We start from the raw sequence: 70,178 nt of genomic DNA, 5'->3' as shown, positions 1-70,178 counted from the left end.
CCCTCCCTGGGGCTGTCTTTGATTGCTCTGAGCTACCAGGAGCTCCCGCTGTCTACTAACTGTCTTCTGCACAAGGTCGGGGGGCAGGCATTCATTCACATGTTGGTATGTTTCAGTGTGACATCTATCCATGTCTTTCCCTTTGCTTGTCTGTTTATTGGGCAATGACTCTTTCCAGGCACCTTCTCATACTTTAGAAATAGTAATTCAGTTCATCTCCACAACTCTGTTAGGGTAGGTGCTCTTCGAATCCCTATTTTACAGACAGGAAAACTGAGCACAGAGAGGTCAAGTCACACTTCCAGGAAATGGCAGAGCCCGTGATTCTAGCCAGGCGGTCCAGCCTCAGAGCCTGTGTGATGACCCAGTACACCAGGTGGGCCCTCTTTCTATCAAAGGATATGCCTTAAATCAAAGAGCTATGAACGGAGTACCTTCCTGACCCTCTTAAATCTCACTCAGAAGTCTTTCTCCTACTCTCCCACCAGAGCTTGGGTAGAACTGGAGTCCCTTCCTAGAAATTTCTTGAGCCCTGAGGTCTGAAGAGCCAGTTATTAAAACTGACTAACTTGGGGCGCTTGGGTGGTGCACTGGGTTAAGCCACTGCCTTCAGCTCAGGTCATGATCTCGGGGTCCTGGGATCGAGTCCCACATTGGGCTCTCTGCTCAGCAGGGAGCCTGCTTCCCTCTATCTCTCTCTCTCTCTGCCTACCTCTCTACTTGTGATCTCTCTCTGTCAAATAAAAAAAAAAAAATTTAAAACTGACTAACTTGCCTTGAAGTCAAGCTATAAATTCTTCACCAAAATCCATTTCAAAGTGCTTACTGAGGCATGGCATCATGGCAGACAGAGACACCAAATTGCCCACCTCTTCTTTGTTTATATTCTAGCCCCTTCCTGATAATTTGCTGGACTCCTAGACCCTGGAGCCCTATTCCCCATAGGCTGAGATACCACCAAGAAAGGGCTGCCTGGCCTCCAGGGACGTGCAGTGAAGGAAGACAAGACAGGCACAGATGGACATATGGAAATGCCAGTGGACACAAGGCATTCAGATAGACTCTCAAAGGATCATGGGGATGGAGGGACTTTTGTGCGAGCCCAGCCTGAAGGAATGAGACCTGCTGATGCCCACAGAAGCAGCCCCTGAGGGACTATGAGGAGAACTTACACCATCATGAAAAGTGCCAACAGAGTGAAAACAGGTTTGTTGGCAAATCCCAAAGCTCTAAAACCAGGAGACATCTTCAGGTTTGAAGGAGGACGTCTCAAGACAAATAGAAGGTAATCCTACTTCAAGACATGAGTGGTCTTCAGAGGTGCTTCCAGGAGGGACGGGACCAAGCACAGCCACTGAGAGGACAAAATGTCCCACTTACCAGCCCTTAGGTTTCCCCCTTAAGCCCGGGCTCGCATGCATAACAGGCTCCCGCGAAGATCTCACGGGGGACTCTGCTGTTGATTTTTTTAAAAATAAATAAATAAAACAACTACGAGTTTTATCTCTTTATCTCCTCAGTTCAGAGGGGGAAAAAAGGGACACAATCTGTGCTCCCAGTGGGACATCCACGTGATTAGATGTCATAAAACAGAGTAGTCCTTTAGTTAATAATGGCTGGAACGCCTCCGACCCACAGTTACTGGAAAGAAAAAAAAAACAACAACAACACCTAACTACAGATAAACTCCCTAGGGCTTCAGATCCGTTTTGCAATAAGCTGTGTTATGAAGGAAACCTGGCCCCAAAAGATAGTTTGAATGCAAAATAAAGATAGTTCGCATGCTTTGAAGCAGAAACAGGGCTCCCGTGGAAGCACCAGAATCATATTTTCAGAGGATCATTATATTTCCTGCCTCGGACTTTATTTGGGTCCCACCGTTCTTTTATACGAGTCCTATTTTTAGTCTTCAGAGGCACCATATCCTGCCAGGCAGGGGCCTCAGCGGGGCAGGTCTAGGCAGCTGGGGTGTAGGTTGGGTGCCTGGAGGGGCAGGAGAGCTGGGCAGGGAGGAGACAGGCAAGCTTCCAGCAGCAGGTGCAGTTCTGAGAGCCAGGCAGGCTGGAAGTAGGGCCGGGGGTGGGGGGTGGGGGGCCACTGGGAAAAGATTAGGGAAGTACCCTGGGTTTGGGAAATAGGGCTCCAGGGTCTAGGAGGCCAGCAAATTATCAGGAAGGGGCTAGAATACGAACAAAAAAGAGGTGCAAGGACTCTGAGTTCTGTCCTATATCCTGCCACAGAAGAACGGGCAGGGGCCTCCAGGCATGGGTTTGAGAACCTTGAAGACATTGGCTAAGTGAACAGAAGGCCACATGATGATTCATCTTTTATGATGGTTTCTCGCATATGAGGTCTCTAAGATGGGCCAATTCATAGAATCAAAGAGAGGCACGGCGGTCACCAGGCGAGGGGGAAGTAGAGGGTTACAACAAGCTTACATCAAGGATCAGTTAAGATAACAAGCCCTAGAGTTCTGCGGTACAACATCGAACCTAGAGTTAACAATACTGTGTTGAATACTTAAAAATTTGCGAAGAGAATAGATCTCATGTCAAGGGTTCTTGCCTCAATCAAAGATGTCTTTTAAAAAGCATGGGTTTAGGGTGAAGAGGTACAGGATGTGTTTGATTCAGGCAAGAGCAAATGTGCCAGGCATGCAATGCCTACAGCCAGAGGCCCTCGAAGAAGACGACGAAAACTTCTGTAGTCATTAAAAACTGTTGTAAAAGAAAAACTTAATCTTCAGTTAGCATTCATGCATGACCGCTAATCCTAGGAGACATCGCCATTGGTGGAAGAGGTAGAAGAAAAGCAAAGCACGGGGTCTCCTGAGTGAGAATTGACCAAGAGATATTCTTTATCTGCAGGAGTTTTAGATTGAGTCTTTATCTGGGGGCTGGGCCCCATCTTCTAGGTGGATCTCTAGACTCCCTTAGGTGTTGGAGAAAAAGAATCCTGAAATTCTTTTCTGACTCCCAGTTACTTCCCACCATGTCACCCTTGCTTGGCATTTTCCATTCTGTGTGTCTCCAAAAAATAACAGGGAAGTTACGAGGAAATGCCACGACACAGAATCCAAGAGATAGATCTGACCCAGTCATTCGGTTGTCTTTATTTCCAGGTAGAACAGACCTACCTTTCTTCCCCGGGGACTCCTCTTTTCCTTCCCACATCCCTGCCCGGACCTTTCTGCCCTTGATATAATCAGCGTATCTCTACCTTTGTCTCCCGATGCCTTCCTCCTCTGGACCCGAGTGTTGTCAAAAGAGGCCTATGGAGAAATGGGGAGGAGCGGGACCTCAGAAGCAGACCCCAGGTAATTCCGGTCCCATGTAGGAGAGGCTGGGGGGGCCACATTACTGATGGTGGAGGAAGGAGGTGGGCTTCCATGACAGTCATAGTCTGGGAAACAGATCTCCGAAATCCCCTCCTGCATTGGCCCAGCCCTTTGTAAAGGAAGACACGAAAGGAATTAGAGAAGACGACAATGCCAACCCACTACAGGAAAGAGGAGAAGTAGAAGGAAGCGAATGGTCGAGTCTTGCAGAGCAGACACCCAGGGCCCGGATGGCAGTGGGTACCCCGGCGGAGCTGGGGGCCCGCGAGTCACGGCAACCGCCTCACTGTGTCATTGGGCACACAGACCCAGCCTGCGTCATTCACTCACCTGTGTATTCGTGTCCCTTCTAAGTTCCATGTGCTGTGCCAAGTAATGAAAACTGACAAGATATTCCCTACTGGTGGGCACCCATCTATGAAGAACACCGGCAACACAGGCCTTGAGGAAGCACTGGAATGAAGGCTGAGACAGGACACATACTGGCTGGAAGGCATGTTCCTGGCCATCAAACTGGTGGAAGGGAGAAAACAAATCGTTGTGATATGTATTTGGTGAAACAACTTAGAGAAAACCTTGTGTTTTGTTTTGTTTTGTTTTTTAGCAGCACATTGTCCCACAGAAAGAGATTCACTTTTGTTGAGAAGATGCTGGCTTTCCTGGGGGTTAGGATCCATTGATGTCTTTGACTAAGAAATTCAGAAGAAAGCTAAATGTCTCTGAGAAGAAAAGGAGGACATATGCAGTGGTCACTTCAGGGAGAGTTTCAGAGAATGGGGAAGGAGACCCAGAGGTCCATGACCGAAGAGGAACGCTACCAAGAGAAGGTGAAAATCTCAGTCTTTATCTAGTGCTGGGTATTGTATCACGCAGCATTCTCCCTCATCTCCCCATAAGTCACAGCTGGTTTTCTACTACTCACTGATGCTCTGCGGGGTGGGTCTGTCTTGAGGGGATGTGGTAACGCCCAGAGTCTCGCTTCAAAACAGTCACAGGCAAAGGCAGAGGGTTCTAATGGGAGAACTAATCCATATGAATTACTTCGAGGGCACATTTTTAGCAATGCATTAGCAAGTTTCGATGGGAAAGTCATGTGTTCAGGAAGTTGAGAGTTAGAGAAGTAACCCGAGGATGGGTGGTTAATCAAGGCGGTCTTCCTGAAAGAAGAAAATTTTGAACTAAACATCCCTTAGGAGATAGATTCAAGTGGTGAGCACACCAAGGTACCTGGACAAGTTCACCGAGACCCCCAAAACGCATACACTGTTTTCCGACCTCAGTTCAAGACACAGACATGCGCAGACAGACACACACGTGTACTCAGCTATCCCAACACCTGTCACAGAGGAAAACTCAGGAATGCACCAGGCCATGTATCCATACACACAACCAGATATCACTAAGCCCTTCACAGTCTGCCAAAGTGGCCATTGCTCTCTCTGAGATGTACAAAAAAGTGTTCATTAGTATGAAAACCATGTTCCTGACAAAGTGCAGAAAATTTATAACCTGTTAGACATTTTTAGTGGAAAATGCCAAGACATAGCAGAGGAGGTTGAGCACGTGGCCCTTGAAACCATTACCTCACAGAGCTACCGTGGGTCCGGGTCTTCCACAGAGAAAAGCAGATCCAATTTTAGCAACATCCACAATCATCTCATCAAAGTCAGAGTGCAGAGGCTTTAGATGACACAAAAAGGCAACTCAGCAAAGAAGAAAACTAATCGCCCATAAAGTGTATATACATAAAGTCAGCTTCACTGGAAGTTAAAGAAATGCACATAGAAATGACATGATGCCGGGGCGCCTGGGTGGCTCAGCGGGTTAAAGCCTCTGCCTTCAGCTCAGGTCATGATCCCAGGGTCCTGGGATCGAGCCCCGCATCGGGCTCTCTGCTTGGCTGGGAGCCTGCTTCCTCCTCTCTCTCTCTCTGCCTGCCTCTCTGCCTACTTGTGATCTCTATCTGTCAAATAAATAATCTTTAAAAAAAAAAAAAAAAAAGAAATGACATGATGCCAGTTTTGCCCTACTGGGCAAAGTTTTGAGAGAATGTAAAAGCTCAGTCTTGGTCCAGATGGGAGTGTGGAGGCAAGGCTCTGTCCCATAGCATGGGGGGTAACCCTCAGAGGAGGCAGGTCTACAGTCCACTGTGAAAGTCTGTGAGTCCACTTCTAAGTCTGTCTTAATGGAATACTCAGGTAAGTGCATAGAGACGCGTACGTAAGGATTCTCATCAGGCTGGTCTTTAAAATACAAAAAAAAAAAAAAAAGGAAGAAGAAACTACCTAATATCTAGCACAGGGAGATTATTAAATAAAGTGCGGTATCCAGTCAATGAAATACTGTATTGCGATTATAGGAATAATGTAAGGTTTCATGACATAGAAAAATGTTATAATACACAGCAGGATGTTGTAAACGAGAAAAGCAGATCCCATAGGCCATATAATATGATACTCTTTGTAGTAACAAAACCAGTGAATGTCTTTGGTGGTTTGACCAGAATACAAGCTGTTACACATTGTCTAAAAAAGTGACTGGCTTCAGAGTCAGGCAGCCCAAATCCAGGGTCTTTATTCAAACACTTGTCTGCACATACACATAGACCGAAGTCTGGGAAAGTGTGCACCAACACACTAACGGTAACACATCGGACAGCTCTGGGTGGTGGGATCGCTCAAGGTTTTGTTTTTCCTTCTCAACATTAATTTATTTTAAATGTATATAAGTAATACTTGTAAACAACGTTCAGTTTTCTCTAATGAATGCTTTCTCTGTCCAGAAGCAGAAGAAAAGCAAAGCCGAGGAGAGGCGTTCTCCAGGGAGAGGGCAAAGATGAGAACCAAGTAGAATGACCCCAGATCTGCATTCCCGGGACCAAGGACCTTATAGAAAGAGAAGATTTTCATTTTCCAAAACAAGGTAGAAAATTTCCAGAACCTATAAGACCTTTAACTTCCCACGTGTTCTTTCCCAGGTCCTTCAACCCAAAAGGAGACCAGGATACTTCCTTGGGGCTGCTGCCGACCCCGACACGCACACGATGGCCTTGAAACAAAGGGTCTCCTGCAGAACCGTCTGTGTGCGGGCACAAGGTGCCACTGTCCAACAGACATTTCTTGAGTTTTGTGCCGGGCATTGGTTGACCGTGAGGGGTGTAATTTAAAGAAGAACAGGCTCTGCCTTCAAGAAATTCAGAGATTGTTGGGGAGACAAACAAAGTGCACGATTACAGTACAGTTGACCCTTGGAGAACATTGGTCTGAACGTCACAGGGACACTTGCAATGTGGGTTTTCTTGGATAAACGCGGTGCAGTCCTAGAAATGTATTTTCTCTCCCTTGTGATCTTCTTAATAACAATTTCTTCTCTCTAGTCTATTGCAAGAATGCAGGATAAAATACATACACAAAAGCTCCGTTAACCACCTGTTTTTGTTATCAGTAAGGCTTCCAGGCAAGAGCAGGATCTTAGTGGTTAAGTTTGAGGAGAGTCAAAAGTTACACACAGATTTGTGTCTATTAGGCTAGCACCCCTAACCGGATGCCATGTTGTTCAACGGTCAACTATGTTGTAGGGCTAATAACGGCAGTTAAGAAACAGTACGGGGACACAAAGGGAGGGCATCTAATGCCTGTAACATCCTATACTCACCTCTATCATCAAGCTCATTTCATTCCATAGTTTAATTGTGTGCTTTCTCATTCATCTGTCCAATAGTTGATTAACACCTTGGGGACTGGTGCCGTCTCTCCTATTCGCACTTGGGTCCCAGCATCTGGCAGCAAGAAGCACGCTTCAGCAGCAGCTTTGCCTGAATGAGTGGTTCCAAGTGGAGATGGTTCAGGTGGGAATCGTCTCCAGTCTGGCCCACCAAGGATCAGGCCAAGGGAGAGGCTACACCTGGAAGAGAGTACCCTAGAAATCTCTCTGGCTCAGACAGAGGGGACCTGAGGAACAGATAAGAAGAAGAAGGAAGGAATTCCTAGGCCTGGAGCACCCATGTGCCAAGACCAAGTTTAAAAAACAACTAATTTGTTCTGGTCAAAATAGATGCAGCTACGGCAGAGATGAGTCACGAAGGGCCTTCTGGATACACCAAGTTCATATTTTATCTTGCCAGCTATGAGGATTTAAAGAGAGAGAGAGAGAGAGAGATGCAATCAGATTTCATTATAGGGACATCACCCTTGTAGCGCCGTGGAAAGGAAAGCCGGGAAGGAAGAAAAGGGGCAAGTCGGAGGCAAAGGAGCCAGTTAGCCCAGGAGACTCCTGCAGGAAAGCAACCGGGAAATAATGAAGGCCTTGATGAAGCAGGTGTTCCACGGGCGGGGAGAAAAAAGACACCCCAACCTTATTTTCCTCCAGACCAGCTTGAAACCATTCTTGGGCATGCAGAACAGTTGAAAAATGACGCTGGGTGCAAAAAAGGCAAAGACAGTCGTCAGGAACCAGCCATCCTGCCTGCTCCACAGAGCCAATCCCCCAAGCTTGGACATCCCAGCAGCACCTCGAAGCACACCGTGCCCACATGCAGAGCGGAGACATCGAGGCACCCAGAGAAACACTCAGAAACAGGCAGCAGAGGAGGGAACAGTGCACTGCAGAGCGCAGCATCTGTGTCTAGCAGCTGCCAAGCAGTCTCCATGTGTTCCTGCAGCTGTCGGCGTGAGAGCCACGGAAGACGGAACAGAAGGAAGAAAAGAACGTTCAGCAACAGGCCCAGAGCACCAGGCAGGTGGGTGGGCTCTGGGGCAACCGAGGCCGATCCACTGGGTGATCCTGGGAGCAGTCTCCTTCGCTGAAGAATTGCCAGTCAGAGCCCCGAGGGAGCCGGACCAGCCCTGCAGCAGGGCGGGGTGCTGATCTCCTCACCTGAACCAGGTGACCCCAGGAAGCAGAAACTAGACTAGCCTCATAGGCTCCTCTCGTTTGATTTCAAGGCCCCCATCTCCACCGCTCTGAAGGCACAGCGCGGTCTGTTATTGCTCTGTGTTCGAATCAGTGAATCAAAGTGAAGTCCAGGGGGAGAACTGTTTGAAAAGCTCATGACCTCCTCCCTACCAAGTCACCAAAGAGATGGTCTCGGGTATCATCATTCAACCAATATAGGGAATGACTGGTTTGGATACTCTACCTGTGGGAGGTCGGGAGAGCTGGTCCATGGTGATTAAACCAATCATTCGGCCATTAATTCAGAGCCATATCAAGGATCTACCAAATCCAGAGAACACACTAGGCTTTGTGGCAGCTAATAAGACATGGCAGACAAAATAATAATGCCTGGGATGTTTGTCATGCTGTACAATGTACAGAGAAGTTCATCTGTCACTCTTTTTACAAGCAGAACTCAAGTTCAGTTGTTTGCATGGTACAAGGACCCCAGATATTTACAGCCATTGGCTGTTCTGATTGGTCAGCCCCCTTGTGAAGAAGCAGTTGTCAAAGACAGCTTCTTGAAGACCACCCTGGCCCACAGCAACACTGCAAGGTCATACTGACATTCTCCAAGAATCTAGCCTGTGACCGTCTCCTTGTGAGTGGCAAAGTCAGGATGAGAATCCTCGAGTGGCTTACGATAGAGGTAGAAGAGGGAGAGAGACAGCTACAGAGTCATTCTAGGATGACATGAAAGGAAATATCTGATGCTGTGGGCCAGGGAGTAGACACGGTATTAGGTTAAACTCAAAAAAAAAAAAACCAGAAGGATCATCAGGGACCAAAGGCAACGTTGATGAAGGATGTCATTTTGTGGTGGGGAGCTGACGGCTGAAACAGGCATTGAAGGGAATTTCTGATTTGGACTCGGACTGGGTTTTAGGCATGACTGTCTAGGAAAGAGGCCATAGAGACAGACTGCCCAGGTTCAGAACTCAGCTTTCCAAGTGAGGATGGCTCTAATGGGTATGTCCTCAAGGCTTGGCTGGGGAGTTAGGAGATAACCTAGGTAAAGTGCTCAGTAATGCTTGGCGTTATTTCTTTTCCCTTTGCACATGGCAAGTGGTAAATATCCTTGCTCCCAAGACGCTTCACCTCCCACGTGCAAGTAGCCACTGGAGGACACCACCTCTGGCTGGAGAGCTTCTGCGAATCGCCGCCCAGGAAGGAATCTATTGAAAGTATTTCCCTGACTAACCAGAAGGCCTGAAGAATTAGGTAGGAAAACGTGTAAGGACCAGAGCAGCCCACACAGCCTGGACCATGGGCAAAATCACGCTTGAAGACCCACATGGGGAGAACGTCCATGCCATGTCACAGCGGACACTGCTCTCCACACCTCCAATGCCACGGGCTTGAGTATCCCACTGTCTTTTCACCTTCCTTCCAGAATCTGAGCCTGGGAGAGGGGGCATGTGACTGGCGGGGCTAGGGTGTCTGCGCACACCCTAGCCCCCACGGGGCGGCGGGCTGCTGGCTTCGGGAAGCTCGACTTTTCTAATGCAGGAAGAGCTGGGCCTCCCACCAAGTCTCATGCCTACATGTAGTGTCCGCGCACTGGAAAGGGGCTCAGATGCTGAGCAACTTAAAAACAACCACTGTCCAACATAACCTGCTGGACCCCTACCCTGTGACCAAGTACCTGCCTGCCCCTCCAGTCCTAAAGCCCAGGGCTTCCTGACTGAGGACGTCACAATCTAGCAATACTGAGCCACTCGTACTCATCTAACACACTGTGCTCCTTCGGGCCACCGGCAGATTTATTTCATCCTCTTTATCCTTCCTCCTCCACTCCTTCCTCTGCTCGCCATCTACAGAAAGCTTCCAGATGCAAATCCCACTTCCGTCTGCTCTGACCAGTTTCCTCTGACCTCCCCAGGTGGGATTAGCTGCTCTTCTCTGGGTTCCCATGGCACTCAGTATATACCAGTCCTATACCATGTACTAACTGAACTGAGTTCCAGGCTGATGAATGATCTGGCTTAGTTGCCCTCAAACCTTAGACTCAGAATCATCAGAATCGCCTGGAGAGCTTGTTAAAGCACAGATTCCTTAGCCCCATTCCTAGTTTCTAACTCAGTCCTTCAGGGAGTAGGGTAGGAAAATTTACATTGCTAACAACTTTCAGGTGATGCCGGCATTTCCCTGATGGCTCCTGGCCTAGGAACCACACACTGAGATCTTCAAATCAAGAGGTCTTAACTAGGGGTGATTTCTATCCCCAGAAGACATCAGTCAGTGCCTTGGGACATTTTTTGTTGCTGCAGCCAGAACAGGGGGATGCTACTGATGTCTAATGAGTAGAGACACCATCTCCCCCCAAAAACTGAATTATCCAGCCCCCAACATCAATAGTTTCACGGCTGAGAAAGCCCTCCTGGAGATTGTAAGATACTTAAGGGCAAACATTACCGCTTCTTGAGCATTGTATTTCCACAACTCACATATCATAGCCCACAGTGTTTGCTTGCGTGGTGGTCATTCAGTTGAATCCTCTGAATACACAGTGACTGTATTTTTTTAACCCAAAGTTGAAAACAAATCTGAGAAGTACAGGGGAATATGGGGGTGACTACATTAGATCGGAAGCGGGCATGAAAACACATGAAACCAAGCTAGTGGAAGTGAAGTCACAGGAGAATGATCACGCAGACTTCTCATCACCTCCCAACCCAACACGAACACCCCTTTTTGCATTCCCAAGGGAGCAACTTTTACTTTCCAACAGTTTCAACCCAACCTGCTCATCACAAGGAGATCACGAGCTCATCATGAGCTCATCACGGCTCTTGGTCGTCCTCCAATAACCACTTCCATTCTTTCTCACAGAAGCAGAATCCCGGCACACGGTCACATAAATAAAGAAGGTATTTTCCAACCTCCCTTGTAGGTAGGTGTGCCCGTGTGAGAAGGGCCTGGCCAGTGGGACGTGAATGAAAGTCATGAGTGCAATTTTGATTATGTCTTTCAAGGGAGGCACATGTCCCTTTTCCCTTCTCTTCCTTACTCGAATTGTTTTATTGTGAATGTGGTGGTGAGTGACGTAGATCAAGAAGAGAAGGGCCGGGGCGCCTGGGTGGCTCAGTGGGTTAAAGCCTCTGGCCTCATCTCAGGTCATGATCCCAGGGTCCTGGGATCGAGCCCCACATCAGGCTCTTTGCTCCGCAGGGAGCCTGCTTCCTCCTCTCTCTTTGCCTGCCTCTCTGCCTGCTTGTGATCTCTGTCTGTCAAATAAATATATAAAATCTTTAAAAAAAAAAAAAGAAGAAGAAATGGGCCATATCCTGGGGAGACAAAGCAAAGTTAGCATGGGCCCTGGCCCCTGGAAAATCTCAAGGAGCAAAGCTGCCTGCCATATGAGCACGAGGGCACCTTCTTCCAGATCCTTCCATGGGAAAGATGTACACCCAGTTGAAAACATTATCATTTTGAGTTTCTGTTACATGCAACCAAATTCCTACCCTAACAAATATTACTAATCCAACTTGAAATCCAGCCACTTTTCTCATCAGGAACATACATCTCTGGTCTCTGGAAAGCTAGGAAATTATCTATATGATGTGGGACATCAGCGGCTTCTAAGTAGACCTGTCTCCCCTGCCTCGAACCTTTCTCCACCCACAATCCTGGAGATTCCTGAATGCTTACTCTCAGAAAAAGCCACGGTTTCAATCCCTGTTAAAATATAAATACCCCTAGAATGAAAATGTGACTCCACTGGAAACCCATAGGCCAGAGGACAGATGCAAACCAAATACTGCCAAAAGCAACCCTAACCACGAATGCCTGTTAAATCTTAATACTCTAGTTACACTTGGGGCTGGCCTTGAGCCAGAACCCCTACCAGAACCCGGGCAGAGGCCCTGGGGAAGAATCCCTTGCATCATCAGGTGAATTCCACAAAGTTCCCGTGTCCTCTCCACGGGAAAGTGGCAAGACAGGGCGAGCTTCCTTTGGGAGAAGGAAAGCACTGTTCTTCCTCTGGTTGATAGACAGTAATGGCGCCCTCCCCCTTTGTCCTTGACTGAGTAGACACTAATTATCTAGCCGTCACTTTCCTTTTCATTTTGGGATCTGGTAAATTTTACCTACAGTCTGTAGTTGACTCAGCATGGCCTGAAGGGAAGGAATCTGTATTTTCTATCATTCTCCATAGCTGTGTTTTAAATGACATGTGGTGACTGAAAGCAGATCTAATTGCCCTGTGACAAAGAAGCCAATGATCGAGTTCTCTCTCGATCATTTCTATAGCACTGTTGAGTCACAACACTGTCCCCGTACTTTTTATTCATGCAAATGAAGTGTAAATCAAATAAAAGCAAACCGTCTGTCAACAGGTTGGTTTAAATACCAGATTTCTGTTTTCTTCCCTTTTAAATAAAGAGCAAAGAAGGACAGAAAAGAAACAAGATGGTGCCTTTTGTGTTTGGTTTAATAGTTGGGTTTTGGTTTTGGTTTTGTTTTGTTTTTCCTGTCCTTCTTCTGCAATGGGGCCTGAAAGGTCACAAGATAAGTGTTTTTCATTCATATCCCTGAGCTGTAGGTATTTGGAGACGATAAAAAAAATGCACTTTTTTGTTCTCCCTTTTCTTTTGGAGTCCTCCTGTCAAGATGCCCAGAATAATGCTTCTGGAGCAGATGGAGAAGGCGCATGAAGCCACACTGGGAAACCACGGTTCCAGAAATGGTGTTTGTGTCAGCCCCATTCTTCAACAACAAGAGCTGCCCAGGGGAGCCTTCTACGCCGTCCTCCATACCCCACACATGAGTCCAATAGGACCTTGAACACTTGGCCATTCCCGGTATTTATTAACTTGGCACCTGCTTCTAGAGACCCCATATTTTTCACCCTGAGGCCAATGAGACTTTGTGACCTCATAAAGATTTGGCTCGATGTTGGTGTTGGAAAGGACCTTGAGAGAGAAACCACATCTGCAGCTAAGACAGATGGGGTCACCCCGAGGAGCAAGACACTGTAGGCAGCCCCAGAAAGACAGCTGCTCAAGAAGAGCACTTGTCAGATGTCTTCAGGCACCTCCCAACAGGATGTAAGGATTTGGTGGGAAAGTGCCCAAGACTCCATCGCTCCCCGTGCCGTGTCTTAGGATGGCTACTGTGACTGGTGTTATTCAGTATAACCTCCAGACTAAAGGGATCTGGGGAAAACAGCCACGATAGGAATAACCAACAATGTCTCTCCGCCCCAGCCTCTGCACGCCATACCACTGCTGTGCCATTATCTTGTTTGGACCTCACACTCAACATGACACGCGTATGATTAAAAATTAACCAACCCTGGGACACCTGGGTGGCTCCGTTGGTTAAGCATCCAACTCTTGACTTCAGCTCAGGTCATGATCTCAGGGTTGTGGGATTGAGCCCTGTGTCGGGGGCTCCAGGCTGAGCATAGCACCTGCTTAAGCTTCTCTCTCCCTCTCTCTCTGCCCCTCCCCTGCTTGTTCTCTCTCTCACTCTTCATATATATATTTTTAAAATTTTTAAAAACATACATGTTAAAAAATAAAATAAATTTATTTTTTGTATTTTTATATATTTTATATTTTTATTTTCATATATTAACATATACATGTTCAAAAAAATAAATATTAGTCAACCACGCTGGGGTCTCTAGAGGGGACCAGTAAACAGCACCCCTCCCTACCTGAGATCTGAACAATTGATAACTAAAACAAGAGTGTCAGATGGAGGCCAAAATAAAATCTTCACCTCCTGTAAAGGCGGAGTGGAAGGACCCCACTCAGCATGAGCACCGCAGAACTAGGCAGAATCGCTTTCGCAGGCACAGGGCATGTTGACCTGGGCGAGATGGCCTTTGCAGTGTAGACAGGGAAGAAAACTCCTGTTTCTTACAGACAGGCAGGCAGAGAACTCCCAAGAAGGAGAAGGGGAGAAGTGAGTCAAATATGTACGGTTTCTTTTTCTTAAATGTATCAATCAGGTAAGCGACAGCCTTGGAGGGAATGAAGTCAAGCAATGACAGGTTCCAGCATGCCACGCCTCCTACATGGAAAAAAACATCAGGAGCAGGGAAAGCCTCCCCTCCCCAGTATCATCGCAGAGATGAGGAAGCTGACCCCGAGAGAGGTTCAGAGATTTCACTATGTCACCCAACTAGTGAAAGGTGATGTCGAGCCTTTGGACTGCCAAGCCCCAAGATGCTAGGTCACCTCTGCAACTTGACTTTCAGGTCTGGAAGGACTTGATCTTCACTGCGGTCATCGGCCACTTCCTACCCAGCCCCACCTGGGCTGGCTTCTCCATCTTCACTAAAGTCTCCTAGTACGCTTTCTCTGAGGCGGTGTTTAAAGCTGACTGATCACTGCCTGACACCCTCACAGAAAACCCCAATTCTTTACAGCTCGACTTACCTGAGAAGCATGTTGTGGAGGACTTGACAGATAGCTCGAAGCCCAGACCACCTGCATTGGCCCTAGCCCTCCTCAGACATAGCATCATACCTCCTCCAAGTTGGCATTTCAGAACAAAATTCTCAATTACACTTAATAAAGGGAGAGTGTTGAGAATATGGTCAATTTTGTTATTCAGTCTCCTGAAATCAAGACACACACACACACACACACACACCCCTCTTTTTTAGCCCTAGTATTTGTGGCTTTTTTCCTAATTAAGATATTCTTTGGGGGTGCCTGCCTTTGGCTCAGATGGTGATCCTGGGGTCCTGGGATCAAGTCCCACGCCGGGATCCCTGCTCTGTGGAGAGCCTGCTTCTCCCTCTTCCTCTGCCTCTCTTTCTCTCTGTCTCTCATGAATAAATAAAATCTTCTAAAACAGAATAGTCTTTGCTCAAGGTCAATATAGTTAACATCAATTGTGTTATACAGCACTCCACTAAGTGGTGTTTCCCTTTTTGACTTGGTCATCAGGAAACTCAAAACTGGATTTGTGGCTCCATGGCAGTTGGACAGTATAAGATGTGAAGGTCTATGCAGCCACAAATTCTCCCTCTTTTGAAACTCTCCCTCTTACCACACCCTTACTCTGTATCCTATTTATATTCTCAAGACAATATTTGTTCTCCATTTTGTAGTAGACTGGTTACTCTTATAAGGAATCATAAATCTCACGGGAAAACAGAGATAAGTAGATTGCATCCATTTCTTCATTAAATTTGCAATAAGTGAATTTTAAAGTTTTACAAAAATATTTAATAAACATGTATTACCTGGGCTTTTAAATCTTAGAATCAGAACATAAAGTTTAATTTCATATAAAAATGTCCAAATATTTAAAAACATTCCATCTGCTATCTAAAATCAAATGTGTACAATTAGAATAGATTTTCTTTCTAAGTTAAGGTTGCTGACTCATAAATTATCAATTACATTCTATTTTTCCATATAGTGATTTATTTAAACTTATTTTCTTTTATCACTAAGCTAATTCACAGCATTAAGAGAAGCATTGAAAGGATGAAACATTTGACCCAGGTTAATTCTGTTTTATTTCTATAAATACATTCTAGATTTAAAATCATTAAGTGCTTTATTTGACCACTTTATACACCATGTAAAAAATATTGGCACTTAGTAAATTTTGATAAAAGATCCTCACTAAGCATATCTCTCAAAGACTCGCTCTGTTGGCGTCTGCAGGTCAATTCAACCTCCTCTATATCCCGTTGCCTTTTGAAATTGGGAGGGATTTTTTGTGATTCTTGTTTTGTTGGTGTTTTCACCCAGAAGTATCAACTGTTGCTGTCATTCTTACCAAAGTAGGTTATCTCATTGCCGTCATATAAGCCAAGCTTATTTCTTGCAAAATATTTTTTAATAATCCAAAGTCCAGCCACGAGACCAGTTGTCACCGGTTTGGCCTTTAGTACCAGGAGGGGACAGAAAATGAGACCATTTCATTTTCTGTATCTTCTTCATTAGTTCTACCTCAATTCACAGAGAGTAGAAAGAAACTGGTGAGGGTTTTGTTTTTGGTGTTGGTGTTGGATATATGGTGACATTTATTGTATTTCTTTTTCATTTATTTATCTTTTACAAAGTGTGTGTGTGTGTGCGCTCACGTACATGTGCACACGTGAACGAGGGTGAGGTGATGGAGAGTGAGAATTTTTTTTTTTAAGATTTTATTTATTTATTTGACAGACAGAGATCACAAGTAGGCAGAGAGGCAGGCAGAGAGAGAGAGGCAAGCAAGGTCCCTGCCGAGCAGAGATCATGACCTGAGCGGAAGGCAGAGGCTTTAACCCACTGAGCCACCCAGTTGCCCTGGAGAGTGAGAATCTTAAGGAGACTCCCCACTGAGGGCAGAGCCCGGCACAGAGCTCCATCCCACACCCCGAGATCATGACTTGAGCAGAAATCAAGAGTTGGACGTTTAACCAACTGAACCACCCAGGCACGCCTATAGTGACATTAACTTAAACAGAGAAATTAAACACTGACTTCTTACACGCCTAAAGATTATGACACACTTGATATTAACCATTCATTTCTTCATCTGTTCATTCCCAAATATTTACTCAGCACCCACTCTGTGCAGACAACATTCTGTGAGCAATCAAGAAAAGAGCAAAAAGCCCTACCATGGAGGAAGCCAGGGAAATAGAAGCCAAAACACCTATCCCTTGGGCAGCCAACAGGTGACTCTAGGAAACACAGTACAACCAGGGCCTGGCATTCAATAAGTACCACAAAAATGTAGCCAAACTGAACTTTACCCACAAAAACAATTTCACATCTCTAATTCAGCAATGTGATATTCATCTAATATCAGTATATCCACAGAAATACAGATCAACCTGAGAAACTGTGGGCTGAGACTACGTGCGTCATGACTCAGAAAGCAAGACCATTAGACCGTGCTAATTTAAATTCACCCATTTCATTTCAATTAATTTCCCCCATGTAGTTTCTTCTTGTTCTCCCCCTAAAATTGGGAAGTACTTCTGGAATGCAGGCTCTGAAGCTAGACTTATCTGGATTTTTTAAAATGGAGGTATGAGTTATATGCAATAAAATGCAAGATCTTAAGATTTTGAACATGCGGGGGCACATGGGCAGCTCAGTCAGTTAATAGTCCGACTCTTGATTTTGGCTCAGGTTGTGATCTCAGGGTCATGAGATCGAGTCCCACATCCGGCTCTGTGCTCAGTATGGAGCCTTTTTGAGATTCTCTCCCTCTCTCTCTTCCTCTGCCCCTCCCCCCACTCCCACTCATTCTCTCTTTCTTGCTCTCTCAAATAAATAAATGTTTAAAAATATTTTTGAACATTTGGTTCAATGAGTTTTGCGGTTGTATACACTCAAAACTACCACTTACATTTTAAATATTTAACTACCACTTAAATAAGATACAGACCATTTCCATCACCCCAGGACATTTCCTTATGCCCCTTCCCAGGCAATCACTTTCTGATTTCTGTAACTATAGATTAATTTTTTCTGTTCTATAACAATATAAATGGAATCCTAGACCATGTACTTTTTTTTTTAATGTCTGGCTTCTTTCACCCAAACAGTGTTTTTGAGATATTGCATTAATCAGTGTTTTGTTCCTTTGTTTTGCTGAATAGTATTCCATTGTCTGGAAAAACTGCTATTTGTGTATCCATTTTCTTGTTGATGGAAATTTGGGCTATTTCCAGCTTTTGGCCATTATGACTAAGATTGCTACCATTTTTGTACAAGTCATTTTGTGCACACATGTTTTCACTTTTCTTGAGTAAATACTTAGAATGTAGTATTTCTGAGTCCTATAGTAGACAAATATTTGATTTTTTAAGAAACTACCAAATACTTCTCCAAAGTGGTTATGTCATTTTTCATTCTTACCAACAAATGTATCAAAGGAAGTTCTGATTCCTCCACATACACACATTTGGTATTGACAGTCTTTTTGGTTTTAGCCATTTTCATGTGCGTCAAATATTAACTCACTATGGTTTTAATTTATATTTCCCTGATGATTAACAGCTTTTCATCTCCTTCCTGCTATTTGTACACGATCTTTGTGAAATGTCTATTCAAGATTTTTGCCCATTCTTTTTGTCTTCTTATTGTTGATTTTTAGAAGTTCTTTATATATTATGACTCTAGGATCCTTGTCACATTTATACTGCCATGTCTTTTCTCAGCCTATGGCTTGAATATTCACGTTCTTAACAAAAGAGCAGATCTCATCTGGCACCTTCTCCCAATTAACTTCCCTGGAGAAGGATTTAGAAGTACAGTCCTTTTGATATCACTAATCATCAACCTTGTCTTTTCTTCATATGAAGAAAAGCATTTCTCTATTTTTTTTTCTATCCGCTCTCCGTTCCTTTGCTTATGGTCTTTGCAGAACTTGACACGTCCCTAACGACATCTATATATCCCTCATTGAATTAATTGCTTCATTCTCTAAATACACATAACACTTCACTTGTCTCTTTCTTTCTAAATTAATAGCTTGCATGTCGTCAACCCAAAGTTTATCATGAGCTCCAGACCAACATATCTATCCACACATACTTATCATGTCTACTTGGGCATTCTCTTCAAATTATGTGGCCCCCAGATGAAATTCTTCATGCCACCTCTTGCAAATATATTCCCTCTTTGTGCTTCCTGTCACCACCACATGCCAAGTTCTTAAACCAGAAACCCAGGTGATTTTTTGACTCCTGTATCCACTCCTTCAGCCTAGGTCATTAATCCTATCAGTTCCCACTCTTCACCCCGAAAATCTTGAATTTATCCACCTATCTCCATCCTACTGTCACATCCCAGTCTACCCACTGTCATTTCCCATCTAGATTCCCATTTTAGTTTTGTCATCTTTCTCCCCACTACATAGTCTTTGGGGTAGTTTCTAGAATGTGCCAAGATGTCTCTTCTCCTATCTCTGCAGTTGAAATTACTTTGCCTATAATGCTCTTCTCTAGCGCTTCCTTGATCTGAAACAGCACCATGTCCCCTACCTTGATACTCTGCATCGCCGTACCCTCCTTATTCCCTTCTAAAGACTCATGACAAACATGGTCACAGTTTTCCTGTTGCTCTCTAAGACGTAGTAAGTTGCAAGAGATAGGCTCCTTGTCTTTCTCGTTCACCAGTACATCTCCAGGATCCAGCAAAGTGCCTGGCATGTGCTAAGGATTGCTGAATGAAGAAATGCTTCCCTCACCAATTCAAATCAAGGGAAATTTTCATTTCCTATTCACCCCAAAATATTTTGTTTCACCAATACTAGGTCTTATAAATGCCTTCTTGGGTAGATTTCACTGACTTCCTTCCATATCTTTTGCAAACTGCATCAACTTTCCCAGATCAGCTTTGCTCACCTCACTTCATATGTCCTCCAGTCGTTTCCTCCCCTAGCCCATCCATGTCTACAGTTCAGCCCCAAATGTGTTATTTCTCTTAACATCCATGCACGGTCTAGATAGAGCTGCATCTACGAGACACTAAATAATAAGCAAAAGGAATTTTAGGTAGATTTGGTCAATTTGGTGAAGAGAAACCAGCCGCAGAACAGCTGAGGAATCAGCTCCTTCGGACAACAGACCAGGTAGAAATCGTGTTCAGACACAAAACCTCGCTGTTTCCTATACCATTCTCTGCTGGTATCACTCTCCCCTCTCGTGAGGGTGTTTGAGTCTGATCCTCTCAGCCAAGTGGCAGATGGAGAAATTGTTTGCGATTGAGATGAGAATATTTTATCAGACTTCCTACAAATGGGGTCCAGTGAATTTTAATCTGCCAGCAAAGCACTGACAAAAAAAAGGAGGAACAGTCTCCACAGGACATCCTGTAAGGTCTCCTCAGGAATTAGTGTGTTTTTGGTCAACATTCAGTTGAGAGATGATAAACTTCCAAGGGCAACCGAGAGAGCCCTGAAACTTCCCTGGTCCCTCCAGCCTCCCAGGGAAGGCTGCATGGCAGAAGGGAACCTGGGTCAGGAGCCAGGAAGTCTGTAATCCAGACCTGGTTCTGGCCCTGACTCCTTAGGTCACCGCCTGTTGGTGATGTCACTTTTCAATCTCTCGGTTACTCCATCTGTACAATGGAAAGAACACATCCGATTCCTCCCAAATGGGTGGCGAGGATGCTAGGGAGATTTGTATGCCGTCCAGATAGAAGAACCAAAAGTTGCTTGTGAAATTCTATTTTGTTCTCTCCCCTCTCGTACAACTCCACGGTAGGCAACAGCAACAGCCTGGATGTTTACTGAGCAGTTATTATGTGTCAGATATGTGCAAAGTAAATATCTATGCAGGCAAAAGCTACTTCGTTGTGTGTTGCCTGAATAATCTCCTTGAACTCTTACTAGACCCTGAGAGAGAATGTTAGAAAGGACACATTAAATATGAGAAACGGTGTATCTCGTTAACAGATAGATTTCAGCATTGCTTAGAGTGTGAACAGTAAATGGTTTTGGAAACCAAGGGTTATGGCAATATGCCATGCCTCAGAAAATACCTTCACAGGCCCCCTGAAACAGATCCAGGCAGCTATCCCCCAAACTGCATTTGCTACCACCTCTGAGGGCCTCCTCGGCCACCCACTTCACGCACAGATAGCAATATGAGCACAAACATGTGTGCAAATAATAATGAGTCCGAATTTATTGTGCACCAACTATGTACCAGACTGTGCCAAGCATTTTCAGTACATTTTTAAAAGATTTATTTATTTATTTATTTGACAGAAAGAGAGAGAGAGAGAGAGCACACGAGCAGAGGGAGCAGTAGGCAGAGGGAGAAGCAGACTTCCTGCTGAGCAAGGAGCTTGACAGGGGACTTGATCCCAGGACCCTGGGATCCTGACCTGAGCTAAAAGCAGATGCTTAACCGACTGGGTCCCCCAGGCACCAAGCATTTTATGTATATTATCTCATCTACACATCACACGAACCATTGGATGTAGGTACTTTTTTAGCCCCATGATGATAAAACTGAGATGGGGAGATTAACCAGCCGGAGATCAGAGGTAAGTGACTGAGCTAGAGCGGGAGGCGAGTATTTCTGAAATCCAGAACTCACTGTTCTATTCACCACTCCATACTACCTCTCGATGCATTGTTTTTCATTTTAATATTTCTTTTATTTAGTATTTCTTTTATTAGTATTATTATTACGTTCAGTTAGCCAAGACAAAGTACATCATTAGTTTTTGATGCAGTGTTCAATATTTCTAAATTTCTAAATTTCTTAATTTCTAAACCAGCTTTACAACTGGGTGCATACATTTAACGGGGTAGCAGAGGGTTTTGTTGTTGTTGTTGTTTGTAATCCTTAAAAAAGAAGCAGTTGTTATTTAAACAGTGGTACCTAAGAACAGAGGACATGGTGTGAGGATGCGGGCATGATGGAGGGGAAGGGGCATGTGACCAAGAGGCAGGAAACCTGCTCTTGTCTCGGCTTTGCCAGTACTGGCCATATGACCGAAGGCAAGCTGCTTGGCCTTCCTGAGCCTTCATCTTCTGGCTTAGGAAATGAGAGAACGAGCTAAATGATGCTGAAATGTCATGTGCATTCTCCATTTCTACATGGAATCTACTCCAAGTGAATGTATATTGCATCATTCTCCAATAGCCCGGCTTGAAAGCCCCACGAGCTCAGGGAGACACAGGCAGGACCTCAGCCCCAAGCACGCCGCGCCTCCCTCTCCATCCCAGACCCTCTCTGTGGCTCTCCAACAACACAGGCTGGATCCAAGGCGCCTGTTCCAATATCACTTCTGTTTACTCCACCATCAGGATGGTGTCATTTAGCCAGAGCCATCATTCACAGTCACACCAAATGGCCCACAGAAGAAAAGTTGGTTACACTCGAAGAACAGATGACAAGTGACAGGCTCCGCTCCTGATTTTCCACAATAACAGAAGAGACCAGCAACTGCCATGGTGGTCCAACACCCGAACCGACCCCTCCCTTCCAAGCAGAGGCGATCTGCCGATCTCTCCTCCTCTCTGGGATTAAAGAGTCTCCCTTGTCCCTGGTGAAGCCAAGCATCCTGTCTCTCCAGGGACAGTATCAGCAAAGCCACGCACACAAGCAGCCCCGCTCATCTGAGCTCTGCTCCTGGATAAGAGGGAGAAGGTGCTGAAGACCAAAAACATGAGTGAGAAGAAAGGACTATAGATGTTCTCGATCAAAAGCAGCAATGGCGGAGAACTGAACTAAATTTGCCCATGCCCCAGCAGATCCACTTCAGACCCCTTTATTTTGGCCAAGGAAAGGCAAAATGAGACTTCCCTGGTAAATGACTAAACAGTTGCCTGTTGCCTGTGGGATAATCAGAAGTTTCGGTCACTGAGACTGGACATTAGGGGAATTCTCCCAGCGTGTTCTGAGGAGGCCATTCGTTCTGATGAAAAGTTCTCCTAGGAAGGCTAGGTCCAGTGTGAGGATTTTTATTTTATTTTTTTAGAATTTTGTTTATTTATTTAGAGAAAAAGAAAGAGTAGGAGCTAGAGGGAGCAGGGGAAAGCGCGGGGAGGGAGGGAGAGGGACAAGCAGACTCCACTCTGAGCACAGAGCCTGATGCGAGCCTCCATCTCACAACCCTGAGACCATGACCTGAGCCAAAACCAAAAGTCGGACACGCCTAACCGAGCCACCCAGGTGCCCCCAGGTTGAGGATTTTTAATGTCAAGACATGTCAAATTGTCATTTGCCCATTTTTGACCCACACAAGTAGAAATAGTGTAAGGTTCAGCTTAATCATTTATGGAAGCCACTGCTCTAGGTGGTGTTGAAAACGTGTAAGGAGAGGAGACACAGTCTGTCTGCGAGGCGCCGCCGGGAGAGAATCCGATAGAGAATGTGGATCGGATATGTTGGTATCACGTGAAGGAGATACAGAGGAAAGGGGGCTGGGGGCTAGGAATGCAGTGTCCTGCAGTAGGAGTTCGCTCCTTTCCTCAGTAGGAGTCCAGATCCAATGGAATAAGCACTAAGTCCCCTTTCTTGCCGTCTCAGCATCTGATGATCAGGCAGTAAACCCAGAGTCTCCAAGCAAGTCTGAGAACAGGGTGAGCTCTCAACCTGCCAACCTTGGCTGAGTCTCTTTAGCATTTGTTATTTTTATGGGTCCCTGAATGCTTCCCTTGAATATTAATTTTCTTCAATTCTTTAAGTATATATTAGTTATTACATATTTTTGATTAATATTTGATGGCCGCTTAGGCTGCCAAGAGCTCCCATAAATTTCCCCAGTGGATATCTGGCACTAGGTAAGTGTGGGAGACCCCTCGTGTGGAGCAAAGACATCAATCACTTTAAGTCTCTGACTCCACACCTTAATACCCAAAGATATATTGCTAAGAAGCCCATAACAAGTCATTAAAAATGAATGTCTTGTGGCAGTTCTCATGCCTGCAGAATTCAGCAGGGGAGGGAGGGGAAGCTGGGATGGGGCAAAGCCCAGATAGCTCACTAACACCTCGTTGGGCACTATTTAAACATTTCCTATCCCTTACTCCAGGACCAGCTACATAATTGGCAAGGTCCAGCGCAAAATGAAAATGCAGGGCCCCTTCTTCAAAATTATTAAGCGTTTTGAGACAGCAATTTAGACAGTAATGACAGCGCATGAAACCAAGCGTGGGGCCGTGTATATGATGACGCAGGTCACGGAGCCGTGAAGCCCTGCCTCTCTCTGCCTTCCCGGGCACCCACACCTCCATCTCTCTGGAACTTAGTCTCCATCTGTAAGGGCTTCCCATAACAATGACATTAACAATAGCACTTGCTGAAATACTGTAAAGGCATTCACCAACTTTTATTGTTATGAACTCATAAGATCAAGAGAAGGTTCTCATTAACCCTGTAAATGCTATTATTACTCCCATTCTACAAAGGAGGAAGGAGATAGAAGCTTATGATGGTTAACCTTATACGTCCACTTGACTGGATCACAGGGTCCCCAGATATTTGGTTAAACATTGTTCTGGGGGTATATATGAGGGTGTTTCTGGAGGAAATTAACGTTTGATTGGTAGACAGAACAGACGACCCTCAATAATGGGGTGGGTCTCATCAAATCAGTTGAAGTACTTACAGAACAAAAATGCTGACTCTCCCTTGAGGAAGGTGGAATTCCTCTAGTCTCACTGCCTTCGAGCCGAATATCAGGTTTTTTCCTGCCTTCAGATGCACATGAAAACATCAGTCCTTCCTGGGTCTCCAGCTTGGCAACTGCAGATTTTGGGACTCGTGAGCCAAATCCAATTCTCGTATATGTGTACGTACACATATGTATGTATTTCACCGAGAGCTAGATGAATAGATGGTAGATGGTTGGGTAGACAGTTTCCTATTGGTCTGTTTCCCTGAACAGCCCTGACTAAGGCAAAGCTCATATAGTTAAGGAACTTGCCCAGTGCCTCAGACCTGGCGAGAGGTAAGGTTGTGATGTGATCACAGTAGATGTACGCCTCCACATGACTGCAGTGGTGTTGAAGAAAATGTGTGAACCTGGCCCGGTTAGGAAGAAAGGAATAAATCCATAAAGCAGGGCCCATTAACAACTGTCATTTGATCCGGGGCAGAAGAAGCCAAGCAGGTCCATGCAGAGAGGCTAGTACTGGGAGACTCGGGCTAAGAGCTCAGATCCAAAGAGACTCCAGCTCTGGCCCCAAGACTTTCTAATAAGACAGGCATGCTAGTCAGGTGAACCCCCACGCCCCAAGCTCTGGGGAACCCATCTGGGAAGAGAATAAGCTAGACTTCATGTCCTCTGTGAAGTCCCTTCCCGTCTAAATACTGAGGTTTTCACACTTCAATCCAATGTGCTTCTGGGAAGAAACTGAGATGATAGATGCATTCTCTCTTTGGGTTCCTTGAGATGACTTTTGTTTTTTATTCACTATGAAGAAACTTACCAGACTAGAGAAACGGTCCCACATCATGCTGCCCACAGCATAGACACATGAAAGGGATGAGGAAGGATGCTCCCAGGTACCAGGGATGCCCAGGGGACATACTAGACATGTTTATACTCACTCACTCACTCACTCACTCACTCAACCTTCAGTCCGACCTGAGGTTTGTGCTTGTTTTCTTAGCTGTCGGTGTCCTGGAAGTTGATGGAATGGGATCCGAGGGAGCTTCAAGGAAACTGTTATCAGAAACCAGAAGTTCTTGTCCTTTCCCACTATCTTAAGAGAAGAATGACAACAAGACTCAGAGGGAGAAGGGCAAGACAGAAGGCAACTAGGGATGCCTGGATGGCTCAGGCGGCTAAGTGTCTGCCTTTGGTTCAGGTTATGGTCCCAGGGTCCTGGGATCGAGCCCCGCATCAGGCTCCTTGCTCAGAGGGGAGCCTGCTTCTCCCTCCATCTGCTGCCCCCCGCTTGTGCTCTCTCTGTCAAATAAATCAAATATGTTTTTAATTTTTTTTTTAAAGAAAAAAGAAGGAAGGCAACTAATGCCTTTTCTTTAACTCCCTGATCTGTGCCAATTCCTGAGATAGTCTCTGATGGATATCCTCTCATGACAAACTTGCTAGGCAGGAAATGCTATCCCCATCTTACAGACACCAATTTGAGGGTCAAGGAGATGAGGTCTCAAGCATGTCTCAAGTTTCTGAGCAATGAGCAGAGCTCGAAGTCAAACCCAGACCTTCCACTGCACCAAGATGAGCCGTGCTGAAATATTTCAGTGTCATAAACTAAAACAGGGTCTGGAATTAAGCTGGGCACTTTGAGTGTGTCCTGAAGCCATCGGATTACTTTATCCAATACATTAGCATTTGTTCTGTCTTTACCAATGCTCAGATCAAGTCAGGACCTGTAAGATGAATTAACCCCCCGTAAAGGGGATATACAATGGCTATGATCCCAGTGGCCCTCATTTCCTAGGGTCCCAGGTCCTGGTATTCATCAGGGATTCTCATGGCCACATAGGGAACTTCCTGTCCCCCCACATGTGAGCCAGTTCACCTTCTAGTGAGCTCTAAGGAGCATCACCATCTTCATTTATTGAAATCTCCAGCACAGAACACTCCGCCTGTCGCAATAATGGGATCCAAAGGTCCACCCCTCTTAGGCTCGATAAACTACAGTAGACTTCAGTCCATCCTGCTGGGATCTCAGGCTCTATCCCACAGGGTCCTGGTCCGGTCGTGCACAGGACCCTGGGACTGTGGAAATACGACACACAACACACAGCCTAGCAGACAACAGGGGCGACCGAGACGTTCTTCTCTGCCATCACACACATGCCACGTTTCCCACACGACCTCACCTCCTCCCTAGAGCTCTGCATCCTTCCAGCCCCTTTAACCTTCTCATTTGCTTCCCTGTATTTAGTCTGGTGGTAATTAGTTAGACCCATGGTTTTAATTTTACCCCCCCTGGGGGACACTTGGCAATATCTCGAGACAGTTTCAGTTGTCGCAACTGTGAGTGTGCTGCTGGCATCTGGTTCATAGAAGACAGGGATGCTGCTCAGCTCCCCACAGCTCCCGGGATGGCCGCCCCTCCCCCCAAAGAATTATCTAGTCCAAATGTCAATAGTGCCGCAGTTGATGAACCCTGATGCAGACCCAAGATGGCAAGCTTCTGCCACGAGTGCTCCTCTTTCCACTCCCTTTATGTCCTTTGCTGTCACATCTCGTTGATCAGGACAGTCATTCCTTCTGAGCCCAGTTCTGATCTCCGAATCCTCTTGGCACACGACCCCAGGGAGCTGCTAATAAGTGATAGGCGCCAAAATGCCAAATGAGCTCGACTGGCCATCCTTACGCGAGACGCTTTCTGTGCTGGCCCACGTTTACCAACTTTGACGGTCACCCTTTCCGAGCAAGGACCATGTTTCTAAACTCTATCATCCCCAATAGCTCCAAGATGAAGAAAGGAGAAGACAGAGAGAGGAAGAGGAAGAAAGGGAGGCTGGGAAAGGAAGGAAGGAAGGCGGGAGAAAAGGAGGGAGGGCAGGAAGCAAAGAAAATCAAAGAGAAAAGAAGGGGGGGAAGAAAACAATGGTGTAAAACAAACAGGAAGAGCAAGTAGAAGAAATGAAGTTCCAAACAAGGCTTCACTGAGATGACCCTTCAAATTACTAGAGCGGGCCCTCCGCATCTTGTGTATTTGTTGAGGTGTCAAGGTCAAAACCAAAGGAGCCAACCTTCAGACCTTCCCTACCACCAAGAGGTCGGCTCCCTGGCAGGAGAACCTCATTGCTGTCCTCTTTTGGTTACTGCGGTTGGCCAGGCTCACTGTAGGAACTCCCACCTCCCCCAGTCCCTCCATCAACCCCAAGGACAGCCCTATCTTGCCAAGGGATTAGGCAGAACTATCTTCCCTTTCCCACAGGCCACACAGAGGGCCCCCAAAGAAAGAGGATTCAAGTTCTTCCCCAAAGTCGGTCTGCCCTCATCTTGGTGCAGGTCACAGATGAAGGCAAGGGCGCCCATCCTAGGCAACGCCATTGTCTGCGGTCAACAGCGGTGGTAGTGAGCGAAACCAAAATCCTAAACAGTGCTTGACCGCTGGCAGAGTTTTTCTTTTTTCTTTTTTCTTTTTTAAAGATTTAATTTATTTATTTGACAGGCAGAGATCACAAGTAGGCAGAGAGGCAGGCAGAGAGAGAGAGAGAGAGGAGGAAGCAGGCTCCCTGCTAAGCAGAGAGCCCGATGTGGGGCTCGATCCCAGGACCCTGAGATTGTGACCTGAGCCGAAGGCAGAGGCTTAACCCACTGAGCCACCCAGGTGCCCCGACCGCTGGCAGAGTTTTTGATGGATTAGCTCGGAGTGTTTTTAATAGCGTAGATCTTCAGGAGAGATTTGGCGAGCCCTTACCATTTCAGCGTTTTGCCATTAGGATGCCCCAAACGCATGTCCATCTTGAACTTTTCCCTGATAAATGTGGAATGGAGGCAAAATTCTCAGGTCTACAAAGGGCACCCCTTAGAAAATAACACACTTTCCTATTGAGTAAACAAGTGATCAATTTGTTGGAAAAAATTACACTTTGAAGGCACGTATAATTTTTGGCACCGTGCATCTTGGGATGTTTTTTCCCCCACAGCATTGCCAACTAGAAGCCCAGCACAGGCTGTGTTTCAGATGCTTCCATGCATCTCCACCAGCAGCACTTGCCCTGTCTAAGGTACAAATCGGTGCGGCTTCCCGTGCTCAGCTCCCACAGTGGCCAGACTCGCAACCCCCTTCCACTGATTTAAAAAAAAAAATTTTTTTTTTTTCTTGAACGTATTCCTATTCTCAGAGTCCATCTGTTAAGTCTTTTTATCGGTGGCATATTTGGGACCCCATGCCATGCAAAATTCCACAAAGGAACCTTCTTTGTCCATTGTAAAATGAAGTGATCTTCCCTCCTCCCTGGAAAAAGAGAGCCACTTGGACGAGATCCCAGTCCCTGGAGAGAGAAGATGGAGGCGGCAGGAGTGACTGCCTCCCCCGCCCCCATCCTAGCTTAGCTTCTCCTGCCCTTTGGACAAGGTAGACCAGAAGAACGCAAATCGTTTAACCTCCATGAGCAACTGAGCAATGGTGTGCAGATACCTCGGGCAAGTTGTAAGGGGTTTAGCTGAAGTGGGAACTGGACGCAAATTTGGCATTTGGAGAGCCCTCGTGTTTGCTGAGAGAATTCCAGGGAAGAAGTCACTGCCCCCCCCACACCCCCCCCACGCTCTTTACCCCTTTCGGAGTGACTTCTGAGCCGCTCGCCTTGCACTCCTTTAATTTCTAGGCAACCAGGCCCAGGAGGACCCGTGCGGGCCCCAGCTCCACTTTGGCAACTACTGCGAAAGCAAAGGCATCTTCGTCACCTTCGCCTCCCGTACAGAAGGGACCGATTCTCGTGTTTTCCCCCAGCTCAATAGCTCGGGGCTTTGCTAATCTTGCTGAACACTTCAGTTTTTAGATGGTATATCAATGAGGCATTCAAACAGAGCAGTTTATACACAAAAATTCTGTCTGCTTTGTAAAAGATTATCCTTTTATAAACACTCGGCAGAAAACATAAAAGCAAATAGGGGACAGCAACATAGAACAGGAAAGATGTTAGCAGGGAGATTAATACTGAAAGGGTCGAAATGAATGGCGCTTACTAAAACGAGCTCCAGATACTTTGGCTGCAGTGAAACATAAATAATGGGAATGACACATCGTTTATTCGGGATAATGAGTTGATCCAAAGTAGAGGCCTAGGACAAGAGATTAAAGATTAAATATCCATCTCCTGATGAACATCAGTAGCCAACTTTAACCTTTTCCTTCCAAAAGTACAATTTTACTTGAACAGTTGTGCGTGTTTGTGCTCCAGTACAGGAACAGGATTCTTAAAAGGCAGCCAATACCCCGTGCCTCTTTTTCATACACTAGTGGAAAACACAGTTGCACATTTCAAGACAGGAAGTGTCTTGAACATGAATTCTAGGCTCTGAGCCTCTGGAAACCGATATAAAGAAAGATTGCCTCCTTCCAGCGTTCTGCGCTGGAGACATCGAGCTTAGGGACTCTGCTCACATCTCTTCATTCACTCATTTAACAATAAAGTTTTTCAAAAGAAAAAGGGGAGTGAGATGGGCACAAGCCCATGTGGGTTTCACATCGACCGTGAGCCCCCCAGAATGATGGGACGGGACGTGTCTCAGAAATCTGTGTGTCCAAACGGCTCACCCCGACTCGGGAGAGGACACCGAGGCTGGCGGCCAGGGTGTGTCCCGGCCGGGGTCCCACAGCCCATTAGAAGAGGAGCTGGGGGGGCGCCTGGGTGGCTCGGTGGGTTAAAGCCTCTGCCTTCGGCTCAGGTCATGATCCCGGGATCCTGGGATCGAGCCCCACATCTGGCTCTCTGCTCCTCGGAGAGCCTGCTTCCTCCTCTCTCTGTCTGCCTCCCTGCCTACCTATGATCTCTCTCTGTGTGTCAAATAAATGGATAGAATCTTAAAAAAATAAAAAAAAATTTAAAAAAGGAGAGGAGCTGGGGGACTAGTACCGAGCCTTCTGGCCTCCAGCCCCCACTCTCCCCAGTGCACCCTGCTGCCTCTTTATTCCCTCAAGCTGGAAATAATGACCAAAGCAGCTTGCTGGAAGAGCCAGCACCCCACATGCTAAATTAAAGCCCTGAATTCATGAAAAACTTAGAATATTGGAAGCTCTGAATAAATAAGGGTTGGAAACAAAAAAAGGGGATGGGAAGAGTTGGAGCAGTGGGAGAAAATGCAGAGAAGGAGGAGGCAAAAGGAGCAGACAGCGATCACAGACACCCGCAACACCCTGCCACCCAGGCACAGTTCTGGAACAGTCTATGAGTGGCCCTTCTCTCCCAAAGGGCAAGAAGACACCAGGCAAGGAGAAATCGTGTGGTTTGCCCATTTCTTGGAGCCAAGAAGCAGCCCACTGTTCACAAGCCAAGACCAGGAAAGCGGTTTTTGTGGCTGGTAGATACCGGGGAGTGAGAAGAGCAGTAAGATTCAAATGTTGCCATTGAAAAGAAAAAAAAAAACAAAACCCAAAACCAAAACCAAAAACCCAGGACACCAACCAGGCGGGAGCAGGAGACCATCACAGGTTAATTCCGCAGCCGCTCACCTACAGAGAGCAAGGTCAGGATTTGGCTGGGGTCCCATGTGATATCAGTTTGGTGGTTTCAGTCTATGCTCCAGGGAACATTTGTCTCAGTGCCAAACCAACATGCATGCACGGTTGGCAAGCTGTCCTCGGGAGGCCAGGGATGAGGAGCTGTGGAAGTGTATCCATTTTCACTTTGCAAGTGTTTGCATGCCAATGCCTCCGACATGGCTGCTCTTCGGAGAAAGAGGGGGATTCATGCTTGAGAGCAAGGCTGTTTTCAGTTGCCTTACCCCACAAAGGGGGGTGGTGGGAGAGGTGGGAGCTAGCAATTCCAATCCCTCTGTCCTCTCTTCCGAGGGAGTTCAGCGTTTTGTCATAGGTGAAAATAATTGAACTACTTCCTAGATAAGAAAGGTATTACTGGGACCACCTGCCAGATCTTAGCAGGCAAGAATTTTTTGTGATGACCATGTGATGACTCATAGGTTTCCACTTAGATGAGATCATCAAGGCAAAAGGTGAGATAGTTACGAGACATGCAACTGCCATTTTGGAAAATGGAGGATGTATGAAATGGAAAGTTTTTTAAAAGGGCTCTGAAAGGGAGTCCAACATAAATTCAGATTTTTTTTTTTTTTTAAGCACTGAGCATGCTTAGCACCAAGGACCCAGGAAAAACGATAGGACTGCTCAGCTTCCCTCAATTGAGAGAGTACCTCTAGGTGAAACCACTAGGAAACGGACCCATGTTAATGTCTTCACCAAGGGCTGTGAAATAATCTGGTCCGCATAGTTACGAAAACAAGGAGAGGGTAGTTAGGAGGGGGAAGGTGGTAGAAGGACTTTCCAAAAGAAGCACCATGTTTTCACGGAATCTCTCCATGATATCCAGCCCTGGGTTTTAAGGTTATGTCAGCAACAAGTAGTAGCAAACTGAATGCCACACTGTGCTAGGGATGGTGTGACACCATGGGTCAGGACAGGAGGAGGATGGACATAGACCATGGACCCGTCCACGAAAAATTTCCAGTTAAACATTGCCAGTACTTAAAAATGCAACTCATGCAAGTAACATTGCCTTGCTGTTGAAGCCTATCAGCAGATCTGACCATGAAAAGACTGCAGCCTCCAAAGTGAGATCACTGCTTCCTCACCTCTCGGGAGACAATTTAGTGGTTGTTGAAGCAAAGATGGCTGCCATCAGATTAATCCCCAGTGGGCCAGTAATGAGTTGGGCTTGGGAATTTCTCTCAAACTGCCATTTGAAAATGTTGATCTACCAGCAAAGAGCTAGGGAGGCTTTATAGGAACTCCCTAAATTGGATCTTTTTCTCAGATGATCAGACTCTCAGTAGATGACGTAGTCTTTCTCAGAGCTCCCAAGTGACAGAGCTGCATGCTTGTGAGACTACGTTTGTCCTTAGGGCCAAGGCTCCAGATAGCAATGGGGAGGTGGGGAGGAGAGCCTATATAGGCCAAATTCTGATTCCCCCCCCCCAAATAGATTCACTGAAAAAGAATCAATATTTTTTATAGGTAAGTGGGTACGGTGAGAAAGAAAAAAAAGTTATCTTTCATGGCTAAAACAAGTAGTGAGTTCTGGAGGGCTCAGGCTCCCAGCATGTTCCCCAATTCTGGGCCTGCCTCTAACACTGGTTTGTAGCACGGACTGACGTTCGTTGTTTTTACAGATTGACACATGTACGTCCATACGCGCTTTCCAGACTTGGGCTTCCAACTCCAGGGCGCTCAACTCTACGTTTGTGTGAAGAAGCTAGGTTTGCTCTCCATCGGTTTGTTTGCTCTGTATCTTCTTCACAATTTGGACTGACTCGGGGGTCACACACTCTAGAAACTCAGTGTCAGCTTGATGGAAAGAAGTAGTAAGGACTGAAGGAGGTAGGACCAAGAACCCCAGGGAAGTGAATCACAAACCCTTTCAAAAAGGCCCATGAAGGCACCTGGGTGGCTCAGTGGGTTAAAGCCTCTGCCTTCGGCTCAGGTCATGATCCCAGGGTCCTGGGATCGAGCCCCACATCGAGCTCTCTGCTCCACAGGGAGCCTGCTTCCTCCTCTCTCTCTGCCTGCCTCTCTGCCTAGTTGTGATTTCTCTCTGTCAAATAAATAAAATATTTAAAAAAAAAAAAAAGGCCCATGAAGTGAGGGCCTCATTCAGACAGGGCTGTTAGCTAGGGGTCTTACCAGGTTCAGAGGGCAGGAGAGGTCTGTAAAGGGTGATGACTTCCTGCCTGCCCCTGCAAGGACTCTTCCCTCGCTCTGCATTCATCAGTAACTCTCAGCCCTAATGACACAGTAGAGTCACCTGGGGAGCATTTCAAAAATACCCATGCCCAAGCCTCACCCAGAGATTCTGACCTAATTATCTGAAGAGGAGCCCAGGCAATTGCACAGTTAGGAGTTCCCGAAGAGATCCAAGTGACTGACTGTCAACCCCCAAAATATCAGGTCCTGATCCCTGGAACCCATAGATGGTACCCAGATGGCAGAAGAGGATTTGCAGATGTGATTAAGGATCTGGAGATGAAGAGACGATGCTATGTTATTCAGGTGGGCTCTGCATGCTCTCGTGAGTGTCCCTATAAAACGGAGGCCAAGGGAATTGGACACACACAAGAAGAGGTTAATGTAAAGAGGGACACAGAGAGAGAGAGCTGAAGATCTAGAGTCTTGCAGCATTGAGGACTGGAGTGATGTGGTCACAAGCCCGAGAACGCCGGCTGCCACCAGAAACTGACAAAGGCAAGGAATGGATTCTCTCTTGAAGCACCTGGAAGGAGGACTGCCCAGGTGACACCCGGATTTCAGTGCTATGTTGCTGATTTTGGACTTCTGGCCTCCAGATCTATGAGAAAATAGGTTCTATTGTTTGAAACCACTAACTTTGCGGGGATTAGTTACGGCAGCCACAGGAAACTCATAGAGCCAGGCTTGGCAACCACGGCTCTGATGTCACTGGTCACAAGGAAAGCCATCAGAAAAGCCAAGCTCAGCGCCACCTCTGAGCCATTCACCTGCTTCTTTCTCAATCGGGAGCACTTTCCCCTGTAATCTTCACTTGCCTGACTCCAAAAGCTTTTCCCTGGTCCCTGACCCAATCTGCATTGCATCTGCTTGGTACTTTCCGTTTAGAATTTTGTCTCATCCTTCCTAGTGCTTATTCCAGTTTATCATCAGATATTTATTTCTCTATTTATTTAGTATCTTTCTTCCCCAGTAGAATATGAGCTCCCCGAGAACAAGGCTTAGACCATTTTGTTCACCACTGCGTTTTCAGCATCTGGCGTGGCAGCAGACACGCATTGAGTGATCAATAAAAACATTAAAGGAAATAATGAACTTGAATATAGACATTGTAGGTGGGAATGAACCCCAGATAACAGCCAGGAGCTTCGGATCGGGATCTATTTCTTGGGAGAGAGAATGGCAAGAGCTAGGTAGCAATCTAGGGGTCCCACATAAGAGGGCCACGGTGCTGCCAGTCCCCTGGAATCTGTGGGAGAACGGGGCTAACGAGGGAGGTTGTGTACAAGGACTACATACATGCACACTTGACTCTTGCCCTGAGCAGCCGATCACAATTCTAGATCGCACTCGCTATGTCATGTCGATCCAGGACCAGGTCTGCCTAGTACTGGCTCAGGAACCAGCCGGACAGCGAAAAGAAAGCAGGTAAACCACCTTAAGACCTACAGCAAGGCATAACTGGGAAAGTGGAGGCACCAACAAATGTTCAAGAGAGATAAGACACATCTATTCCGTCATCTGCATGAAGAGATAGGAGGATGCTGGTTGACATCCATCCCTCTCCAGGTGTTTTAAGTACACTCCCACGATCCACCTGTGAGGGACTACCTGTTTTTTTATATTTGTGTAGTCTCTGCTTAAAACAAAATCCCTTGAGCAAACCCAGAATAATAAATAGAATCCATTGCACTATTCCTTCCTGACTGTCTGCTCCAACCATAGGAAACAGACCCCAACGGCAAAAGTGATTGACTACCAGACACTACCAGGACCAAGATGGTTCTCTGACCAGAACACTCCAGGCCGCTGACTCACCTGGTGAAACAGTAACGGCCAGAGAAATACAACTTTGAAAATCTAGGAATTCTGAGATTCAGAAGAGCAATTAAGCAAAAAAGCAGAACTAAAGGCCCTACGTTCAGCCCCCAAAACTAAAATGATCAGGTAAGGGAACAAGAGGGTTGGTAAAGGAGAAATACTCAGAAGAGGATTCCGGGTAGGTTCTGTGATGGTGAGGAACAAACTCACCCACACATACCAGGACAAAGATGATGCTCGAACCCTGCCTTTTCTTTTCTTTTGGTTTTCCTCCTCCAATTTGGACCTCAGGAACATGCTGCCTTTATACCTGTAAATGTAGACATTTTAATCAGAAGGATACCAACACCAGTGAATTTTCATCAAGAAGCTATTTCCTAGAGCAGACTCCATTGTTTCTGCCTATCTCTGCTTTTACCAGCTTCACCCTGGCGTCTCCAAAGGGCGGGGGCTTTTCTGTTTATCCTGCTTGGAGTTTGCCAACCCTCTTGAATCTAGAGGTTTATGTGTTTCATCAATTTTTGGAAAATACTTGGCAATTATCTCTTCAAATATTTCTCCTTCCTCATTGCCTCTCTCTTATCCTCCCGGGACTCCAATTTATAAATGTGCTAAAACATTTCACTATGTCCCATTTATCTCTTCTGCTCAGTATTTTTTTCCCCCTCTGTGATTCAGTTTGGCTATTTTCTTTGGGTCCGACTCTGAGTCCACTAATTCTGTCTTCTGCTGCACCTGGTGAGCTGCTAGACTTAGCCAGGGAAGTCTTTAATATCAGACATAATATTTTTAGGTTTCAGAACATCTGATTGATACCTTTATATAGACTCAAACTCTCAGTTGGTTCTCTCCCATCTTTTCTCCTCTTTTGTACGTCTTTTCTTCCATTTTCTTTAGCATATTTATACAAGCTCTTTGAAAGCCTTTGAACGAATTCCAATATCTGGACCATCTATGGGTTTACTTCTATTCCTTGCTTTTCTCTTAATTGTTAGTCTTGTTTTTCTGTTCATCACCTGCCTCATAATATTTTACTGTATAGGCAACACCGTGTGTAAGGAGTCTGAGAGACAGGTCTTTGTTATTTCCCCCCAGAGGGTCTGTACATTCCTCTGGAAGGCAGATGGGGAAAGGAATTGATCACCTCAGTCCAGCGTGGAACTGGGCTGACTTGGAGCCAGATTGAAATGTCCATTAGAAAAAGTCCACCCCTGTTTTCAAACATCTCAAGGACAACTGTGTATTCGCTGTAGGTCCTTCCATCATCGGGATGGTTGTCAGAGCACCTGACAGCAGAAAGACACTTTCCTCTGTTTTCCTAGCCCAGCCTCCCAGACTCTTGGGCCACCCCAGTACTCGGCACATGTCCCCTAAGAAAACTGGCTAAGACATCTAGAGCCCTTCTAGATCCCAGCTTGCCAGCTTCCTCAGCAAGTTTGTCTTTCCCCTGCAGAGTCCCTCTGTCTAGGCCACGCCTGACCGACCCTCAGCCTGTGACCATACGTAGAGTTGTCCCCAGGAAACAAAACAGCCGGTAACCTCAGCTAACCCAGGAAGCAAACTTCCCTCTGGAATTTTAATGTATCTAGTACTTTTTGTTTCTTAGTTCTCGAATGTCTTTAAAAATACAGTTTTTCAATATATTCCTTTTTTTTTTTTTTGAGTTATTAGAGCCGGAGCCAAGAGCCTGCCATGACGTACTATTGAAGAAGTTCCCATTAGCCCAAATTAATTCCACAAATAATTCCTATATAGAATAGGCAAGCTTTACCAGTATTTTCTACTTCATTCTTATTTACTGACATGTCTAGCTCAATTTTTTTCTACATTAATTTACAACCGAGATTTGATTTCATCATCCGTGTTTTTTACCATATAAAATGACATTACTCATAGCTTCGGTTGAATTTCCACTGCAAACATAGCTTCTACTGTGTGATTTTACTGATTTGAGATTTAGAGACCTAAACTTAGTCAAGAACATTCCATTTTTTTCAGGCAAGCTGTAGACTCTAACATATTTTACCAAGTACAGGTATAGATACTATAATTTTTACTCTGTGTTGATTGTTTTTACCAGCAATATCCATCAAAAACTCAATAAAAAAAACCAATGATCTGACTTAAGTCCTATTTAATCTCTGAGAAAACCCCTGTGCAGTTCTCCTTAGATAGTCCAGAATTTTTTCAGCATCCTGAATTGTTTGTGGCATTCCTAACAAATGTCCCCTACAAGTCTCTAATCTATTTAGTCCTAGTGCCTCGTGTTGGCAACTCAGAGAACAAAATGATGAAACTGAAGTGGTAGGCTTGTCATGGCAAGATCAACATCATGATGGGAACACTAAGACCCTGGGAACTGAAACAGCGCCAAAGGCTGGGAGTCAACTCTGTCTCAACTTTTGTCCTTACATGTCTCTCTGCCTTTGCTCTTACCTCCTCTCTACAGAAAGCTCCCTGTGGGGGTACTGGGCTGGCTCAGTCTGCAGAGGGTATGACTTTTGATCTCGTGGTCATGAGTTCAAACCCCATGACGGACATGGAGTTTTGAATAACAGTTGGTTAAGCATCTGCCTTTGACTTAAGTCATGATCTCAGGATCCTGGGGTTGAGCCCCATGGTGGGTGCCCAGCTCAGGAGGGAGCCTGCTTCTCCCTCTGCTCCTCCCTCCTTGTTCTCTCTCTAATACATTAAAAAAAAATCTAAAACAACAACTTCCTGTGGATACATCATGATTTTCCACTCCCTCCTAAGCTCAGATCTCCCAGAATCCCTCCCTTACAGCCATCCTGGCCTCTCTCTCTATATCATCCCCTTTCAGCTTTAATCCCTTCACTTTTTCCGATGTGATGTCTGGGTTCAAAATCTTGAGGAAAGGAAGGTGACTAGCCTAACATAGTCATGAGGACTCCAGTTCATAGAATCTTTCTCAGGAATAGCTCTAACTCAGAACTTTTCAGTGTGATCTGCAGATCACCTTCTGGTCCAACAATCACCACCCCGCATTCCATGGCCCTATGTCTTTCCCCTGAGTTACAGATCCCTCGGCCATAAGGGAACCCAGGCAAGAGGCTGCAGCTAATTAAGCATCCTGGTAGCAAAAAACTGCACGTCAGATTAGTCTGGGTTCGAATCCCAATTTCATTGCCTATAAACTGATCCCAAGTGAGTTCTCCAATCCTGAGTTGTACTTTTCTTATCGGTAAAAGGACAGAGTTATATCGGCTTTACAGAAGGAAATGAAAGGATACATCTAAAGAGCCATAGAAAAAGTACTCACAAATATTAGTTCCTTTCTGAGGACAGGTACTATGGGGCCACCTTCATCCCAGAGAGGATAGCATCATTATAGTGTCTGGCCAGAACCAAGCAAAACACAAGAGACAAACCCAAGAAATAAATGAATGGATTTGCCAGCAAGAGACAATGTTATTTTTTTTCCCTTTGCCAAGCCTGAATTTCCCAGAGATACTGCATTTCTTTGGAAAACTCAGCAAGCACGCAGTCCAGATATAGTCTCTCAAGCAGGCAGCATGTTTACAGTCAAAAAGCTCACTTCCACTTCAAGTTTCCAATCCCCTGCTGCTACTTTCTGCAAACTTAATTAATTAGTTGCCGCTAACATTTGTTCAACCTCATGCAGCAATGGGAGACTGAAGGAAACGGGCTCTCGTAAATTAAAAACATTTCAAAATATTGTCTTCTCCCAAGAAAACAGTTTTTTTAAATTAACACTCCATTTGGATAACTTTAAGGTTTCAAAAGAAAACAAACAAGGGCGTTCCAATTCAGATCAATTGCTTTTAACTGTTTCCCTACCATCGATTTCCACTCCTACTCTCACTATCCTAAGCATCGTCGTCCCTGTAACAGATCCACGAGGGCTCCTATACCTATCTCCTTTGTAATGCTCAGGTAATTATATCACATATGGTCCTGGTGTGAAAACGCCTGCCACACACTCCATCAGTCAGCAGATTAAGAGATGCCTAAACCCTAAGTGATAATGTTGTCTTAGAAAATTAAAATCTCAAGTGCCATATTGAAGGCAATGATGTGGAACAAGAAGGTACAGAAAATTTTTATTTTTCTTATTGATTTGGTTGTTTCACCACCAAGATATAATTACACTGGATAAGATTAAATAATAGGGAAAGTGGCTAGCAAACATCCAATGAATCCAAGGGATTCAGAGTGGGGCATTCTGATCTGTTAATCTGGTTAACAGTTATCAGTTGAGTATTTGCAATCAGGGAGGGAAAGCTCCTCCAATGACCAGTGAGTCTGAGATAGCATCCCAATTACTGGTCATCTACTACCTGTCCTGATTTTCGTACAGTGCATCGTTACGTAATAAAGATCAATGATATTCGCTCTGTCTACTGTGCATGATCAGTGAGACACTCTATAGTTCCACAAAAACGTCAGTTGTTGTTGTCTTACTGCTGTTATGAATAATGTAGTAGAAAGAGCTTTGAACTTGGAATTATGACCCGAGTCTTAATCAGAGCTCTGCTCATAAAAATTACCAAGTCGCTGTCAGTGTAGTGAACAGTGACATGGGATGAGCAGTGACAACTGGTAGACACACTATTTGGGGATGCTTCCATAGGTTCTGTGACACGGTCAGAATGCCACAACTGTGTGAAATTATCACCCATGCCTTCCTGGTTCATTTTGATGTAATCTTCATTCTTTTCCTATGTGCTGATGATACTTATAAGGCTCAAAAATATGTCACACAGTTTGAAAATTACTGGTTCAACCATAGAAGTGGAGAGGAACAAAAGGGGAAAATTAAGAATGCAGAAACTAAAGCCTGGATCACTAAATCAGTACATTTATCTTCAAAGAAATGGGAGGCTGTAATTGTTGAGACATTCCCATCAACAGTGATGTTGACTCCAGACACCAGAAAACAAATCAAAGCTGCCACACGATAGAAAAAAAATTTGATTTAATTCCGGACAAATAACACCAGTAGTTATGTAGGTAAAAGATATCCCCACTTGAACTACAACTACATGGTAATTGTAGTAACAGGCATGGTAATTAGCATCATATTTAACATATCAGATTATTTTTCTTTAAATATTTATTTATTTATTTATTATTTATTTGACAGAAATCACAACTAGGCAGAGAGGCAGGCAGAGAGAGAGGAGGAAGCAGGCTCCCTGTGGAGCAGAGAGCCCGATGCGGGGCTTGATCCCAGGACCCTGGGATCATGACCCAAGCCGAAGGCAGAGGCTTTAACCCACTGAGCCACCCAGGTGCCCCTCAGATTATTTTTATTGTTACTTTTATTCGATTTTGCTCAGGTTTGACAACACGTATGTATGAGTGTTCAAATAGAGATAGATACAGCAAGTCTCTCTCTCTCTCTCTCTCTCTCTAGAGATATACCTCAGAGATACTGCTCATTCGGCTCCAGACCACTGCAATAAAGCAAATATCACAATAAGGCACGTCAAATTTTTTTGTTGTTGTTGCCCCAGTGCATATAAAAGTTAGGTTTGCACTACATTCTAGTCTATTCAGTGTGTAATAGTGTTCCGTGTTAAAACAAAACAAAACAAAACAATACCTTTAAAAATACTTTATTGCTAAACAATATGAACTGTTACCTGAACTTTGGCAGCTGTAAACTTGCTGTTGGCGGACGGTCGTGCCTCAGTGTGGATGGCTGCTGACTGACTGACGGCTGCTGCAGGTCAGGCTGGCTGTGGCAATTTCTTCTAACAAGACAACAGCGGAACTTGCTACACTGATCGGCCCTTCCCTTCATGAATGATCTCTCTGGTGCACGTGATGCAGCTTGAGAGCATTTTGAGGAGAACTTCTTCCAAAATAGGAGTCAGTCCTCTCCAACCCTGCTGCTTTATCACCTCAGTTGACGCACTCTTCTAAATCCTTGGTCGTCATTTCAACAGTCTTCACAGCATCTTCCCCAGGAGGAGATTCCATCAAGAAACCATTTTGTTTGCTCCCCCATGAAAAGCAACTCCTCATCCACTAAAGGTTGATCACGAGAGGGCAGCAATTCAGTCCTGTCTTCAGGCTCCATTTCTGATTCTAGTTCTCTGGCAATTTCCACCACATCTGCAGTTACTTCCTGCACTGAAGTCTTGAACCCCTCAACATCAACCATGAGGGCTGGAATCAACTTCTTCCAAACTCCTGTTCATGTTGGTATTTTCCCTCCTCCTCTGAATCACGAATGTCCTTAATGGCATCTAGAATGCAGAATCTTTCTGGAACATTTTCATCATATATATTTTTTTTCTGATATTTAATATTTTAAAAATTTTTTATCTGAGTATAATTGACATACAATGTTACATTGGTTTCAGATGTACAACATAATGATTCTACCTCTTTAGATGTTATGCTGTGCTCCCCACAAGTGTAGCTGCACTATTACACTATCATTGACTATACTATGCTTTTTGTTCCCATGACTTATTTATTCTACAACTGGAGGCCCATTTCTCCTACTCCCCTTCAGCCCCTACCTCCACCTGTCAGAATGGCTAAAATCGAAAAGACAAAAAGTAACAAGTGTTGGCAAGGATGTGGGGAAAAAAGGACCCTCATGCAATATTGGTGGGAATGTAATTTGGTGCAGCCACTGACTGTGGAAAACAGTATGGAAGATTCCTCAAAAATAGAAATACCATATGGTCCAATAATTACAGAAGGTTTTCAATTTATTTTGCCCAGATCCATCAGAGGAATCAATGTTTATGGAAGCTCAAACCTTACAAAATATTTTTCTTTAGTAATAACACCTGAAAGTCCAAATGATTCCTTAACCCATGGGCTGCAGCAGAGATGTTGTGTGAGCAGGCAGGAAAACAACCTTGATCTCATTGTCCATCTCCATCAGAGCGCTTGGGTGAGGAAGTACATTGCCAGTGGGCAGTAACATTTTAAAAGGAATCTTTTTTTTTTTTTCCTGAGCCATGGGTCTCAACAATGGGCTTAAATATTCAGTAGAACATGTTGTAAACAGATACGCTGTGGTCCAGAAGTTGTTGTTTTATTTCCAGAACTTGGGCAGAGTTGGTTTAGCATCATTCTATAAGGGCCGCAGGATTTTTTTTTTTAAGATTTTTTTTTTTTTTTTTTTTTTTGACAGAGAGAAATCACTACTAGCCAGAGAGGCAGGTAGAGAGAGAGAGAGAGAGAGGGAAGCAGGCTCCCCGCCGAGCAGAGAGCCTAATGTGGGACTCGATCCCAGAACCCTGAGATCATGACCTGAGCCGAAGGCAGCAGCTTAACCCACTGAGCCACCCAGGTGCCCCAGGGCCCCAGGATTTTTAAAATGGTAAATAAGCATTGGCTTTAAGAGAAAGCACCAGCTTCTTTAGCTCCTAATAAGAGGGTCAGCCTGTCCTTTGAAGCTTTGAAGCCTGGCACTGACTTTTCCTCTTTAGCTATGAAAGCCCTAGATGGCATCTTCTTCCAAGAGAAGGCTGTTCTGTCTACCTTGGAAATCTGTTGTTTAGCGTAGCCCCCATCAGGAATCCTCTGAGCTCGGCCTTCTGGATGACTTGCTGCATCTTCTCCCTCAGCACCTACTGCCTCACCTGCCACTTGTATGCTCTGGAGATGGCTTCTCGCCTTCAACCTCATGAACCAATCTCTGCTAGCTTCAGACTTTTCTCCTGCAGCTTCCACCCCTCTCTCAGCCTGCATTAAACTGAAGAGAGCTGAGGCCTGGATGGGGCTTTGGCTTAAGGGAATGTTGTGGCTGCTCTGATCTTTATTTCAGACCACTAGAATTTTCTCCATATCAGCAATAAGGGTATTCTCCTTTCTTCTCATTCAGATGTTCACTGGTGCAGCACTTTTCATTTCCTTCAAGAACTTCTCCTTCACATTCACAACTGGGCTAACTGGCACAAGAGGCCTAGCTTTCAGTCTGTCTTAGCTTTGGACATGTCTGCCTCTGAGCTTAAGCATTTCTAGCTTTTGATTTTAGGTGAGCGACATGGGAATCTTCCTTTCACGTAAACACTTAGAGGCCATTGTAGGGTTATTAGTTGGCCTAAGTTCAACACTGTTGTTTCCCAGGGGATAGGGAGGCCTGAGGGGAGAGAGAGATGAGGAACAGCCAGTTGTTGGAGCAGTCAGAAGACGCACACATTAATCGATGAAGTTCACTCTCTTACATGGACGTGTTTCCAGGTGTCCCAAAACACAACAGAAACATCAAAGATCGTTGATCACAAATCACCATATCAAATATAATAATGATGAACAATTTTGAGATACTGCAGGAATTGCCTGAATGTGACACGGAGACAGGAAGTGAACAAGTGTTGTTGGGAAAATGAGGCCGATAGACCTGCTTGGTCACTACAAACCTTCAATTGGTAAAAAATGCAGTATTGGGGCAGCAAAATGAAAAACAAAATGAAATATGCCTCTGTGTGTGTATACACATATACATATGCACATATGTAATATATATGGACATATTTATTTGTATTATTCAAACACAGAGAAAGATATAGACATACAGCATAAGCTCGCTGTCTCTCTCCATTTATCTGCGTGTATGTGTGCATCCAAACAAGAATTTATACAAAGGGATAGAGACAGAATGAAAGAGACCGACAAAGACAGAGCACAGAATATTAGTTGCCTGCAAGTTGTCAATCGCCCTTCTGTCCATTAAAATAACTCAGATTTTGTTGGAGAAAGCAGCATGTCCAGCTAAAAAACAACAGCAACACGATATTTTCAGCATTCCTTGCAAACCGAATGGCTACATATTTAACTGCTGACCAGCAAAAGGTGGGCAGTACTGTGGCATGGAGGCTGCAGGGAAGCCCATTAAAACTAGGGCTGATCAGGTTGGAAAGCCCGTTTGCTCCTTGCCTCTCCCCTTCTGCTTGTCTGCAGCACTGATGCTTTACTTGAAAAGGATCAGCCAGCTTGTGATTCTGAAGAGACAAATCCATGCTAAGGATGGCTAAGTGGGAAGATAGGAGGAGGCTGGGTCTCTGCTCTCATCGAGATTTGCCAAATCAGCTTAGGATTACCTGCCTTCACACTTCTCATCTAGGAGCAAAATCAAACACCTAATTTTTTTTAAAAGCCACTGCTTGGGAGCTTCTGTTCTCAGCAGTACAATAAAATTCCTAACTGATGCAAGAGGAACATCGATCCTTACCCTCCAGGCATTTATAGCTTTACTGACAAAACAAGATAGGTATTCAGGTTTGACCCGATTAAACAAGGACATAGACATGTGTATGATCACGTGCTTTACAAAGAGTGTGTGCTGTAAATGCTACAGGGGGGGTGACAAAGAGAAAGAGGGTGTGCATTGGAGTTCTTGAAAAACATCTTCACATGGAAAGGACCTGAACCAGCCCTGACTTATGGAGAGATGTTGACAATTAGACATTTGGGGAGTGGGGCCCAGGCACGAAGAATAGCAAGAACTGAAAGGCAAAGGCCAAAAAGCAAGTGTAGTTTGCTAACTAACTGGACCAGGCGGGGAGCTGCAGACTGTAGGGTAGTTGAAGATGAATTTGAGTAAGTGGGATGGGGCTATATGGCAGCAGCCTTGAAAATCAGGCTGTGGAATCAGGGCTCACAGCCAGCACGTAGCTCTTCATCATTAATTTTTCATGTCTTCTCCTGGGCCCTTGGCCACTTACGACTCCCACGTTTATGATGTCCTATAAGATGGTTCTACTGGACATCCCAAATGATCCCAGAGATAACCTGTCTAAAAATAGAAGTCACCATTCTCCTGCATCAAGAGATCAGTGGTGTTATCAATTATCCAGCCTCCTAAGGGTAGAAAACGCCGGGTTATCTTTAATTATACTGATAGTCAATATCTAGGGCCGCCTTGTCCCATCCTTCCCTTCTTCAAAATGCCTCTTGAGTTGATTTCTCTCTATCCATTTCCACCATCACCATCAGGAGTTGTCTTATAACCCTCTCTTGCAAGAGTCCCCTAACAAATGTCCCTCCTGACAGCCTGTCCCCTGCTATAGTGATCCTATAAATAACTGCCAGAAAAATCTTCCCAAGTTACTATTCAAATCACACTACCCCACCCCCATCTCATACTTCCAAACCTAAATTCCTCTGCTGAGCTTCCAAAAACTCTCATTGTATTGCTACCAAGTCGATCTACCTTATTTCTCACCACACAGGAAACAAGACGCAGTGCTAGAGTCTTCTGTACCCGCTCAGAGGACCTACCCATTCATTTCTGGCTCCCACTCACTCAAAACGTCCAGTTTTCCTCTTTGGTTATCTAAACACTATCCATCCTTAAGATTCAGCAAGCTAACCTCCTCCTCAAAGGTTTTTCAACCAACATGGATCTCTTTTCTGGATTCCCACCCACTTTACATTTTATGTCACAAAACGTATTATTTCTAATTGTTCATATATTTCAGTTTTGCCAGCCAGGTAGACTGTAAAGAGGGCAAGATCTGTGGAAAGTTGATGTCAATTCTTAGGGTTGAGGGACCTCTGTAATGTATCCTTAGTGTTCCCCCTGTAGAAGTCTTCAATCTCTGTCAGAGCAAATTCAATTCTACGCTCTTCAAAAGAATAGACCTTCAATAAATATCTCTTCAATTAATGATTTATAAAACTTTTTTGATACTGTGTTAGGCCAATAAACACTTGTTTATCATTTGATGACAAGTACTGACCAAGGTTTGCAATGATAACACCATGAACGTATGCTTTACGGAGGTTAATCATTCTTGTTGTCCATAGCTATGAGTGTTGACTCTGCCAGGAGAGTTTTAGATCTACTAAGCCAATATAGTTTACATTAATCAGAAAAAAAAACTAAAGTAAGTTCCATTGTTATGTAGAATTTATTCTGGTTTAATGACCACTGATTATAGTTTGGTTAATCCCCATTCATAGACAAATTTACCTTGAATTGCTGGACAATTAAATATACCATTGTTCAAAAGGCAGTAATTATTTCTAGCTGAAAACTGAAAGGTATGGAACTGAACTAGCTGTACCCATCCAAAATTCGTGATGAATTCTGAAAACCCATATCATCCTTTTTCATTTACTAGATCCCCTTGATAGTATTAGAGTTTTCCCTTTTGATTCAAAGGAAACAATTCCATCAGTAGACACAAAGAGAGTACCTATTTCGAGATGAATTTGAGCAAAGAGAATTATACCCTTAAAGAAGCAATTCATTATCTTCTTATAAATAATGGACACCTTTGCTAATTTCTCAAAAACAGGAAAACTGAACACTCAATCAATAAATATATATCCTTAAAAATATTACTAAATCAACTCCATTACTTTGTTTTAACAGGTCATATGATACATCAGAAAAAAATTCTAGATAATGTGTTTTTAAAATTTTCCTTTTATCTTGACATCACTAAATGGGAGTATTCACCATTAAGTTCTTTAATGACAATATCCTTTCCCTTACAAACGGCTTTGAAGTCTTCTACCGCCTATCGCAAGTATGTGGATACTTCCCCAGCAAGGGTGGGCAGGAAGCCAATACAAGCCACCAGGTGCCAATATTACACCTGACAAATTAAGCCACACGACTGGAAAAGGGTGGGCCCATCCTCCTGCTGGAGGTTCATTTCCTCTCATTTTCCCATGAACAGGAAGTCATTGGAATGGGGAAAAAAGCTTTCCTTAAAGACCCAGATGGTCAAAGGTCTGAGCTTGTTAACTCCTTGCTAACAAACAACTTGGAAGCAAGTTCAAACTGGTCTTAAGACTTTATTTACACTGACTTGTTCAGCGCTGCCGAGGGCCTGGGTTCCAGGGTCCTGTGATTTGTTAACACTCTGGGTGTTCCTGGGGCAGATGGGGGGTCCTTGGATGTCATATAGAAAAATCACAGCTGGCGGAGGAAGACGTTCTACCTCCGCATTTGCACAAAACCCAAGAACCTGAAGATTGAAGGGGTCTTGACAAGATCCTTACCGCAGCCAGGATTAGGGCCAGAGCCCTCTCTCCATGGCCCAATTCAACAGGATTGATCTGAAGAGCCTAATCAGAGCTGACTGAAATTCCATAAAATACTGCACTATATTAATATAATACTCAATCCAATTACACCCCTGAACTAATGACTTGTAACTGTCTCCTAAAGATCACTTATTCAGCTTGATGAGTGTTAAATAAAGCATAATAAAAGGGACGTTTTCCAGCCGAAAAGTAACCCAAAGGCTACAGATGTATACTTAGACTCATTTTAATGCTGTTCCAAGAGATAGCTACTATACAAGATAATGTGTATTTGTAATGCATAAACAACTAAGTGTTAACACAAATTCTACTTACACGTGTTTTTTAAAAAGTAATATGAAAGTGACATGATATAACGTACAGTGTTCTACAACTTGCTTCTTTCACCTAGCAACATAATCTTGACATCTGTCCTTGACGATCTATATGGTATATTCATTCATTTTAACTGATGTATCAAATCAGTTCCCTTAGATTTTTGGCCGATCCATTAGGTTAAAAAAAAAAAAATGGCAGGTCACGTCCTTTTATTGTGCATTTGTGTTTACAACTAATGAGTTGAACATATTTTTCAGCCATTTGCAGTTTCTCCTGAGAATTGCTTATTTTATTTCTTTTGCCATTTTCAAGTACGTTATTTATTTTTCTCATTAACTTGGGAGCGCTCTTTAGATAATGGACAGTAACACCCTTTATTCTGTAACATACGATTCAAGTATTTTGTCCCAATCTGTCATTTCTCTTTTAACTTTGTTTACGGTGTTTTTTTATAAAGTCAACTCTGTCAGGTTTTCCTTAAGGGCCTCTGGATTTCCCATCTTGTTTATAAAGAATTTCTAACCCAAGATGACTGAAAAAAAAAAAAAAAAGGTTCATTCATATTTTCTTCCAATACTTGTATAGATTTGATTTTTATGTTCAGAGCCTTATTCCATCTGGAATTTACTTCTGTGTATGGTAGGAGTCCAGATGGACCGCCGGTTGTCCCAACGCCATTTCTTGAGCAGTCCGCCTTCAGCCACTGATTCAAAATGCCTCCATATTATCTGCTAAATTCTCGTATATTCTTAGGTCTGTTTCTGGACTGGGATCTTACTGATTATTTGATTTCTCGATGGCCACACTTGTGTACTCACTGTGTCACAACTGCATACTGCTTATGATGAATAGTTCCTTTTGACCTCCACGAGGGCAAGTCCTCACTCATCTTAAGTTTTTGTTTGTTTGTTGTGGCTGTTGTCACATGCTGCTCTTCCAGACGAACTTTAGAGTAGACTGCTCAAGTTCCATTCCTGGGGTCGCAGTGCAATTTACATTTTTAAAAAACTGAATGAAATTTTATATCTTAAATGCATCTGATTTAAAGCACGAAGTTTGGGGGTGCCTGGGTGCCCCAGTGGGTTAAGCCTCTTGCCTTCAGCTTGGGTCATGATCTCAGGGTCCTGGGATAGAGCCCCGAATTAGGGAGCTTAGTAGAGAGCCTGCTTCCCCCTCTCTCTCTGCCTGCTGCTCTGCCTACTTATGATCTCTCTCTGTCAAATAAATAAATAAAATCTTTAAAAAAAAATAAAGCACAGGGGTGCCTGGGTGGCTCAGTGGGTTAAGCCGCTGCCTTCGGCTCAGGTCATGATCTCAGGGTCCTGGGATCGAGTCCCGCATCGGGCTCTCTGCTCAGCAGGGAGCCCGCTTCCCTTCCTCTCTCTGCCTGCCTCTCTGCCTACTTGTGATCTCTCTCTCTCTCTGTCAAATAAATGAATAAAATCTTTAAAAAAAAATAATAAAGCACAAAGTTTCATAAGATAAAATACAACACTTTTAAAAGTTAAACTAGCATAATGAGTAGGATATTTTGTTATTATTCTTGTTATATTAAGACTTTCAGGGGATAAATGGAAATACATCCTTTTGACTGGCTGCTTGGGTCACCAAATGGTAGCAATTCTGTGCTAGGATATGACAGTACACGTGATGAGCACATAGGAATAATATGTGGCATAGTCCCTGTCCTTGGAAATGTACAACCTAGTTAACATTTATCCATATACATATAAGGCATACGGATTCACACAATATACATATTGATATAAGTTAGCATATATTAAGAATCAAATGAATTACTATAGAAAAATAAACAGTTCAAAGGGAGGAGAGTTACAGGAGGGAAAGCCCAGAGGCTTACTCTCTCTCTCTCATCTTATGAAAGAGAACATTAAGGCCCACTCAGTTTAAGTCACCGAGCTAAGTAGCAACCAGAAAACATCAGATCTGCTGATGCCCCTTCCAGTGGCCTTCCCATTGCATCAGGCTTTTACACACTTCTTTTGTTGACCATTTTAGAATGATCTAGAAATCCGTATCAGTGAAGCAGCAGAGTCTTTTTAGAAAACTCACATTGATAACTGTCAATACCCACAAACCCGTTTCCCCAAATCAGTTAAAAAGGAAAAGGTTGCATTCATACGACTCTATTACAGGGATGCCTTTTGATATATGTGACACCAAATAACAGATATTAATGATGTTCACTTTTCAACCACTGGTTTTGACATTAGAACACATAGACTGTGACTAAGTAATAAAATGCAAAGATTTTTTTTTTTTTTTGGCCCCTTTAGGCACAATTCATCCCCTTGTCATATTTTAAAGCCTCAGGTAACAAACCCTAAGACCCACAGGAATCTTTGTACCTGTGGAGAAGAGATTTCTAAAACTCAACATCAAATCCACTTTTGATTTTCCCTTGAGTTTGTTTCTGTCAATGTGAGGCAGGTAACACATTTCAGCTTTTAAGCCATGAAGTGATCTTTTTTTTAGAAAAAAAAAATTGCATTCACAGCTTTAATCTTATATTTCCATGCGTATTGAGTTAAATGTTGTAAAACTATCAATTCTGTCAAAACCTAGCAAAGAGAAAACAGGACACCATGCAATCTTAATGTCCAAACTGACTAGTGATTATCAGAAATTAAATGTGCAGGAATTCCAAATCTTTTTTGATCTGAGATGTCTAGATAACTTTTGTTTTTCCATAATTGTATGAGGTTTCTACATAGTATTTAAGAATCAATTATATTGCAATTGATGTAATTAACTCTAATAATCCATTAAAAGTCAGTAGGAGGGCTATTCAAGTCAATAGAAAAGAAGGAGTATATTATGAAGGTGTTATTAACCTATACAGAATTTTACTAGACATTTTCTTTTCTTACATAATAAATACACAGTGGTTAGGAAGGCTGTCATTATAATTTAATGTGAACAATAGCCCATCACTTCTTTTCCTATGCAACCCTTAACTAATTCCATGTACCATGCACAAGTAAAATGAAACCTTTTCTAATCAGGGTACAGTCATATCAATCATCTGTTACTCTGCGATCAAAGAAGAGATCCTTACCCAGCTAAGTGGGAGAGAATCGGGTGCTTAGCAGAAGTTTCAGACCCCCTTTTCTTTTAGTTGACAAGTCTCCCTTTCTGAAGGCTGTCTGCACAGTGTAACTAACCAAAGAGTAAATAGCCATCCAGAAAGTTCTGTATTCTGAACAAGTATTCAGAATGCTCCAACAACCATCAAATCATCATTGAAGCAAGGCTACACACCATCTAGAACTTTGGAGCATTCGGCAATTTTTGAATTAAGTGAGATGAGACCTACTCACCCTCATGGCATTCTACATACCCACACCACGTCCTCGTCGTCTTGCTTGGCCCTGGCTGTGAACCTCACAGGTATTTAAAACAGCCAACCTCAGCAGAGCTGGCCTTATCATCCCTGGGACTCCAGGTCACAGAGCAAGGCCTAGGGGCTCAGCCTGCTTCCCACCCCTTCTCCGTCCCTGGCTAAATGAAGTCAGGAGAATATAATTTCATCACTGATCAACAACCAGACTGTCCTTCTCTGGAAGGACCTTCATCCCTCACTCGGTCCCAGTTCTGCTTTTCCAATTTGATACCGACCAAAAATAACATCTACATGGGAGGGCACTTCCTTATCATTCTTAGCCACTGATCCTACTATAGACTTCATTCCGAATATACAGTGTCAACTTCTCCCGGCTTCACATATGCATCACAGTAGCGGTCCCCAGCTGTGTGGACAGCAAGCATTATCAGGAATAACACCTCTGACACCAAGAACAGCAATGCTCACAAAGGAGCCACCGGGAGTGTGCGTGAAAGAGCATGGTGCTTAGAATCATAAGACTTGGGATGAACACAGGCTTTGCCAAGAGCTAGAGATGTGATCCAAAGACTATCACTCCTGTCTTCTCATCTGTAAAGCGACTGGGAAGGGGATCCCTATCCTAGGGCTGTTATTAAATGAGCGCCATTGCATGAGGATTGCATGAGACCAGCATGGGAGAAACAGGCTTTTGAATCAGAAAACATCACACAAATCTGAGACCATGCTCACAGCATGGTTCGGTCACCAAGAACTCTCGAAGCCAAGGAGAAAAGGGATAAAACAGTAACCCTCAAACTTTGGTGCACATGAGCTTCATCTCGAGACGTATTTCAAAGTTCACATGCCTGTTGTTCTGGTGAATCCGATTTGAACCATAAGCCGAGAGGCCCCAGAATAGGCAGTTGGCTGAAAATGGCTTCCCATTCATTCATCAGGTATTTCAAGCACTAGGAAGTCTTAGAGGATACAAAGAATGCCAAGATAGAGCTTATTGTGGAGCGACTGCAGATCTACATGCAGAAAGAAGACAACTGTCCAGAAATAGATAAAATAGAAGGCTCTGTGTGGCACAGTAGAAAAGACAGCAAGTAGGTGAGAGACCTCTTGGAGCTTGTCCCTAGAGCCCTGACGTCCAAAAGTCTGTATTCCCTGGAAGGGAACTCTGGTTCGCTCTGGCTCCTCAAGTAAGCACGGCTGGTGCCCTGGGTCCCCTCCCCCACGAACCTTACCTCGGGGCCCCAGAGTCACCGTGAGTCATGGAGTCTCGGCCAGGAATCAAGGAGAGAGTGTGGGTCCCAACCCCTCTGGAAAAGCCAGGCCTCACGGTGAAGTGGCATCTCTGACTCAAAGGGTTCATCTCAGAGATGGAACAAAGAACCCTTTTCGCTCTGGAGAGCTCCTGATTTATGTGGTCCAGGCAAAGATGGAAGAAATCCACAGAGGCATGGGCAGCCACAGTGACTAGAATGAGACTTCCCCTCTGAAGGTTTCACTTTGAATCTCCTCCCTAAGGCCAGTCCCGGAGAGAGAATCTGGACACAGCAAAGCAGTGGCTTCAAAGTCACAGCAACTTTCCACATGCCTGGGAGGGGATGGAGAATGTCACCTTCCTTTTTTCTGAAACTCCCATCGTCACTTTGTATAGGTCGCAAGAACACAAAGAGGCTTGGTCCCAGAGTCAGGAGACCTGGGTTGTCGTCCTGCCCCTGTCAGTGACGAGCTAGGCAACAACCTCCCTTTTCTTTGGCCACATCGTTTTCCAAAGAGAAGAAAAAAAAAAAAATCAGGATCCTGACGTCTACGTGAGCTACTTCACAGGGTGAACGTGGGGGTTAGATGAAAAACTTCTTTGAAAAGTAGAAAGTGCCACTGAACTGTAAGACATTAATATTAAAGGCCCCAAGGGAAATGGGCAACCTCTGAATTACCCAATTTGGTTATGAATATTGTCCCCCCCATTTGCCCAAGCTCTCACAGTTATGAATCTTGTTCCCCCCGCTCCAAATTTGCTCAAGTTCTCGCTGCTGCTCTGCTTTGAACGTGGAGGCGGGCCCTCTGATAAGTTACCACCAGAGCTTGCTTTGCACAAACAGACCCGCCACACTCGCCCGCAGGTGCTCCTGAATGCCCTCCGGCTCTCTCCAGGCCTCCAGAAGCTTGAAATGCTCCCATCCGGCCCACCCCGCGAACAGACCCGGAGGTACCCAAGAACGTCTGACCCCTGTCGCATTCATGTGACACCTTTGTTCAGTGCTGCATTCACTTGAGAGGGGAAAAAAATACCTCAGCCAGGAAATACATCTTTTACTGCTATTTCATCCTCCCCTCACGTGGCGCTGGAATATCGCTTTAAAGAACATTCTTGTGGCCTTTCCAGTTCTTTTCCTTCAGGGCTGCAAACAGGAGTAACCCGTCCAAGGGGAAACTACTCCCCAGCAGAGCCGTCCTTCAAAGGGGACTTCTTCGGGCAGGAAAAGGGAATGTCTGATACCAGAGCTGAATAAACACAGTCATCAAGCCCAGTGCCAGACTGGAAAACCAGGCCCTCTGAGCAAGCAGCCGGCCAGCCGCACACCTCAGACATGCTCAGGCTAGGGCCCTCCCGTCCCTGTCCTTCTCGGTCCTTCTGGCTCTCTCTCTCTCTCTCTCTCTCTCTCTCTCCCTCTTCCATTCTGTCATCTTCTTCACCAAATGCCTTAATGTTCTTGGGTCTCTAAGTATTGTTTGTATTATTATTCATTGACTGAGCTAATAGGCTCTGCAGGTTTTTGAATCACAAACCATCCCAGCATCTCTATTCTTGCAGCTCCCCTTACCTTGGTGTACCTCTAGTCCCCCCCACCCCCATCACCAACGTGCCTCAGAAAGTGGGTCCTCCTAAAGGCAAAGCAGACAATTCACACCCAGTGCTGTAAGCCCCGGATGGATGGCTGACAAAATCCTAGAGCTTGATGGACCCTCCAAAGGTCATTATTTTCAGGGGGGGAAAAAAGTGACAAATTCACAGACTCAGAAAGAGAATTGTCTACTCTGGGTTTTGAAAGAGTCCAGAAACTATAAACCCATTTACAACTCAGTTTAGTGTCTCGGTCTACAGAAGTACTTCCAAACGTCTAAGCTAAATTTATACCATAATTAGTTTTTCCATGTGAATAGCTGGTCATGAGTGAAATTCCAAACCATAGGTCAGAGCAGGACTCAGGTTTAGAAATTGGAATTTCCATACTGGAAAATTATGGGGTTTTTCTTCTTAAACAATTATAGCCATAAACTTATGGTTATTCAGATAATCTGGACACTAACTAGTTTTAACTACCTGTATATCCATACATAGTCACATGGACAGAGACCATTCTGTGTGGATTTCATTAAACACATTATCAAATCAATTAGGTCTTTGGTCACCCAAAAAGTTGTCAGAGGATCTCACACCGATTGATTTATTCTTCGTGCTTAAACTCTTCCTTAAACATTCCTTTGAGAAAGTAATTCTTAGATGATAAATATACTTGGAAAAAGTTTATAAAAATCTCCAGTCCCTAATTTTAAAGTTAGAGGTCGGCTCTTTAATTTACATCGCTTCTATCCGTAACTGGCTTGTGGCTCACTCCTTATCGTAATTCGTCACGGTCCCGTATAAAATGCCTCTCTAATTGGCTTTCCAAACTTCAGATTGCCACAAAAGCAACAACAAAAAAGAGTCAAAATAAAGAGAAATGGCTCAGTCGATACCTGGTCAGTAAGGGACTTCTGGGACCCAAAGCATTATATCTTTTTTCCCTAATAGTAAGCTCTTAACCTCAACCACTCAGTTATTTCCCACTGTCTCAGCAACATTTATGCATTGGAAGGTGTCTTCTAAAAGACGAGTTGAACCCTACACTATATGTTTGACCAGTCTGAATGCCTGTGATTACTGCGGGGTAATCATAAGAACAATCCAATGGCCCTTGATGTCATTAATCTCCACCAACAAAGATGTCCGGAGTAGCCACGTGTTGGTAAATTTATTTTCCTATTGGCCAAGAGCTGTGCAGTATCTACTTTAGGAGAAGAAGAAAAAAATTCTAATTCAGCTGCTCTGATGCCATATGACAAGCAACACCTGGATATTTAGGACTAAACTCAACAACAAATAGATTTTTTTATATGCTTTTTGTATAGACACCACATTCAACGGCTTGTCAAACTAAGAGCAACAGAAGTCAGTGACTATTTTTAACCAGTAGGAGTCTAAAATGCGCCTTCTCTCCGTCTGACCCGCGTAGATCAGGTTCTGGGTTTCGCAATCCTTGGTGCAAACATCCCCTTAGATGGGCTGAGGGGACAAGGTGGGAGACACTCATTTCACTTACCTTTGCCCAGGTTTTATTTGTTCTGCAGATAATAAACTTTGGACTTCTTTACCCAACCAGTCATCTTGCACAAACAGTAAACTCTCTCAAAACTTTCTGTTCCCATGGGACCCTTGAGAAAACAAAATAGGGGAAAAAAAAAAGTCATGATTAAAATCTACTTTCTTTGGTCAACATCCTAGAATTGAGCAATTTCTTGATATCTTAAAAGGGACTGTCTGGCGTCAGGTTGAGAGTTAGTAAACTCCCTATTGATCAAATGACTAAAATCAGTAATTACGGCAGTCAGGATTCTGAAGCGGCAAACTCGTTCTGTAACTATTTCCTGATCATCCGCGAGGCATCATGAAAACCTGATCCACATTTATCCTGTGTAAGCCATACTTGCTAAACTTCTAGATCACACAGTTCTATCAGCAAAAAGATTTGAGATACATACAATTTGTGCATTTTCCCTTATAAATCCCATGAGCGTATTAAAAATAAACACACCCTGGGCACCTGGCTGGCTCCGTTGGTAGAACATGCAATTCTCAATCTCAGGGTCATTAGTTCAAGCCCCACATTGGGCCTTGAGCTTACTTAAAGGTAGATATATATATCTTTCCAAAAAAAAAAAAAAAAGCCTTTACTTAAGATGAAATTTTAAAATAAAATAAACAGAAGATTTACTATCTTCCTTCTGGACCTCAAGGGATCATTTGAGATTCCCCAAGGTGTACCAATATTCTACTTCTGAACACAGTGTTTTAAGAACACAGTGACCTGGAGCACCTGGGGGGCTCTGTGGGTTAAGCCTCTGCCTTTGGCTCAGGTCATGGTCTCACCGTCCTGGAATTGAGCCCTGCACTGGGCTCTCTGCTCAGCAGGGAGCCTGCTTCCTCCTCTCTCTCTGCCTGCCTCTGCTTACTTGTGATCTCTGTCTGTCAAATGAGTAAATAAAAATCTTTAAAAAAAAACAAAAAAACACATTTAAGAGCACAGTGACCTACCACTGTCCCCAATTTAATCACCACCTTGCCCTTATCAAAACCTGTTCTCAAAAAAGGATCTGTCATCGGTCATTAGCACCTTATGGGAATGAGGGCCCATCGTTGTATTAATGCTTCCAGCAGGATTTGCATTTTAAGCATATGCCTAACTAGGAGAAGAAAGTTTTATTTCATGTTAATGTAATATCAGGAATGTCAAAATAATATATGATAGTTGAAGGATAGAAAACATTTCTGGTGGCCCCCCAATCAGACAAGTTGGGATGTCCCTTACCTAGCAGAAAGGCCAAGGCAACACCAGACTTTATACATAAAAAGGGTTTAGGGACTGCAAATTGGTTAGAAAAGGGAAGAATGGGGATGATACAAGTTAGGAGATTTTTCCTAAGGCCAAGCCCAAGTTTCTACTTAAATTGTATGTCATTTAGGGAGTCAGAGCTAGGTGCTAGCTGGACATTATAGAAGAAGAACTTAAGTCCGCCAAGTCATGCCTGTGGGCCCCCTCAGGACCAAGTTGGAAAAACCTGGATAAACTCTCACAGGGCTGACATGGAACGTCAAAGGCTTTGTAGCCTCATGTTGAAACAGAAAAGTTCTATAATCCAAGAAAAATACTCATTTTTGCCACAAACAGTCAATCCCAGGTACTGACGTAGCTGAAGTACTTAGGTTTACATGAATTTACAAAGAGGGTTTTCCCAGAGAAAAGATAATCAATCATCGAGATTATTTTTCATGTTCATGAATATGTAGTTGGAACGCTTTAAAAATCAGAATAATCCGGGTGCCTGGGTGGCTCAGTGGGTTAAGCCACTTCAGCTCGGGTCATGATCTCAGGGTCCTGGGATCGAGCCCCACATCGGGCTCTCTGCTCAGTGGGGAGCCTGCTCCCCCCCTCTCTCTGCCTGCTGCTCTGCCTACTTGTGATCTCTGTGTGTCAAATAAATAAATAAAATATTTTTTTAAAAATTGGAATAATCCACTAGACATATGTATTGATCCAATTTATCAGGTAATTACAAAAGAGGCTGCTTGATGTTAGCAAAAGGAGAGTGGAGCGCGGGGCATGGGAATGAGTACGTCGGGAGATGTGTCCCGTGTGCTTATGGATACACATACAACGTGTGTGTGGGCATATATGTGTGTATATGTATGTGTGTATTTGCGTGTATACAGAAGCTCCTGCCATTCAGTTTAACATCTGATAAAAAGGTGGGCAGGGGCTCCTGGGTGGCTCAGTGGGTTAAAGCCTCTGCCTTTGGCTCAGGCATGATCCCAGGGTCCTGGGATGGAGCCCCGCATCGGGCTCTCTGCTCGGCAGGGAGCCTGCTTCCTCCTTTTTCTCTCTCTCTGCCTGTCTCTCTGCCTACTTGTGATCTCTATCTGTCAAATAAATAAATAAAATCTTAAAAAAAAAAAAAAAGGTGGGCAGATCAGGTACCCATGAAAAGTTATAAAATGGCGTATCTAGGGTCAGGTACAAAACAACATAACCCCAAACACTTCAAGTAAGTATGCCCTATCCAAATGAAGAGAAGGGTATAATTCATGAATTTCCAGAGAAGTAGGCACAGGCATTGCAGACAGATAAATAAATCGGTGTGAGACATGGGAAGAAGTTTAACTTAGCAAATAATACCCAGGGGACACAAGATTCACTAGGACGAGAAAAGCATGCATACCGGGGCAGGTGTGAGTTACAATGTCAAAGTTAATGGAGGAGTCCTGTTATATATGACAATTAAGCCAAAATTCAATTTTGCTCGAAACATCTATGCAATTAAGGCAAAATATGTGTTATTATTGTTGTTGTTGTTGTTTTTACTTAAAATATCCCCTATAATGTCCTTTCACGTTAGGTGAGATAACATAAATGAACAGACCTAAGAAAGCACGATACGATACCAGCTTCATGGCATGGAACATGACAAGCGTGTGCAGGAATTCTGCCTGCTCTGGGACCTTTCCGGGCTTTGACCTTTGTTTCTGAAATGTCAAGGGATCTCTTGTGTCATCATGAGCCCCCTCCCCCAGCCCCTCAGAGCTGCTACCGTGAAATGGACATGAACTATGCCAAAAACGATAAGACCTGAGGATTGCTGAACACCACCAACGCTTCTGTCAACATTCCTGTCCTGAAATCTCCTTTTACTTAACAAACCTAGATCACCTTCCACTAATGACATGAGAGAGAAGAAAACTGAGGCAAATAGTCCATTATCTCTCTCCAAAAGGTAATTTCCAAGAGGGAAATGGAGAGATACCACCTGTCTAGTTTCTCCCGTGTTTTCTGGGTTCCACATTTTGTTTTGTAATTGTCACAAGTCGCTCCACCTGTTCATGATCAAACTGCCAAAAGGAATGGAAGCTCACCAGGAGCAAAATCTGGCTTTTCAGTGTCTTGTATATTCCCCATCACAAATTTAAAAAGTTAGTTTCAGCTTCCACGCAGAGCAGGAACTCAATGTTAGGCAACAGAGAATAGCCTAGTTTTGCTCAGATGTTTTCAAGAATGCATGGGTCGATCAGATCATCAAATGGACCGCCAAGCTATGGATCCGATAATCACAAATTTCAATCACTTTGACTATTAAGGAAGTCAAAATGACTAAACCACAAATTATCATATTAGCACTTACCAGTTAAATGGCCACATACATGGAGTATTGAGATCTACCATTCAGCAGCGGATTGGGGAACCTGTCCAGTCAAACTGGAGTGGAGATGGATTTTAATCTCCTCAAGGGCAGAGATTGTGCCTCTTTAGTGCACACAATTCCCCAGCACCGATCACAGCGCCTGCCACATGGAAGGTACATTCCGTAGCTTGTCATTGACTGCCACCATTTCTTTCCTTCCTGGAATGCACAAACCATTCCCCTCCTGTGGGATGGACCCTATTTCTCCAACTCCTGGAATCTGGGATGGCTGGTGACTACTTTGATAAACAAAACATAGAAGTGACCTGCATGACTTCTAAGGCTAGGTCTTTTTTTTTTCTTTTAAAGATTTTTATTTATTTATTTGAGAGAGAGCATGAGCACATAAGCAGGGGGAGCAGCAGAGGGAGGGGGAGAAGCAGGTTCCCTACTGAGCAGCGAGCCCAATGTGGGACTCGATCCCAGGACCCCGAGATCATGACCTGAGCCAAAGGAAGATGCTTAACCAACTGAGCCATTTAGGCGCCCTTGAGGTTAGGTCTTAAGAGGCTTTGGTACTCGCAGGTGGACTGTAGAGCACTTGTGTTGGAGGAAGCTGGTCACAAGGTAAGAAAGCTGATTACCAAGAGGCCAACAGGCTCTGAAGAAGCCCAAGGTAACTGTGTGGAGAGAAAGAGATTCCTGACTAGCCCCATGCCAGACATATGACTTGGGAACCCTTTAGCTGGCTCCAGCTACCATCTGGAACCCTTTAGCTAGCCTCAGTTACCATCGGACCGCAACCGTATGAGGGACTCCAAGTAAGAACCATGCAGCAGAATCCATCAACCTCAAGAACCAAGAGTGATAATAATAAATTGTTGCATTAAGTCACTAGGTTTTGGAGTAGTTTATTACACGGCAACAGATAACTGGAATAGTGTTCAATGCTTATTGAATAATTTATAAAAGCAACCTCTTAGAATAAAGGGTTCCCAAATGAACCCAATGAAATCCATTAAATAAATTATTAAGGTGATGTCAACAATGGTAAAGACTATCAGAAAATTGGACAACTCTGTGGATAATTAAGGCCAAGAGGAAATCTGTTACAGGGTAGAGAAAGTGATTTTTTTTGAAAGTGGAATTTTCCAGATTCACTAACCATCTTGACTACATTCATTAGATGATTGCTCAATGCTCTACTTCCCTTTACACAAAATAAACTCATGATTGTGTTCCATCCATGATTCTAGGTGCAAAGTAAGAGAAAATATATTTACCAAGAAGGAACATGGGTAACCAAGGGAAATAGATTTTGCGGAGCCTGGTTTTTCTATGAAGACTCTAACTCTTCTCTCTATTCTTTTAATTTTGTAAAATAGACTTCGGTCCAGGTACACTGTGTAAAACAACTAAATATAGCCAGAGATCAGGGTGGGTGGGAATGGAAAAGAGAGGCTAAATACTGGGCACTAGAAGCTCTTACATCATCACATCCCCCATAATTGTGCTATTATGCACACAACACTTCAGCTAGATACGGTCACCACTTCATAATGATAAAAAGATTAATTAGTGACATGATCCATATCTTTCACTTCTTTGATGGCTGTAAATAAGTCTGAGTCATTCTACTATTATTTTTACCATAGGCACAATAGTCTTACCCCTTTTTGATGAGGAAAATAAATACCAAGAGGATGTCTTTAATCTTCCACAGGGTTTTAACTTCGTGCCTTTCTAGATGAGACCACACCAGGATCTGGCCCTCCCTTTCCTGAGTATCTTTTCTTACGGCTGAACAGGTCCTTTCTAATACCCAAGTCTACCCCACCCCCTCCTCACTTGCACAACACTCCCCACTTTGCCCCAATGTGAACTCACAAACCCTACATTCCCAAAGAGATCCCAGCTCTGCCAAAGCACGAAAATCATGTGTAGAGCCAAATGAATAGAATATAGAAATACTTTGACTAACTCTACACAACCAACTTGATAATGTGTGTGTATATGTGTGTGTGTATGTATATACATATATACGTGTATATATATATGTTTGTTTTAAACTACATTGAGATATGCGTTATTGGCAGTCTCTACAGATCCAATAACCCAGATCATTATCAAATCTCCACTTTTTGGCTGTGTGGACAGGACCCAGAGGTCAAGCTTAAGGTCACCTGTGGAACTAACAGCTCTTCATGGTCACTCTGGGCAGACAAGGAAGGAAGGCTGCATAGCTGGAGAAGAAACTAGGGCAGCCATTAGAGACAATCATCAGATTTCACGAACAGGACCCTTGAAATCTAACTTAAATACATGGGACAACTTTCTTATTTGCTAGTGATTCTGTTGTCATGCCATCCGAATCAATTCACAACAGTTTTTTGTCTGGTATTATCTAGCATTGGGGCGTAGAGAATTGATTAAGATCTGCCCTCAAGAATCTAGAGAAAATGGGTTATGGAGGGATGACCACATGGATTTCCTCTAGCAAGGACAAGGAGCATTTGTGCCCAACATTTTTTTGTTGAAACTCAACAAGCGCCATCTTTGTCCTTCTAAGCTCCCCTCCGTCCCATAAGGGCTGAAAGCCTGACAACTTACATTCTCAGACTCCTTGGGCAGTAGTGTTTTTGGTCCTACCTGTCACTGAGAGATGCTCTTGCAATCCCTGGAAGATGGAGGGAAAAGCCATTTTTCCCTTTCAGGAGCAACAAGCAGGTGTGTGGGCACTGGCAGAAAGCAGACACAGGGCTCCGTGTCATTCTCCTAGGCTTCAGCCCCATCGATGCTGCAGGCAGCTGAGATCATGGGTGGCAATCTGACCCCCTGCTGATGCCTTCACTTCAGATCTCCTGAAAGTCAGCAACAACATCCTTGACCTTCGTTCCCTGGCTCTCACGGTGATTCTGGTTTTCTCTTTTTTTTCTTTTTTTTTTTTTAAGATTTTATTTATTTATTTATTTGGAAGACAGAGATCAGAAGTAGGCAGAGAGGCAGGCAGAGAGAGAGAAGGAAGCAGGCTCCCTCTGAGCAGAGAGCCCAATGCGGGGCTCGATCCCAGGACCCTGGGATCATGACCTGAGCCCAAGGCAGAGGCTTTAACCCACTGAGCCACCCAGGCGCCCCTGATTCTGGTTTTCTAATCCTCTACCCTCTTACACTAAATTCCTCCCTGATGAAACACTTTGAGTACCATCCGAACGTGATAGGTGTGTTTCAGTAATAAACACCACAACCCCCCAAACCCTGAATAGTACAACAAAATACAGGTCATTTCTTGTTCAGGTTATAAGCTGAGTGGTTTCTATCTTGTAGCTATATCATCTGAAACACACCTCCTTCAAGATCCCAGTGGAAGAGAAGGAGAAAGAAACAGGAAACATACACGCACTCTTAACTCCCTGTACCAAAGGTGGCACCGTACTTATGTTTACACTCCGTTACCAAGAATCGGTTCTCTGGCCTCAATTACATTGCAAGAGTGAGGACATGATGATCTTCCCAAGGGCCCAGGGAAGAGAGATCATTTGGTGAAGACATTACATTGCACCTGCCACAACAGGCTTCTATTTTTCTGACTAAACTCGCCTATGATATAGTTCGTACCAGATATGGTGTCCTGTAACAAGACCCTAAAACGTGTGGCATTGACTCTGGTCAGGCTGCTAGAAGCAGATATGTTGGTCTGCGTGGCTAGAGAGCCATTATATGCAGTGGAAAAATACTTGGCAAAACTGCTGCTTTTAGTAACTTGAAAGTCAGACCACATGACTCTTAAGCTTGTAGGTGAAAAATAGCGTGGGTTGGCTGTTATTGGCTGCTTTGGTTACCATAATAGAAGAAGAAGATATCAGGAAATAATGAACTCGCGGGGGGTGGGGGTTGTGTTTTTTGTTTTGGTTTTTTTTTTTTTTTTTCTTTAGCAAAGGTGAGAAGAAAAAGTAACTACTAGAGCTCCCTTCTGGTATCGATTTCTAGATTCCTCAAGGTAAATAACACTTGCTGGGAAAACAAACAATCCCCAACAGCTCAGGGACTAAACAAATGAACATGTATCTCTCACTCACAAAATATCTCATGTGCATATTCCTGGTTGGGCAGCTCTTCTCCAAGCAGTGATGTGGGACTCCACATTCCCTCCATGCTCTACATCTTCTATGCATGGATGACATCAAGGCATTATCTAGCCAGAAGATGGACAGAGAGAGAACAGAGAAGCTACCTGTGTCTTAACTGAGCCCCAAAGGGACACATCTCTCTTCATTACAGTTCATATTCCGCTGATAGGAACCAGTCCCCTGGTCCCATATCACCACAGGGGAGGCTGGGAAATGTAGTCTTCTCTGAGCATTTGCATCCCAGGAACACCATGGCTGGGCAGAAGGGTAGGACGTATCTTCATTGGCCAGCTAGGCACCTCTGTTAGGGGACTGTGATGTTCCTTTCTTTCTTTGCTGCTGTATCCTTTCTTTCCCCCACATTCATAATATAGCTTTGTGCTCCTTCTCACTCCTCTTCCCTGTCCCTTTTGACAAGTACTTTCTCTCTTTTGTCTTTTGTTTGCTTTTCCTTTCCCCTCTTATTTTACTGTTAAAGATAATGAATCTGCAGCCTTCTACTCTCTGAGAAATTTCTAAGCATGAGGTCAAGAGAAAAAGATGGGGCTGTCATGTTGTCCGAATTGAGAGAGGAAGTCATCCCTGTGCCTTTTCTCCCGACTCAAGTTCCATCTTATTTTCACTGTGGGAAGTGACAGGCCTGAAGAAAGGGCGGTCAGAAAGATCTAACAGAGCAAACAAAATTATCTGCGAGGTTGGTGATGCTTCTCCTACTTCCTTGTTCCATATTCTTTGGTGGTTTTGTTTTTTTTTTCCAGGGTCCATGCTAGCTTTGGGATGAAAGTTTCAAGTGTTCATTTTTTTTCTCTTTATTCAGTTATTAATAGAAACTACCCTTCATTGCTGGATGAAAATGACAAACGTGATCCAGACGGTTTCAACTATTTGATAACACGATGCGAGAGGAGTTTCCTTCACTCACGAATGCAACTTTTATCCATTTTCAGTTTGAAAGCAAAAAATAAGCGTTTTTTGAAAAATGTGAGATTTAAATATTTATGGCGTGCTAATGCCAGATTCCTCCATGAAAGGTGACCAGCCCAGGTCACTAGGGCTCCCTCACAGCCTACCTGACTCTACACTTTATTTGGTGGGGGGTGGGGTGGAGGGTGGGTTGTGCTTAGGACAGAAAACTAAGGCCAAAGTTCCTATTCCAATAGTTCCTGTGCTTTGGAATCATCCCCAGTGTAGTGAAGATTGGCCAGCTCAGAAATTTGAGTTTTCTAACTTTAATTGGAATCCATGTCCATCAAGACCCGATTCTCTCAATTCTGTGTCATTATGCAGCAAAGAGTTCCAGGAAAGTCATGGCCTCTCAGCATCTTTCTATTTCTGTGTGTGCTCTCTTCTCTGGTGAGGTAGCTGATATGAAGTGAGAGCCCTGGAGCCCTGACAAGCTCCTCGAGGCCCTTTTGAGTATAAGAGCGCTATATTTGGGGCAACGAAAATAATAACAATACCAACATGCTTTACATCCTTGCCAGATATTGTGCAAGCCCTGTGATATCTAATCCTCTCACAAATGTTACAGAAACAGGTATGATGATTATCGTCCCTATTTTACAGATGGAGAAACTGAGGCTTGGAGAAATGAAGTCACTCTTGAGGAGCTATTGTTATTGATTTTTCCTTCAGGAACTTCAGTCTGATTCTGTTTGACTGCTGATCCACTCTATCACTAGTCTAATTCCATAAAAGGAACCCAAAGACTTGGAATAAGGACAATGGGAGGAGGGCAGGTCGAGCCTCAGAAAATAAGGGGTAAAAATGTAAATTTCCACAGAAATGAATCATAACAATAATAACTACCAACATTTCTTGAACACTTGCTACATGCCAAGCTCTGCTCTAAATCTTTTATATGGGTTGGGGCGCCTGGGTGGCTCAGTGGGTTAAGCCTCTGCCTTCAGCTCAGGTCATGATTTCAGGGTCCTGGGATCGAGCCCCGCATCGGGCTCTCTGCTCAGCGGGGAGCCTGCCTCCCTCCCTCTCTCTCTCTCTCTGCCTGCTTCTCTGCCTATTTGTGATCTCTCTCTCTTTGTGTCAAATAAATAAAATCTTTAAAAAAAAAATCTTTTACATGGGTTAACTAGTCCACAGAATCTTCACAACAACCCTTAGAGACGAGTGTTATTTATTTCCATCATCCTAACTTTTTTTTTTTTCCAAAACCGAAGTGCAGGGGAATTAAGTTTCAGGATCACACAACCAGCAATTGGCAAGATGCAGAGGATTTGAAATAAGAACATCCAATTTGTCCTCCATGGAGATAAGAATGGGCAGACTAGAAAGATAGCTCTGGAAATTTCTTCAGTATAGCTCACCTTCTGTGACTCATTCACGCAGTCCGAACCATCCCTCAGGCAAAAGCGGATGCAAGGCTCTGGTGCAACCTCTTTCTTCCATCTGAACAGAGGAAGTTTGGGATGATGGCTGTGTGTCCTCAGAACATCCCTCATCCCTCCCTCACCAGACCACGAGGGTTCCAGTGCCAAGGAGCTCTTCTGTCCTATTGAAAGCAAAGAATGGTTGCCTGTGAAATAAGTACAAAGAGCAAGCAAATTTAGTCAGTTTATGCAAAACACAAAATGGCATCTGCCATCTGGAAAAATACACCAAAGCCGTAAGCCGTCAAGCCCCTTTCAAGACTTTGGCGTATAAAATCAACATTTTTTTTTTTTTAATGTCTGAAAGGTCCATGTGAACTCCCAGTTTCATTAAATATAATTCCCTCTCCCCCATTCCCGCCACTGGCCGGCAGCTCCCCCAGCACACACACGCCCCCCAGTTGAAATATACACACATATGTACCTATTCTCTCCCTTCTCAGAGGCACGAAGATCATTGGGAGGGAGGCCTTGACAACAGAGAGCTTTCAAAGAGAACATTTTTTTTAAAAATCACTCCTAATTACCTTCTTCTTTTACATTTAAAGTGATTTAAACAAATGCACTCGCTTTGGTATTGCGCACATCTATGTATCTGGAAGCTAGGTTTTCACTGACATTCCAGTGGCCCCAGAATTGGGGTTGATGCTGCTGCTGTCGTCACGACCACAAACTCCTGCTCTTGCCTCCACCTGCGCTCATTTCAAGGCCTTGCAGCCGGCTGAGATCAAGGAGGGCAGCGCTCAGGCTTTGCCTGGGTTTCAGGCAGGGCGAGCGGGGCATCCAGGCAGAAACGCGTCCATCACACAGGCATGGAAAGAAGATGCTGGTGGTGCTTACTTAAGAGTTATGGTTACAGGGGCAGGAGCTGAGACCTGGAAAATCACCAGTGAGGTGTAGGGGAGAAGCAGATCACAGCACATGGACTGAGAAGGGACAGAATCATGGCTGAGGATGAAGTTAAATATGGGCTTGGATTCAAGGAGCCTGGAGCATGGTCAGAAAGAGACAATTAGGGGCACCTGGGTGGCTCAGTGGGTTAAGCCTCTGCCTTGGGCTCAGGTCGTGATCTCAGGGTCCTGGGATGGAGCCCCACATCGGGCTCTCTGCTCAGCAGGGAGCCTGCTTCCCCCTCCTCTCTCTGCCTGCCTCTCTGCCTACTTGTGATCTCTGTCTGTCAAATAAATAAATAAAATCTTTAAAAAAAAAAAAAAAAAGAAAGAAAGAGCGGTTAAGACAAGACCACTGACCAGCACTTATGAGACGGTAACTAGAGGCAGGACGTGATTCCCATGGGCCAGCCGCTTCTCGCCCGTGAGATCACTGGCACAGCAGGTCTCTGAGGGAGGTCTGAGACATAAGTCTGAGAAGACTGGGATCCAGGGAGGTAAAGTCACACCACAGGTGGCAGGGTCTACATTTAAAGATGGGTGGTCCGATTTCCGAGTCCATCCTATCCCTACCCTGTTTGGGGGCCTAGCCTGTATGTATAGCCCAAACAGGAAAGATACATACCCCGGGACTATGAATTTTCTCCTCGTTGTCCAATAACAGGCAACGTTTACTTCACATACTGCTCTATATTTCTCTATTCTCTGCGATCAAAATATTTCAAAGATTACTGGGAAAAGAAGCTAAAGCGTACCTCATGTGAGGGAAAGACGCTAAAATTTGGTTGATGAAGAAAACTTGTGTTCTCAGGAACAGAGGAGCCTATGAGGCCGGAAGCTGGCGCGAGGGTCTGAGTGCCAGCCAGGACTGGTCCCGGGGCTGTTCGGATCAGATTTCATCGCTGTCTGTGACCAGGATACACCTTTTATCTGCAACCGTCCAGCTCTTCCTAGGCCTATGCACTTCCAAGGCCAAGGGTGATTCCCAAGGTTGGACCTTTGGGGGGGGAGGGGGGCTGGGGTGCGGGGGGTGGGGGGGTGGGCAAGGGTGATGAGCTGGGAGCAGTTTGCATCTCCAGGGCTGACCTGATCAGAGCATCAGATTCTGCTCCTCTTTCCTTAGTACCATTCGATGTGTGTTTGGTCCCCCCCACTGAGTCAGGGTCATCCCCCACCCTGACTCAGAAGGGCTGGGTGACAGGTTACTTTTTAGTTGCAACAAAATTAGGGAGACACGGTGAAGTTTCTTAAAAGCTGGTGTGTTACACGCATAACCTGCTTTAACAGAAAGAGGCATGGCCGGGAGTCTGCCAGAACTCACTAAAACCCTAGCTCTGCTACTTATCAGCTGTGTGGCCGTGGACAATTTATTTAACCACTTTGGTCCTCAGTTTCCTCGTCTGTAAAATGCAAGATGCTAGTTAGAAGGACTAGATTGGCTCAGTATATTACAAAAATAATAATAATTATTATTTATTTTTATACTACACTATTAATAATATTACTATGTATTATTAATAGTGTATACTATTAAAAATAACAATTATTATTAATAATTAAATTCTTATACTATTCCACTGTATTATTACTATCATCGGCGACAGTGATAATCACACCAGATTCCCTCACGGTAGAAGACCCGCTCCTGCCACTTCTGGGAAGTTGCCAAGTTGCTACAGAAATGATGTGAAAATGGACTCCAATATATTATTGAAATGACATCCTCCAACTCCAGGGGCTGAGGAGCTGGTTGCCACTACAGAACCCCCTTTAGGCCAGTCTTTTGAGTGTCACTTACACCAGTTTGGAAGTAATCTGCTTGCTCGCCCTTCCAGCAAAGGATGTCATGATCAGCTAATGGAAAGTGACAAGAAGGGATATAATGAATGAGAGGGAGTTAAAGTTTGGGATAAAAAAAAAAAGAGCCTTGTTCTTTTGGGGAATGCACAATGCTAAGCATACCATGTTAAATCGTGCGTGTCAAATAATGGACTAATTAAGAATCTTCATCCAGTTTTTTTTTTTTCACATCTCATTTTTGTTGTCCTTTCGTAGATGTATTTTCAAATTAGCTCTTAGGTCTTTAAATAAGTACAAAGGGGAAAGCAAAAAAAAAAAAAAAAACTTGTCCATCAGAGAAGCCTAAGATAAATGTAAAAGGAAATGAACCAGGAATGGAGATGAGGGCTTTGCAGGACATGTTGGGAAGTTTTATAATCATAGCAGCAACTTCTTAAATAATGGAATTTAATAACATATAATAAACTATGATCTAGTCGAACTCTGATTCAATCCCACTAATTGTTTGAGCCAGCGAAATGAAGGCAAAGTTTATCGTGCCAACACGCTGCTAATGCCACTGAACACCGCGGGGGACAGACAATTGTTCCCAGCTGCCTACCTCCTCTCACCCAGAGGGCACATGGTCGCTGCCCTCCAAACACCATGCTGAATCCCCAACTTTCAATGGCAATCCTAGTTCTAGGACTTTAAAGTCACAGAATGTAATTTTTGCAATCAACAAACTATTGTATTAAGCTGAGAACAGAGGGATAACTAGATACAAAGCCTCCAATTAGGTTATAAAAAATAATAACCAATATGCTTTCACGCTAATGCCAAAAAGTACAAAAACCTATAATAAATCTAAATGAGCACATGATCATAAGCACTGTTTTTCTACCTGCATACTTCTACTATATTAAGGTATATTCCAAATAGAGAAACACTTCTTTTTTCATTGTTATTGAAAAGGGTGCGCTTTTTTTCTTTTTAATTTGGATCATTTTACCAATGTCAAAAAACGGGAAGGGTAACGAAGGAAAATGATTTTCTCTGTCAGTACTCATTGATTATGTTTAAGCATAAAAATGAAGAAAGGAATTGCGGCAATTATCTGGATAATTCAGATCTCCCCCAAAAGATTAGAGGTCTCTAATAAAAACATATTGTTTTTGCCTGAATTACTCAGATAATAACCTTAGTTTTCACTTTATAAGTGTGGACCAGGCTATTGATGAAAAATCTTCTGTAATCATTTAAAAGGGTTTTGTTTTGTTTTTTAGGTTTTTCTGACAATTCAGAGTATGATTTCTTTGTACCTAAACTTGAATGTACCTCAAAAATACAATCTAAAATTCTACAGAACATTTTGCAAAGAAGCTATTTAAATTACTAAAAAAAAAAAAAAAAAAAAAAAAAAGACAACAAATGTGCAAAATAGGTATTCCCTTCCCTTTCCCAAAGAGGTCCATGAAATCTTGGTGACTTTGGGGGGCAAAAGGGGGAGTGAAATACCTCTGTAAACTGAGAGTCTAAAAACAGGAAAATTAGTCTTGTGCCACGGCTGTGAGCAGCTAATAAAGAAAACATCGTTAGAAGAGATTAAAGTTCAAATCAAGGTCAGAAAAGAGACTGGTTGAGGGAAAATGCCATGTCCCAGTGCGTAGCAGTTTAAGTGAGACAGTTTCCCCCTGAATCAGTCTTAGGTTGAAAAATTACACTGTTGGGGTTAATAAAGAGGCTGGGCATTTGTTTGGACTGAGACTTCAATTAAAATGTTATTTGGGGCAGCCAGAGCTAATGTCTTGCTTAGAGGTAAACTGAACCGCCTTTTAAGAGGTTGGAGGAAAAAAAAAAAAAGAAGAAGAAGAAGAAGCAGAAGAAGAAAAAAGACCACCTAATCTGTCAAAGACCCTGAATAACTGGCAGGAAGAATTGTGTTTGCTGGACCTGTGCCCAACTCAGCAGTGAGCATTCTTAAGGGTTTTGTGACATCATCTGGGGCAGCTGAGGTTTTCAGAGTTTGTGATTGTTGCGCTAGGTCAGGAATCTGCCGTTCAGCTGAGCCTTCTTTGAGACAAAGAAAAAAATCTGGGTGGTGTAATATGCCAAGGTTTGGGCTTGGAGTTTTTGTTTTTGGTTTTGGTTTTTAATGCCACAAAAGAGGTGGGACCAGGAATTCCGGGTCTTAGTCTCATGATTCTAGCCTAGGAACAAAAATTGTTGAATACAGTTAATTGAATTTCTCCGTCCATACCAATTTGCCCACAGTTCAACAAAACCACCAAAGTTTGCTTTCATTTCACTTCTTCAGGGTAAATGAAAATCCACCCTGAATAAGCTTCTTCCCCTCTATATTCACTCCTGTCCTCCACCGAGATTCATTACACATGTTTGCTCTGGCCAGCATCAGGCGTACCTTGGTCAACA

At 44.1% G+C, this 70,178-nt stretch overlaps 1 long non-coding RNA gene across 1 annotated transcript; it reads right to left on the bottom strand.

Annotated features, from left to right (window-relative positions):
* Positions 1-35,107: 35,107 nt before the first annotated feature.
* Positions 35,108-65,190, bottom strand: LOC123927730. Its single transcript, XR_006815522.1, has 3 exons — positions 65,014-65,190; positions 54,932-55,043; positions 35,108-35,189 (listed from the first exon to the last, which is right to left on the bottom strand). It is a non-coding gene; the product is annotated as an uncharacterized LOC123927730 (long non-coding RNA).
* Positions 65,191-70,178: the final 4,988 nt, after the last annotated feature.

Source organism: Meles meles, chromosome 17 (assembly GCF_922984935.1).
Source record: "Meles meles chromosome 17, mMelMel3.1 paternal haplotype, whole genome shotgun sequence".
Lineage (NCBI taxonomy): Eukaryota > Metazoa > Chordata > Mammalia > Carnivora > Mustelidae > Meles > Meles meles.
This window is presented reverse-complemented; position numbering and strand designations above follow the sequence as displayed.